The following is a 62,030-nucleotide window of genomic DNA, read 5'->3' on the forward strand; positions in this document are numbered from 1 at the left end:
TGCGCACCCAGGGTCCGAACCGGCGAACCCTGGGCTGCCGCAGCGGAGAGCACGCACTTAACCGCTTGCACCACCAGGCCGGCCCCGAAGGGTGGTTCTTTTGCTGAAGTTCATGTGCACATGACGGGTAAGCCACAGTGCCCAACACTGAACAATGCAGAGTGGCAGCTCTTCCTCTGCCTTGTTTTTGGGTCCCAGCCACCTTTCTCTGCAACATTCTGTTTTATCCTCTATTTCTTCCTCATCGCTATTTTCATTCAGAAAGGAAACCGACAGATCACTTGGGGGCTGTGGAGAGAAGGTAACACTCCCCCCCTGCACTCAGCACCGAAAGGCGACCACGGTAAAGGCAGGCAGTTCTTGCTGCTTTAGGCCATAATCTCCCGTCTACCATGACAGCCTCAAGCCTCTCACACTTCAATTCCGCCTGTAGCCAGGTGCTGTTCCAGTTACAGTGACCGTAGGCAGCTCTCAAGTTTCCGGTCCTCTGAATCCCGCTGTGGATAGTGAGGGGTTGGACTAGATGGTCCTTTGGCAGGGTTCTGTGATAAAATGGCAGCTCCAGAATTCGAGAATTGGTACCTGTGCAGCAGCCATGTGCCAGAGATCACCGCACTGAACACAGGCTGGCAGTTGGTAAGGGGGCCTCGTGCAGGTGATGACTGGTGTGTCTTTCTTCAGAAAAATATCATGGCAGGGGGCTGGCCCAGTGGCATAGTCCTTAATTTCACACACTCCGATTCGGCGGCCCGGGGTTCACAAGTTCAGATCCCGGGTGCAGACCTAAGCACCTCTCATCAAGCCATGCTGTGGTGGCGTCCCATAAACAAATTAGAGGAAGATTGGCACAGATGTTAGCTCAGGGCCAGTCTTCCTCACACATACACACATAAAATCATGGCAGCCTACCAGGTCAGCAACAAGCCTCCCCAGTCTATGATGAAGGTGATTGGGATTTCAGCCCCTGCCAAAAATGCTGTCTATAACTACAGTATTCAGACCGAGTTCCAAGGAGGCGCTGTATCGAGAGATGGCCAAGGTGAGTGAGAGGCCCCGAGAGAGGGAAGCAGTCAAATGCTTATACTCCAGATAGGATGATAGCAGTTGGCTAAACCGGTGACCTCTTTCCTCTCTGAACATACTGCCTGGGTGTCAGCAGGTGATCTGTTGTGGACGAAAGCCAAGCAGCTAGGGGAAGTAGACAGGGGATCAGGTGCTGGGAGAGAGGGGTGTTCTGTTCCCACACTAAGTGTGAATCCTGCACATGCAAGGGGGAGCCAAGAGATCCTCAGCGTGTGCTCAGATGTACATGGCTGAAAACAACCACAGGTTCCTCACCTCTAGGGGGCATTCTGTTGCTGCTTATGAACGTCAGCTGTCACCCTTGGAAAAGGTAGACAAGCCTTGGCTTAGGCTTCTGGCACACAGTAACTTGAGAAAAGGGTTTCTTCTGTCAAAGGGAACAATAATGTGACCCTCACAGGGCTGCTGCATGGTTCAGTTAGTTCTTGACAACGTAAACAGTGCATCTGATAATTCAGATTATCATTATGCCCCCAGCTGTTTCTGACACCTGCCTGGAAACCTGAGGGTCAGTCACCCGATCCAAGTCTGCTACCAGCCCTGCCATCCACGTTTGCCCCTCATTTCCAGGAACCGAGGAGGAGAGTCACATACACAATTATCTCAGCCGTTGTGGAACCTCAGGACTCGAAGCAGAGAAGAAATCCCAGCGGGCCTGGTTCATGGCTAACGAGTCCAAGAGACAGGTCTTCATAGCAGCATTAAAAGTGACCGTCACCACAAGCTGCCACCCACTGGCCCCATCACAGAGCTGAATGATGTCCCTAGGGAGGAGCAGGGGCTGAGGTGGGGTGTCCACAGGGACCTCTCTCTCAACTTACTGTTCCCCTGATTTAGGAGCGGAGGGAAGACGCACCAGCTGCCAACGCGCTGAAGCCTGGGCTGGATCGAGAGAGGTGGAGCTGGGACCGGCGCCACCAGGACTTCGATCTCTGTAGGAAGCCACCGCCTCTCCCCAAGCTGCCCCCTTCTCTGTCACCGAAGCCTGTAACAGGTAACAGATGAGACCTTTACAAAGCTGTGCCTCCTGAGGCTGTCAGCAGGCAGGAAGTTGGCCACTTGGTATCTTCAGCAGTAGCTGTTTTGTTCTAGATGTCCAAACTTTCCGTGACAGGAAGTCAAGATTCAGAATGGGCCTGGTATAACAGATGGCAGGCTGGGCTGGAACTTAAGAGACGCGATTCTAGTTCCAGCTGCAATACGAACTTGCTGTGTGACTTTGGCCAGGTCCCTTCACTGCTCGGGGCCTGGTTTCTTAGGTATAAAATGGGGAAGTCGGAAGAGAAGTCTAAGGGCTTGCTGAGCTTCAACCCAGACTGACCTCTCGACGGTCAGCCAACAGATGGGGGTGGAGGCTCTGGGCTTTACTGGGACCTTCCAACTCCAAGACACTGCCAGTTGTCCCTCCGTGGGGGAGGGAGTCTGGAAGCCTGAGTCTTGCCACCAATCCCTCGGAGTCCTCTTCATCCCTCTGTTTATGAAGAGGGACCACAAAATCATTTATAGGTCAATAGAGAACCCAAATCTGTTGGTTAACAGAGCCAGAACATTCGTTCAGGGATAGAGAGAGAGAAGTTTATCTGGCAACAAGGTTTGCCAGAGAAACCTTCCCAGAAAGCAGGATCAGATAAACAAGATGGACTTTCTTTCTCCCCCGACTCCCGAGGGCAGCTGGTAACAGCTCCATGCAACAGAAGAAGTGCTGACAAGCTGCTGAAATTTCTCTCCCCTCGCCTGGACCTTGCTGCTTCCCTTCAGGACAGGCCCCAGGCTCAGAGTCACTGCTGGAGTCCAGCCCAGGCCTGCCTCACTGGCCAGAGTGCTCCTGGTGGGCTCCACCACAGGCCTTCCCAGCACGAGTTCCCTGGGCATCTCAAGCAGCCTGTCCATACTGCTGAACAAGTATCACAAACCCATGCTGGGGCCTCCTCTCCAAGCGCTGTGTAAGAAAAACTCAGAAATGGCAGGTGAGAAGGGGAGACTTGAACTGGTGGCCTCGGCCTTGTAAACTCAGCTAGATGAAGAGAGAACCTGCTGCTGACAGGGGACTTACATGCCACCAGGCCTACAGCTGAAGCCCCCTTTCCTGAGGGCTGTCCAGAGGGGGCAGGGTCTGAACGGCCACTTCCTAATGACCCTAATACCTCCTTGCCAACAAAATACTTTGAGAACTTTGGGTTTCATTGGAAAGTTATTTCCAAAGTCACTATATCTGTAAACTTTTGCTTTTTGAAGATAAGTTACCAGAACCCTGGAAGAATGCTCAGGCCAACCCTCTAAGCCAGCTCAGCTGTCAGCTTCCCCAACCTCCTCTCTGACTATTTCTGTCATCACACCAGGTTGTGACTTATACTCGGAGGGAAAGAAGAGAGCCTGGCCTCCCCCTCTCACCTCAAGGCAACGCCTACAAGGGGCTTTTTGGAGCCCGAGACCACCCAGGAACCAGACCATAGCTTGAAGCCTGCCAGCATGAACACGCTGGGACCCAGTGTATCTAGCAACTAACAACAGACAAGAGAAGTGCAAAGGCCTGTTAGTGCCACCCAAAGACACCTTCGTGTCCTCACTTTAAGAGTGGAGGCCAATCCTTGTAAAGAAAGCAAAGAGCAAAGCCCAGGCAGGAGTGAGCATGTGCTGCCATAGACCAGGCCATGCGGTTTTCCACCCATCACCTGAGAGGGATTCAGGACAGGGCTCACGACCCCCCACGGCACCGTGGCCCTGGACTGGGCACCTGCCCCTCGGCTGGCTCTCTCGGCCCTTTTCTCATGGAGCGAGGACAAAGGGCACTGGAAGTCACCACCAAAGGCTGGACCTCAGGCTCACACTGCTGTCCATTAAAGGCTGGCCGAGGAAAACGTGACAATACAGCAGAGGCTAGAAGGGTATAGACAAACTGCCGTTTTATGTTCTTTTTTGTTAAATCGTTCCTGGCATGTGTTTTAAGTGCATTTTGCTCTTAGTTTGAAAGAGTGACATGGACGCAGCACTCAGGCTGTTTCTCGGAGAATACATGGTCTAGGAGAAATGGCTATCTATGCCTGAAACAGGTCCCCACCAGCCTCAGGCCGCGGAGGCAGCAGCACAAGCCCCAGTTTCTACGGTGACGTCTCCTCAACTGGCAGAAGAACCTCCAATCCCAGGTCTCAGCAATTCCACGCGCTCTCCGTCTCTGTGGAGAACCTGGGGTCCTGTCAGGCAGCAGTGCCTGCGGGTCACAGGCTAGAAGAGGCTCCCTCAGGTCAGAAGAAAGCCCTCCTGGCGAAGACTGGGAAGAGACGATTCAACTTGTAATAATCCCAAGTTCTCCGCCTTCTGGAAAAAGAGTGAGTTGGCCTGGGGGCAGGAGGGAACACCGTCCTTCTGCTTCAGGATGTCCTGTCCAGAGGGTGGGCACAGACATAGGCTCGCTTCTCTAACACCTGTTGGGACACTTTCCTAATCTGTTCATCTAGGTTTTCTGGAGCATCTGGGGGGGAAAAAGAGAGAGAAAGTGATGCGTCTGCAGTGTGGTAATAGAAATACGGCTGTGGCTGGAGCACTTCTTTCCAGTTAGGTCTGCCCACCCGCTGTGAAGGAGCGGGAGATGATCCCCTCCTCAAGCCCCCGGAAGTGATCCTGGGCTGCAGGGAGAGGAAGGGACGGAGGCTTCGTTCCAAATAACAAAGGGCTCGTCCCTAAAAACGCCAGATATCATGGGAGTAGGGGTGGGGAGAGGGCACTTGCTCAAGGAAAGACTCCTCTGCGATTTAAGTCTGCTGGAGGAGAAACCGCTTCTTCACCCTCCCCAGCATGTGGCAGTCATGGCAGCAGCCAGGGCCGGAGCTACACGGGATCGTGCAGCCCTCTGCTCAGCGAGTGCGGTAGCGCTGGCAGTCTCTCCGCCATCTCCTGGCGAAGGGCTGGGCTCTGCAGCAGACACGGTACAGAGCCTTGGGGCCACCGGGGCTGTGAGGGTCAGGAGGAGAATTTGAGCTGGATGTTCTCAGCCGTGGCCAGGTGGCCGTGGAGGAGGAGGAGCAACTCCAGACAAGCTGAGCAGTAGGAGCAGAGCCCCTGCGCGGCCCAGGCCGGAGCCTGAGGCCCTGCGAGAAGGGCAGGTTCACTTCAGCTGCAGCGCAGGCAGCGAGGCGGCAGGGCAAGTGCCTCCTTCCTTTGCGAACCTCACTGGGCAGACGCCAGCAGGGCCCGCCCGGGGGCTCTGACCGCCCTCATCTGCCGCTGTGCTCCTGCCCGGCAGGCCCTGCTGCAGGGAAGCGCAGGCCTTACCAGCCTTCTCTCCAGGCAGAAGTTTGTGAGCAGCCAGCAGGCCCTGGGAGCCTGACGGTCCAGAAACGGCTCACTGTCAACAGTCACCTGGAATCGGGCCCTCTCCTCCCTCCCCCAAACCACCCCACTTACACTTGTCCAGCTGAGACAGGGCGGAGAGATTCTGATAATAAGCTTCCGTGCAGAACATGGTGGCCAATAGAACCTGCCAGAAGCAACGTCAGAGAGGACGACCACTGAGAACCCTGGGATCTCTGCACCATAGGGCACACTCCCCCTCAGTGTCTGACCTCTGAGTTCAAAGAACTTAGTCTGGCAGCCAGACTGTGAGCTTGGCCAGGGTCAGGAGGCCTGGCTCAGAAGTCACACAGTCTTAGGCTCTAATTCCAGCCCTGAGCCAAACTAGCTCTGTCCCAACGTAGCCTCAGTTGCCTCCTCTGTGAGAGGGACATCATAATCCCCGTGGCCACAGGCTACTGGGGGACAGTGCATGTAAAGATCCGGTACACAGTAGGCACTCAATGTCTGCATCCACCCCTCCAGCAGGGTGAGGAAGGCACACAGGGTGAGGGCGCTGGGTTTGGGACCCATCACTCACCCACCTTCTTCTCTCAGGTTGGAAGACGAAAGCACGTGGCCCCCTGTCCTGAGCAGCACGGACCCTCCCATGACCTCACCACGGGCCACAACCCGGCAAACTCGCCAGTATCCGGGTCAGCTGCTGCACCGACCTTGCGCTCCACTCCCTCTGGGACCGCCGCTAGGCGCCAAGGCCCTTGATTCGCCCCCCAGACTCCCTGGCTGTGCCGTGCCGCCCAATGACCACCCCCACCCCAGCAGCCTCGTTAAAGTGCAACAGGACAGAGCTGGCAGGGAGGCTGCCTGTGGGGCCGGGTGGGATGGGCTCACCTCGTGGTCGTGGTTCCGGAGCCCCACTCGGATTGAGCGGCTGGCACGCGACAGCACGGCCGTCATGCCATACAGGTTGATGAGGATGTTAGCCACCCGCTTCAAGACCATCTGCTCCTCCACGATGGTCTGGGAACAGAGGCCCAGGGTGAAGACTTGCTGCCTTGGACCCCGCACACACACGGTTCCTCCCCTGGGTACATCCTCACCCATCTCTGCGCCTCGCTCTATGCCTCGGGGAGGGGCTAATGCTGCCCTGCCCTTCGCGTTGGGCGAGGCTGGCTCACGGCTGCCTTCTCTTTTCCCTTTGCTCTGTCTAGATTTGGGCAGCGGTTAAGGCAGGACCAGGTCCCAGAACCCTGGCTGAGACCAGAGGCTGGTGCTTCATATGCCCTTCAGCAGCAAGATCCTCAGACATCAGGTCCCAAGATTCAGGCCCAGGTGGGGCTGCTCCTCCCAACTCCAGGGAGCCCCCCCTTCACCTAGAAGGTGCCCACCCAGCTAGCTGAGTGGCCCCCAGGACAGGCAGCCACAGCCAGCCTCGCCTCCCAGGTCCCCCTCCACGGTGGCCAAGAGTTCTTTCTAGGCCTGGTCCCGAAGGTGGACACTTAGCAAAACATCTTGGAGGGCCTGCCGCGGCCCCAGGTCTGGCAGGGGCCCGAGCACCTTGCCAAAGCGGAGCAGCAACGTCTCCACGGTTCGGCCAAAGTAATACACGTTCTCCTCGAGCTTGCTGGCACTGTCCTAGGAGACCAGAAGGGAGGACTCGGCTCAGTACCTCCCCACAGTGCCCGTCCCGTCCCACCCAGACCGGGCATGGCAGGGGCTCCGGGGCCCAGGCCCTGCTAACAGGCCAGGCTGTTCCCCATCATGACAGCGCAGAGAGGGGGGATCAGGTGTCACTTGGACTGACCCTCATCACATCCATTCCGGGAAAGGATTATCCAACAGAAGGGCACCCAGGTGGGGCACACCTGCTGAGCCTACTCACCGCAACACTGGGGTGCACAGCTCCAAGCTTCCCCGTCAGCCCCAGGTCCACAGTTCGGCCCAGGGAGTCTCGAAGCCTCCGGCCAATGGTCTCCATGATGGTGGTCACATTGCCCCGTTTAAGCTCACTGCAGACAGGCCCCAGCCCCATGACCTGAGGCCCTGCTGCCAGCTCCCACTGGCCCGCAACACGGTCCCCCTCGGTACCCCCCAAAGCTCCAGGGCACCTGCTGCCTCTCCCCAACTACAGAGCCACAAACGGCCAACTCAGGACCTACGTGCCCCTCGCCCTGGCCTGGGCCTGCCGGATGCCTGGCTGCAGGCAGAGCCCTCCCAGCCGGTCAGAAAGCAGCCAGTCTCCTCTGAGGCGGAGCCACACAAAAGTGCTTCCTCCACAAGGAGCCAAGTCACAGACAGCTTCCAGGTCATCCTCTCCTGTTAAGGGGTCTGCAGAATGCTCTGAGCAACCCATACTTGGGCTCCAGCAGTGATTTCTAACTGCTCTAGCCCCAGGATGGGGGTCGAGGGGAGCAGGAGAGAACAAACTGGTCTTACGTTGGCCTCTGAGCCTGGCACCTGTGTGAGGGGCACCTCTCACTCCCGGGTTCTAAAAGCAGAGCTTCCTGCAGTGTGGGAGGCGGGGGCTGCCCAGGGAGAAGGCAGGAAGGCTGCCCTAGGCAGCTGGCCCTGTCCTTACCCACAGGTGAAGCCGAGCTCTAGAGCCTGGCTTTCAGGGCCCCACACTCACTGCCAAGTCTCCCGCCTCCTTCCCTCCCTGCAGCCTCGTGAGCAAGGCTGCCCTGCCCCGTCCTGGGACAAGGCGGCCCCTCCTCTTGCCGCCCCAGCACGGCCTCTTCTGGGCAGGTGGGACCCGAGGAGCAGACAGTGGGAATGGCACCTACTTGACCCTCGCAGTCAGGACGCGGCCGGCGTGCTGCAGGCCTGTCAGGGCGATGTACATCCGCAGGATCTCGTTGGTTCCCTGTGGCCAGCAGTATAGAGGTCAAAGGCCGCCCCCCTCGGGGCAGCCCCAGCAGCGCCGTGTGTGTGACTGGGTAGGCCACGCCACTGCCTGCTCACCCGCACCGTGGAAGCCACTGCTTTGAAAACAGCCAGGAGTGGGGCTGCGACTAGGGGGTCAGGGCAACACGTAGGCTACCACCTCCACAGGGACGAGTGGGGAGCTGGCAGATGGCCGTGGCCTCCCTCTGGGGCCTACCATCTCTCCCTGACCAATCACATGTGGGTCATTCCTTCCTCAACCCTCGGACTCTGCTTCTTTGTAATGGCAGAAACGGCTCTCCCCAGCTACAGAGAGATGCTGATGCCCAGGACACAGCAAGTGCTAGGCCACGCTGCTGGCTCTCATCCAGGCCAAATTCCCCAGGGAAGCCACAGACCGCTGAGGAGGGGCAGCTGGCAGCTCTGCTCCCCAGTGCCGGGTGTCAATACCCAGAGGGCCACCTCTTCCCTGCTGCCATCCCTGGCCACCGCCCCTCACCACCCAGGATTTCATCTGATCTCGGGGAGGCAGGCTGTGGGGCCTGTGCCCATGGTGCACGATGGTGCTGTGGGTCAGAGGGGAGGGGGCTGGCCCCAGGCCGCACAGCCAGCGCTGGGCACTGAGCCCTCCAGCCAGGCTGTGCCACTGACGGCGAGACTCCTGCAGGAGAGGCAGGGGGAGGGTGGAGGCCTCCAGGCTAACCCTTGCCCCGTCCTGGACAGTCTCGACGGAACCATCTGCTTCATGCCAAGGGCCCCGCACCCCTCAGAGCTTCCCGAACCCCTGCTGACCATGCCACCCAGGCCGAGGGGAAGGGGCCCTGGAAGAAGCTGTCCTGGGGCAGCAGGGCTGTGACTGTCCCAATGCCCTTGGGAAAGTGCCCCTTGTACCCTCAGGCTGGCTGCACCTTCTGTCCACTGAGGGGCAAGACACAGGGCTGGGACATGTGGGGAACACAGGGAACAAAAGCAGCCAGTGAGGCCTTCCCCTTGGTGGGGGAGCCCAGGAGTAGAGCCCCAACTGCGGCCAGTCTGAGGGTGCCCCTCGGAAACCACACCACTTGCTCAAGTGCCAAGCCTCGCACTTACCTAAGGGTCTGCCTCCTGCGCACCCTACATCCGTCCCAAGATCCTGGCCATCCTCTCTCCACAGTCTCTAAGTCCACCCCTTCCCTTCCCCTCTGGGCGCCCTGGCCTCTGGTCTCACCTCTGCAAGCCACCCCCACATGAGCCTTGGGGAGTTTCCTAAAACGCAAATGCCACCAAGTCAGTCCCCGCTCATAACCCTCTTATGGCTTCCACCGCTCTCACAATGAGATCCAGATTTCTCTGCTTACCAGCCAGCGTCCTCCACAACCCGGCCACTTGTCTTCCCTTCCCGTCCACCCCTCCCCCAGCCCCGCTGAGCAGGACTGGCTGCCGCTCCCACACAGACTTGCTTATTCTCCCTCCTTTTGCCTAGTGCTGGCAGGTAGGGTCCTACCTGGGCCTGGCACGTACTGTTTCCCTGCCCTCAGCCCAAATTGCCCTCCTCTGGGCCTGGTCAAAGTCCTCTCTGCCCTCAAGGGCCAAGGGCACTTGCTTCATGAGACTCGGACCCCCTCTGGGAGGAGGTGCACCTCGGTCCCTCACTGCACCAGTATTCCAGTGTCCTCCTCGGTCAGTCAGGCCGTCCAGTCAGACGAGTGCCCCAAAGGCGTCTGTGGCTCCAACCCCCTCTTTCTTCCTTGCCCTCAGATCCCCACCTGGCACACGCTCACTGAATGGACTCTAGGCTTGTGAACTCACAGGGGCTGGGCTGGGCAAGCCCTCAGAGATGACCCTGCTGAGCTGCCCCAATAGCCTGAGAAGGAAACCCAGACCCAGAGAGTGAGCATCCGAGGCAGAAGCCAGGCCTCCTCCAGGAAGGTCTCTGCTCGTCCCACCACAGCCAGCCAGAGGCAACTGGCAGAGACCTGCAGGGTCACCAGGAGGGGGTGGGCTCAGCAGAAAAGGCCCTCGGGAGTGGGACCCCGAGTGAGCTGCTTGGCCTCTCAGCCTCAGCCGCCTCCTCTGCAGAACGGGGTCTACGCAGGGTTGTGAGGAGGGTCAAATGAGAGGACACACAAGCCAGCCTATGTGCCGTGGCGGCAGCCCCGAGGACCAGGAGGCTCGAGAGCGGGCACTCACCTCAAAGATGAGCAGGATGCGGGTGTCACGCAGAATGCGCTCAAACGGGTAGTCCCTCATGTAGCCCGAGCCCCCGAAGATCTGCAGCGCCTCACTCACGCACTGCCAGGCGCCCTCTGAGCTGAACACCTGCCACGGACCCAGGGGCAAGGTGAGCACGGGGTGAAGGGTGCCGAGCCCCTTCCTACAGGAGGACCTCAGCCATGGGGGCAGGTGGCCGGGGATGGAGTGGGAGGCCCGGTGTGGAGAACCGGGCCTTGGGATGAGACCACCCCCCGTAGGAGCCCTGACTATCACGGTCTCACTGGGTGGCCTCAGGCAAGTCCTTTTCCTTCCTCGACCATAGTGACCAGCTGTGGCTCCCCCGCCACCGTGACTTTTCATACCTGGGAGGTTTCCTTGGGGTGGACGGGCCTCCTCCGCACCCTCCCCACCTGGGGAAGCCCGTCCTTTTAGAAGCCACCTCAGGTGTCACCTTCTCTGGGAAGCCTGGCCCACTCCCGCCCAGCCCTGCTCGCCTGCGACTGGCTCCTCGGCACTGGAACTACGTGGCTGGACACCTGGCCCCGTGTGGACAGGCTATGTGTCTGTCCCCACGTGAACACCCCGAGAGCAGCGAGACTGTCAAACTCGGCCCTGGGCTGAGCTCCAGAAGAGGAGCTGCTGACGGGGGCCGGTGACCGTCTGTCATTGTTGACGGGTGACGAGGGGCTACAGGGAAGGCAGAAGCACCAGCACAGAGGCTCAACACAGCAACTCAGTAAAGCCTTACACGTGGTTCCAACCCGGTTAGGCACATTCTCCTCCCGACACTAGACTGGCACTTCTCTAAGCTGGCATACTGCTCACCATTTCTCTCAGGAGTTTAATTCAGAGCCCAGTTTGAAAATAACTATGGGCACCTCAACCAAATATATCATAAAGGGAGGTTTTGATACAAAAAAGTAGGAAGGCAATACGCTCAGAATAAAAGACAGTCCTTCCCAAGAAAGCCAGGCTGCTATCTTACATTAATATGAAGTATAACACATGACCAGTATTTTCCCTTTCTGCTACAGACTGGTAATCAGCTGGTGACAACTTAGCACAAACCCACTGGGAGATGCTGACCTGTCCTGTAAACTGGCACTCAACTGGGCACTGTTCTTTGCTGCTTCTCCTGGGCTATTCTGGTCCCCCAGCTGCGTCCTAGAGGCGAGCCTGCTCATGGCAGGTACGTCATAAATACTGGGTCAACGATAAGCTGACCTATAAACTAATGAGAAGAGGAAGATGGCAAGCAACACTGGGTCTGCAATGCGGCAGCTCAAGAGCTTTTCTGTCTGTCTCTGGCTGTGCTGGGGTTACCTTCACCATGGCAGCCTCGATGGAGCAGTCGGGAAACCCTGGTTGGTCCAGCATCCCTGCAGTGAGGTAGGCCATACTTTCCATTACGTAAGCCTTCTGAGCCATCAGGGCAAACTTCTCCTGGAGTGTTCAGGAAAACACAAGAAACAATCTGCACGTACTGAGACCCAGATCTGCCCACCAGCAGAGAAGGGGACTAAGCCTAGAGTCTCAGTGCCCGAGAGAACCAGCCCGGCACTCACGGAAGGGCGGGAGCCCCACGGAACAGGGCCACATCGCGTCTCCTTCCCGAGCCACCGCAGAGGGGCACCCGGAAAGACACAGCACGCACACTTTTAATGCCCACGTGAAATCGTCAGGCGTAGCCCTCCTAGCCTTAGTACCTGAATTAATCCAAATTCACTGAGGTTCCTGTTGAACTGTTTCCTCGTGCAGGCATATTCAGCGGTCATTTCTGAAGAAGAGCGGAGTTAGTAAAAAGAAGAGTTTTCTGGCTGTCCTAAGGCGCTTTCCTAAGGCTGTCATCATTCCCCTTCAAACACTCGGGCAGGAACCATGAGAAACGGGTCCACTGGGCCCAACACCCTGAAATACAGAGCCCTTTTCTAGCACAGCCGGGTTGGAGGAGGGACTGTCCACTCCTGGTGGTGCCCGCGGCAGTGGACGTGAGCAGTAGCAGACCCTGGAGTCAGACCCAGGTCTGAATCGGGCACTTTTCCCACCAGCTAGCAGCCTGGGCCAAGCAGCTCCCCCTCCCTGGAAGCACTACCGACCTCACAGAGTGGCTGGGAAGACCACGTGAGACGCGGGGGAAAGGCGCCCAGCACAGAGCGGGCCCACAGAAGCGCCCTCGACGCAAGTGGGAGCAGGCTCACACCTGGCACAGCTGTTCAGCACCAAAGCAGGAGGGCAGCCTGTTTTGAAAACTCAGGCCTGTGGCTTCAAGATGTATAGCTGTGAACAGGTGCACCTCTAAAGGCACCTGAGTGAACACAGCGGCCTCCCCGGGTCAGCAGCGCCCCCACCTTCCTCCACCTGCAGTCAATGCTCTCCAGTCAGCACTTTCACAGGCATGATCCAAGTGCAAACGGGTCCCCGTGATGGCTCAGAAGGAAGACAGAAACCCACATTCACACATTTCTGGGCCTCGGGATCTCATCAGAGGTTCTACGTCATTTGGGGATAGGCTGGCTATAAGGGCCCTCGTGAAGCTCCTGTAGAGTTTTCCAGATGGGGAAGCAGAGGCCCAGAGGGCTTCAGGGCCTTGGGAGCAGCACAGCAAAGTGAGACGAGCCCTGAGCTTGGAGTCTGAAAGGGCCAGCTTTTAGCCCAGGGGCATCGCCTTGGGCGAATCACTCACCCTCTCTGAGCCTCAGTCCCCTCATCTATAAAATGAAGGTGACAGCCTAAAACAAAGCACCCCCATCCCACCTTGCCCTGACCTCTGAGGAACTTCTAAGCACTCAGGGGTATGCCAGCCCTGGGCAACCCCCACCACCGGCAGCCAGGGCCCCCTGCATTTCCCTGCAGTCACCTCCACAAAGCTAAGAAGGTAATGACATTTCGTGCCCAACAAAAACTCTATAGGGCTGTTTTAGGTTCACTGCCAAGGACAGTCCAGGGTTCTCTCAGGTATCCTAACAGAGAAAACGTGGGGAAGATCCAGAGGCCAAGGGAGCTGGGTTCCAAACCTGATCCCACTCCTGACCCACCCACTGTGCAGAGTCACCTGCAGAATGGGGACCCTGTGAGAGTTCTCGCTAATGTTTATCGGTGTCTGGCTCTCACCTGGATGTTCCCTAAGAAGCCGAGTGGTCAGAGCAGCAACCTGCCTCGACCTCTGACAATGTCCACTCCCTCTCTCCCCTGACCCTCTGAGTAGGTAAAACAAAAGAACGTTGAAACGTGAAGACTAACCTTTGGGGGCAGACTGAGTACATTCTTTGGTCTAAACGGAAGCCCAGATCCTGCACTTCAGCTGGACCCTTTGTCCAGGTGGCCTGGCTCGGCACCAGCCCTGCCCTGGAGACATGGCAGAGCCTCTGGGCTGGAGAGGGGGCAGCAGGGCAAGGCTGTGCCACGAAGGGCTCCTGTCCCCGACTTACCTACCGATCAATTTCTTGAGCATTCCGGCCACGGCACTGCCCATGCTGAACCGCCCGCTGTTGAGGATGTTCATGGCCACCTGCAGGGAGTGGAGGTGGCTCACTGAAACCCACCCCCAAGCGTCCTGCTTCCCCCTACTGTGCTGGGAAAGGTCCCAGGGCCCCGGAAGACCAGAGGTGACAGTCCACAACAGTGCTTATTTATTTTTACCAGGTTTCTTGAAAATAAACAGCAAGTTTCTAGAGAATTCTGTGCCAGCATCTGGGCGGAGAGAATCATCCTGCTAATCCTCATTGGGCCGGGAGAGAGCACAGTCCCAGTGCTTCTAAACAAGGTGACTCAGTCACCACAACGACTCTCATGAACATCCTTGGAGTCATACCCCCAAAAAGCCATGACAATCTTATTCCAAAAGAACAGGTCAATTCTCTTAGTCTTTAAGGGAAGGGAGTAGAAACTCAAGACTTACTGGGTACAAGCTGCAGCTACTTAGACTTTCCCAACAATGCCTCAGCAGCAGGATCCTCATTTTACGGATGAAGAACCTGGGGTTCGGAGGGGTGAGGTGACTCTCCCAAGGTCACACAGCAAGCATCTGCCTGACATCTAGGCCTGTGCTCTCTCCACTGACCCAGCCCCTTACACTGACATGACATGCTCCTCCCCCACCAAATTTCTACAATAATGATATCTGTTAGGGAGCTGTGTCGGCTTCTCTCCTCTTTTCCAGTCCTACCTTCCTACGGAATGCAGACAGAGAGCAGCTGGTGACGAGGGACAGGCACACACTTGTGTACACACTGCTTCCTCACTAGACTATCCAGATCCATGGAGGCCTCTCCTTACACACCCGAAGGGGCACAGAGACAGACAGCTGACGAGGCAGCAGGCGGTCGGCAGTGTGCTGGTGGACTGAAGAGGGGCACACAAGTTCAGCAGGAAGGGTTGCGTGTGTGTGTCCTCTGGTGTGGGCAGAGCGGATGTTGGGCAGCCAAGGCTCCCAAGGAGCCCCTGAGGGGGTCTACCAGGCCATCGAGAGAGGAAAGGCCGCCACCATGAGCCTCCTAAAGGCCAATGTGACCTGCCAAGCCTCTGCTCAAGCCCGTGCTACCAGCTAGGAGGCCTCAAAGGAGGGCTGGGGTCTGAGGGCAGAAGGGAGCCTGTGAACCCCACAGTTTTCCTGAAAAGCTCAACTTCAAATATATTACTGCTTTTTACTGAGTGCTTGCTTATGTGAGGCTTGGACTCATAAAACATGCAACTGGATTTGAACTCACGATTACCTGTTAACCTGAATAGGAGAATCTCTCAAAACAGATCCTGTGGGATTGGAGAGATTGGAAACTGAGCCCACTACTGGGAAAGGCAAGTGTTGATTCTAACCGCTCAGCCACGGCAGCTGGGAAATGTGGTGGACGAGGCCACAGGCACCCTGGGTGTCGGGCCAGCCCCCAGCACTTGATGGGGGAGGGGGCCTGGCTAAGTCACACCACAGAGTGACATTCAGACCCCGCCCTGCCTCCTCCCGGGGCCTCTGACCTCTAGCTTCAGACTTCCTGTGTCTCAGGACATGGGAGGACACTGGCCTCTCGACCTGCCAGGCTATGAAGAGGAACTGCGTCCTCCCACCTTTACTCCCTCTTCCCAAACAAGCTTTCAAACGCCAGCTCACGGTTCTGTGAACAAAATCCCCTTCACAGCCCCTTCACGGTTTATTCTTAACTCCATTAAAAAAAATAGAAGGCAAAAAGGATTTGACACTAGGTCTCATTCCCCAGAGGATCAAAGATCTACTAGGTTTAGCCTGGTCTCAAGAGGGGCTCGTGAGCTCAAATATTCATCTTGCTGTTTACCTCAGAATCCTCTCCTCCCGCCTCCTCAGCTCCACGCTTTATCACTGCCTCTACCGCAGAAAAGTTTCCTTCTACGATTTCCACAACCACACTCTAGATCGCAGTTTTCCCAGATCAAGATACAATCCATTCCTTCAACAGCCCGTCAGTGAACTGCCTCCCCGCCTTCAGAGGTCTGTTGATAAAACCTTCTGCCTTCCCAGGGGAAGAAGCTCTTACTTTTGTCTCACATCAGCCACTCAATTTTCACCCGGCCTGGGACCACTCTATGATCTCCGGAATCACCCAAGTGTATCACACTTCTTAGTATCTGGGTTAACTGGCAAGTAATCCCACTATTAACAAATAAAGGGCTTTAGAAATCAATTCTCTTTTGCATATTAAAAGTCATTTTGGGGGCTAGCCTGGTGGCGTGGCGGTTAAGTTTGCGTGCTGCGCTTCAGCAGCCCGGGGTTCATGGGTTCAGATCCTGGGCGCGGACATACGTACCGTTTATTGAGCCACGCTGTGGCGGCGTCCCATATAAACTAGAGGAAGATGGGCACGGATATTAGCCCGGGGCCAGTCTTCCTCAGCAAAAAGAGGAGGATTGGCAACAGATGTTGGCTCAGGGCTAATCTTCCTCACCAAAAAAAAAGAAAAGTCATTTTTCACCTAACACAATGGAAACAAATGTTTTAACACAGTGTTGGGATGGACTGGGAGAGGGGCATTCTCACACACTGCTGGAGGAGAAGACACTGGTCTGACTCCCCAGCAGGCATCTAGGCAACACGGGTCAAGAATCCTCTGACCCAGTAATTTTATTAGCGGTGTTGAAACTCAGGAAATAACTAGAGAAGTGTGCAAAGATATGTACAAAGATATATGCCACACAGTGTGGTTCTGAGCAGGGAAGAAGTGAGAACAGTGTTAAGTGCACGGTCCTGGGCCTGGTAACATTCATTGTGGCATTGCCACACAAAGAAATGCGATACAACATTAAACATTAGTAACATACGCTCACTAGCATGACGAGACTGTTAGGATTTATTGATAAGTGAAGACATGCAGGCTATATCACACGTACACACCAAACATTTAAGCGATACATACACTTTAAGAAGATCTAGAAAGATAAGCACCCAAAATGTGAACATGAATGGCTGCTCTCTCGGGGACAGGCTTCAGGTGATTTCATTTTTCTCTCTGTCTGTCTGTATTCTCTAATTTGTATGTAACATCTGGGTTACACGAATCATAAACAAGCCTATCACCACACAGACTGTTCCCTCGTTTGTACTTCCACCTCGACAAGCCTTTGTTCCACAGTCACTGAGCAGCCTCGTGACAGGAGCTCTGGCTGATGCTGTTTATCTGATTCTCATGATACCCAGGAGCAGGGAGGCATTGCTTTGATCCCTACTTCACAGCAAGGGAGGGGGCTCCCCAGGGTGAAGATACTTACCCAGGTCACCCAGTAAATTAGGGCAGGCCAACAATAAAAAGACAAATAGTTTAAAAATGGGCACAGGATTTAAAAAGGCATTTCTCCAAAGAGAAATGGCCAACAAGCACAGGAATAGATGCTCAACATGATTAGTCATTAGGGAAATGCAAGTATTGGAAACCACAATGAGATACCACTTCACACCCACTAGGATGGCTATAATTTTAAAAACAGACAATAACAAGTGTTGGTGAGATGTGGAGAAATTGGAACCTTCATATATTGCTGGTCGGAATGTAAAATGGTACAGGTGCTGTTGAAAACAGTCTGGCAGTTCCTCATAAAATTAAACATATGGTCACCAAGATGACCCAGCAATTCCACTTCTAGGTCTATACCCAAAAAACTGAAAACATATTTTTCACACAAAAACTTGTACACGAATGTTTATAGGAGCATTACTGATAATGGCCAAAAAGTGGAAACAACCCAAATGTCCATCAGCTGATGAAAAGATAAACAAAATGCAGTCTACCATACAATGGAATATTACTCAGCCACAAAAAAGGAGTGACACCTGCTACAACCTGGATGAACCTTAAAAACATTACGCTACACTGAAAGAAGCCAACCACAAAAGACCACACCTGGATTCCATTCATGGGAAATGTTCAAAATAGGCAAATCCACAGAAACAGAAGTAAAATAGCGACTGCCAAGGGATGGGGGGAAGAGGAAACGAGAAGGTACGGCATTTCTTTCTGGGGTGATGGAAATGTTCCGGAATTAGACCACGATGATGGATGCAAAACATAGTGAATATAGTAAAAACCACTGAGGTGTACATTTGGAAGCGGTGAATTTTATACTATGTGAATTATCTGTCAACAAGAAAAATAATATTAAATCTCACTCCAAGAAAAAAAAAAATTAGGGCAGGGACTCAGGACCCAGGGCCGTGCATTCAGAGGACCTGAGCTTCTCTCGTGCCCGCTGGCCTGCACTCGCTGAAGAGAGGAATCCTAGTGCTACTCAAGGCAGATGAAGCCTCGCAGATGAAGGAAGAGACCTAGTTCTAACGCACACCCCTCCTCGGGGAGCCAGCGTTGCCACTCTCCACCATGCTGATCTCCCAGTGGAGAACCACGCACGGTTACCTGCGAGCAGAGCCTGGTCTGCTGCAAGGGGGGATGGGACAGAAAGCTGGGGGCCAGCAAACTGCACCGCAAAACTGCACGGCACTCACACGGCTGCTGCTGCCAACTCACCTTAAACCCGCCTCCAACTTCTCCAAGGACGTTTCCCACAGGCACCCTGGTGTTGTCAAAACGGACTTCACAAGCTGAAACACACAAGTGAAGGCGTCACCTGACAAACGTAAACCACTCTGCGCTTGACCAGCAGGCTCGAGATGCAATCCACTCATTCACTCCTCCATCCTACATCTACTGACAGGACAGCGTGGAAAGACAAGGTTCTGTCCACGTGGAGCCCGTGCTCTGGTCAGGAAGATAAACTATAAACAAGATGACAGGAGATTGTGGTGAGTGCTATGGAAGAAATGAATATGGCCTGCTGACAGGAATGGAGGTTGGAGGAGGGCAGATAATATTTTTACTAAGGGTTTACATCAGATTTCTCTAAGGTGAAGTCTGAAGGATGAGAAGGAGCCAGGGACGGAACCACAAAGCCAGACGGCACGGCATTTTCTAAGGCCCCTGTGCCAGATGGAAATATCGGTCCCACTGAACTCGACCTTAATGCAGCCACAGAGCTGCCCTGGCTCTGCGGGAGAAGCAGACTGCCGCCCTGCCCACTGGGTTTGACAGTGGGACTTGCTGTGGCCAGGGCCGCGTAGCCAGCCCAACATGAGCCGAGAGGCCTCGCCTGTGCTGATACGGCCTGGCCCAGCCCCTCAGGCTCTGGCCATCTGCTGTGAGGAGAACATGGCCCGGCGCAGTAACAAGCACACCCGGGCAGACCTGAACCCAAGCCCCAGCCTGAAGCAGGCTGCCCCAGCACCCGTGGCCTGTGAGAGAATGAATGCCGAGTCCTGGGGAGGTTTCTCAGACAGGGTCACGGCAGGGAGGGGTGACAAGCAGACCTGAAAGTGAGGAAGCGCTCGGCGGGCTGGAGGAAGCCGAGGTCAGCGTGAAGGAGCAGCAGTCAGAATAAGCGTGGCGGGGGTGAGGGCAGAGGCGGGGAGGAACAGGGGCTTCTGCACAGTGTTTTCTGTAACAGTGAGTTTTTGCATGTTATGTTCTATAAACGTGGCGGCTCCCAGCAACGTACACCGGAGCAAAGGGAGGCCCGGGACAGAGAGGTCACGGCTCGAGCAGCCAAGCAGTAGCCAAGCCCAGTGTGGGCACCCAGGGTCTGCTGACCTTTCACTTGGCGATCACCACCGCGTTCAAACAGCCTGCTTGTGACATGCAGTGAACTCTCTGGGTCCTATGTATGGCTGTGAGACCAGGCCCTTCTGCTAACAGCTCTTGTTCCTTCACAGGCTGCTGGTATGGGCAGGACCCCGCCTCCCTCTCTGACCTCATCTTGTGCTACTCGACCCCCTCTCACAGGGCCACTGCACAGTCCCAGTGGGCACCACAGCCCAGACCTCAGTGTGGACAGTGCCCCCGCAATGGTGCGTGGCGACAGCCATGCTCCCTCCCCCGACCTCCGTCACCCTGGCCACCTTTCTCCACCAGCACGCCAAGCTCTATATCATATCACGGCCTTAGAGCACACTCCTTCCTCTGCTGGAACATTCTGAGTAGGTGCTCAATAGGCAGCACTAGTTGTGATGTAAACAGCAGTAACAGCAGCAGCGAGCATTGCTGTGCCTTCACGTTCACTACACGTCGTAACACTCCCTTCTCGTGTCACCTGCGCAGGTGCGTTCTGTTATCACCCCTTCCCCGCAGGTGAGGGAACTGAAGCACAGAGAGTGCACTAGCTTGTTCAAGGTGACACAGCTTCTAAGTGGCAGAGGCAGGTTAGAGCTCGGGACCCTCTGACCCCCGAGGCGGAGCAGATGTCGAGCAGATGAACACAGGGTCCCCGAAGCCGAGGTGGTAAACAGAAGTGGGTCCCCTGGAGCCAAGGGCGGCAGGCAGTCCCCTGCAGCACGGACACTCTATGATCTGAACTAGGAGACCCGAGGGGGAGTCTGGTGAGGACTCCATGGCAGCACTGGGTGGGTGGAGAGCCACTGACAGGACGCCAGCCTCAGTGAACCGAGGGCTGACCTGGGGGCCACAGGCGGGCAGGGCGGGTAGGGGGAGAGCAGGGGAAGGAGGAGGCCCTAGACAGGAAGGACGGGCTTTCCTGTAACGGAGCATTCACCTAGGACGGCCCACCGTCCTTCCTGCTGCCCACTACCGCCCTCCTCACAAGGCCGAGAGCTCCGTGACGCTGCAGGTATCTTACCTTGAATCACCAAAGCCCGACACATCATTGTGGCATTCTTAATCTGATTCTGCTAAAACGCTTCAGTGGAACCAAAACTACTTAAATCTCATTTGATCTTGATATTTGTATGGGGCTGAAGGGTCTCCCTCCCTCCCTCTTTCTCTCTTACACACACGTGTGCTACTTACTGTTGGAGCCACGGATGCCTAACTTGTCTTCAGGTTTCCCGTTAGTGACTCCACCGAAGTCTCTCTCTACTATGAATGCTGTAATTTTGTCTTTTACTGAGTTGTCGGAATCAACAACGCTGGTCTTTGCAAACACAGTAAAAATACTGGCCAGCCCTCCATTGGTGATCCAGACCTGAGGAAAGGAAGCAAAGGGGCTTTGAAGAAGACCAGACTATCACGGGCCACCTCTCAGCAACATCTTTGCACAAGACCCACCAGCTCCCTGTCAAACTTCAGGACAAAATGTAAAGCCCTTGGCTCTGGGGAAGCCAAGCCTGCATGAACAGAAGACAGGGGCTCAACCCAGTCACCCCAGAGCAAGGACTGTCCAAGAGACACAGGTGTGTGTGTCTGTGTGTGCGCGCGCGTGTAGAAGAGCAGCCAATGGAACTAAGACAGCTCAGGTCTAGCGCCAAACAACTGGGTTTCCTCAAGAAAGGGGGCGAGGGGTAGGAAGGAGGCAGAAAGGAGCAAGAAGGGGGGAGAATGAGGAGAGGGAGGGAAAGGGAGAAATAAACAGACATCTCAACAAACTGCAACCTACAGAACTTATTTGGATCTTGATTCACGGAAACTGTTTGAAAAATAAAAAGGTATGAGACAATCGGAAATTTGAACGAGAACTAGATAGTAAGAAATTACTATCCATTGCTTAAATGTAATGATGGTATTGCGACCTTGTTTTCCAATAGTCCCATCCTGTAGAGACACATGCTGAGATCGTGAGGATGCAATCCAGCAGTGGCGATGCTGACGAAGGAACAGGACTGGCTGTGAGCTAACACCTGCTGCACCTGGGCGACGGGTACGTGGAAGCTCATTACACTAAACTTTTATATGTGTTTCAAAACTTGCATAATAAAAAAATTTAAAAACAAACACACAGAGCAGCTCAGGAGGTAGCTGGTACTATGGAAGCATGTTGACACTGGAGCCAGAAGGCCTGGGCTCCAATCCTGGCTCTGCCACCGAGAAGACACAGGACGTTGGCAAGTCACTTAACCTCTCTGAGCCAGTTTCTTCCTCCAAAAAAGGAGAGCAGCATCCCCCCAACGGGTGGTCAGAGATGCCGTGTACACCCTTTGGGTCCCTGGTGCGTGGACAGTGGTCAGTGTGTGACGGGTGGGTCATGATGGAGACCCGACGAGGCCCTGGAGGCTGTGGCGCCGTACCTTGGAGCCATTGAGCACGTAGTGCCTTTTATCTTCACTTAACGTGGCCCGGGTCCGGATGGAGGCAGCATCACTCCCGCTGCGGGGACACAGAGATGTGGTTGAGGAGAGGAATGCTGGGAATAAAGAAGAATGGTTTAGAGGGCCCCACAATGGCCGCTTGTGGTAATTTAACTGTCGGCAAATTTTAAAAGAAAGGGCCAGATGATATAAATACATTCAGCTCTGCAGCCTTGAGATATCTGTCCCAGCTCCTCAACTCTGCCGCTGGGGCAGGAAGGCAGCCACAGACGGTCTGTGAACAAACAGGCATGCTCCAGAACAGCTTTATTTACAAAAACAGGTGGCGGGCTGGGTTCCACCGACACCCGCTTTATCACAGCCGGTAAAAAAGCAGCAGTGAAAACAACTTGGGCTTAGGTTTAAACATGGAAATGTATGCTCAAAACAGGCCCATCTGAGCTCCTGCGAGGAGGAGTTCAGGAGATCCCAGGTTCCCAAGTGTGGGGAAGCTGGATGGAGTTTGGTCCAAGAAACAGACTTGCCATCACAAGTCCTGAGTACTGCACCAGCCTTGTTATTATGTCCCAGCTGTGTGACTTCAGGGTGATCACACAATGTCACTGAACCTCAGTTCCTAATCTGTAAAATGAGCACAATACCAGCCACCCTACATACTCTGAAAGCTGCTTTGAAGCCTGAATGCATTATCATATGTAAGGTATCCTGCAGACTATGAAAAAATTATTTAATGGTGCCGTCAGGTGTGTTATCTCATTTGTGAGTCTCACTGGGGCAGAGAAATAAAGATAAGAGACCTGGCAAGAAAAACTGCTGAGTTGACTCGGGAAGATTTCAGGGAGGGAAGAAGTAAGTCACCACCTATTCAACAAAACCACAGCCCTTGTCCCAGTGCACCCTGGAAGGCCGCCCGCTGCTGTTACGTGACACCTCTCGCTGAGGGGCAGACCTGGCTGGCTCCGTCAGGCAGAAGGCGGCAATGTGCTCCCCAGATGCCAGTTTGGGCAGGTATTTGGCCTTCTGCTCCTCACTGCCGGCCAAGATGATGCCCTACACAAAACACACACAGGCTGATTTCAGCTGCGGGGAGAAGAGACCGTGTGAAATGTGCTGAACACAGCTCCTTCTGAAGAAACACCTACTTCATGCAAGAGGAAACGCCCTGAGCTCAGAGCCAACAGCCTCAGGTAACACATGGGAGCTGCTGGGGAGAATGGGGAGCCAGGCTGCCAGGGAGCGACCTCAAGTGCACCCTCCAGGGTGGCCCGAGCCCAGAGGATGAGCAGAGCTTTGGGGTCAGACTCAGAAATTTTCATCACAGCTCCATTTCCCGGATGGGTGGCCAGGGGCAAGGGACGTCCCTTCTCTGTGTCTCCATCTCGTCACCTCCACACGGGATAATCCTACCCACTGGAGGGGTGGTTTGGACGATAAAATGTGCAGATGCAGGAGTGCCGGAGCACATGTGACGTAGAGAAGGTGCGCAGTCAACGCCAGGCTGTCCCACCCTCCCCGTCAGTGCCGGTGGGGAGGGCCCCTCTGCGCTCAATGCCTGCCCTGAGCACGCGTGCGCCCAGGGCAGGGGGGCCAAGCATGCTGCCCAATCAGCTCCTTGACTTCTATGCTGAGCAAAAACAACCAAGTAACAGAATGGTCACCAAGAGCTGTGTGACCCTGGACCTGTCCCAAAGTGCTCCGGGCCCAGTGAGGTGAGGAAGGCATGGGCACAAACAGCAGGCAGGACATGCTCGGGCCCTGAGTGAGCAGCGCAAGAGCTCAAGTGCCGGCAGGCTCTGTGGGGGCGGGGCATCTGACCTGGTCTCGCAGGATGGGTCAAAGGTGACGTGGAGAGGAGGAGGATTCCCAGGGAAGCGACAATGTGATCAAAGGGTGGTGTGTGGGGACTGAGTGCGTATGCACGGCTGGAGAGAGGACGTGCGGGAGTGAGGCACTGCAGGGCAAGGCTGCGCGAGCAGGCCGGGCCCCTCCAAGACCCTGAGATAGCAAGCCCGTTCACTTCTTGGTAAAGTGAGCAAGCCTCCCGCCTCCATGCCACTGCGTGACTCCAGAAGACCTTCAGACAGCATCACACAGAAAACCCAGACATTTGACCTTGAGGCCGATAGCCTGGTGTCCTGCCAGGGTCACGGCGATCGACGCATCCAGGCTGATGATTTCCCCTAGCCGCGCATACATGGTGTTGGAGAGGCCCAGGCCACCTAAAGAAGAAACAGACCAGCTTGACTTACCGTCCAGCCCCAAATTCCTCCCAGGAAAGGCAAGTGTCTTTATGGATTTTTTCTGATGATAAAGTAACACCACATCACCATTAAAAAAAAAAATCACAATACTGAAAGGCACAAAGAAAACAAAAATTACCCATAAACTGATCACTCAGAAAGAGCATTTTTGTGTACATCCTTTCAGACTTTTTATAGGCATATAAACATATAATAGATATACACTTGTGATATAAAAATATAATCTTTAATAAAAAACATAAACCTATACATACATTAAGTCATTTAATATGTCCTGAAGATGTCCTGACACAGATATAGATCTATATAAACGTAACAGCTGTCCTGTGTCCCGTTCCCAGTATCTAGTGGACTCTAGGACAAGGTTTCTCCGCCTTGGCACTATTCACGTTTTGGGATGGATCATACTTTGTGATGGGGCACCATCCTGGGCACTGTAGGATGTTTAGCAGCATCCTTGGCCGCTACCCACTAAATGCCAGTAGTTCCCCCTCCCCCACAGTTCTGACAAGCAAAAATGTCTCTAAATATTGCCAAATGTCCCTTGGAGGGCAAAATCTCCCCAGTTGGGAATCACTATTCTAGGAACAAAAAGACAAAAAGATTAAAAAAAGCAAAACCTCCACTGAACTTGAGTATTTTGCATTTCATCTTCAACTTCCAGGGGTGGTTGGGTGGCCTTATGTGCATCTTACAAATGACAAACTGAGGCCTAAGGGCATGTGGCCGACAAGTGGCAGAGCTGCGCCCTCAACTCAGGGGTCTGGGCGCTGGCCCTGGAGCCACGACACAGCCCACCAGCAGAGGGCGCCATTCACACCAATGGAAGGGCGTCCCTGCAGGGGTGTGCAGTGGCCCTGCCTGGCCTGCATGGTGCCCTGCGCTCAGTGATGGTGCCAAGGGAAGGCCAGGGCTCTGCAGTCACCACCACCCACCTCTGTTTCAATCAAAACACTTTTACTCTTACTCGTTTCATACACGCAGCAAGTCAGTTTTGTTTGTTAAAAAAATTCTGCTGCTCTCCCCCCAAGAAAATATCACTAAAATCATGGCAGGACGGCAATCACATGGGGACAGATGAGAGGTGGCTGGAGACTGCTGGGGGGTTGAGGGGCAGGTTGGGCAGCCTGCAGGGCGCTAGGGGGGAATCCAGGCTCAGCTGGTGAAAAGGCCGCTGCTTTCCAGGATAGCAGTTTCCAGTCTGTAGACTGCTTCAGACTGGGAAAATTTCCCTACAACTTTTTGGGCATGAACATAAGGCTGCTGTTGCCTTAATTTCTCAAGGAAGGGTAAGAAGAAAAGCCAGAAAATGAAACGGCCCAAACCATTATCATCTGATTTTCATAACAGAGAGCAGGACATGAAACAGGAATAAGGGTGGAGAGCTGTGTAATGTCACAGCCCCCACACACACCCCATGCGTGCTGGCATAAAACACACGGAGATGCAAACAGACATACCCAAATTTTACACAGAAATTGTTTGGGGGGAAAATTAGGTACTTTTCATCAATCCAGAAGTAATTTCAAAATGATCCTGAAGGGGGAATACATGTTACTACTGACCTGGCTATTCCGAGCCCGTTTCCTCTGCTATTTCTGTTTTCTCCAAGCACTTATGTTTCTCAGCTGACGACAGACCGATCAGCACTCTCCGGCTCCAGCCCCACCTTCCTTCTACTCTAATATTCGAGGTGGCCCTCATGTTGTGGCAGACAACTCTCCTGTCGCTTGCCAACACCAACAAGTCTCGGATGTGTGGGAGGAGCTGGGTCTCCCCTACCTCACTGGGAGGCTGCAGTCTGTTATGAAGAAGAGCACAGGAGGCATAGCTCCCCTGCAGAGGTTTGTGCCGCCACGCTCCAGCACGAGGGGCGGCAGCACTGATTATTGCATGGATTCTGCAGAGAGAGGCTAATCCTCTTAAAAACTCGGAAATGTGGTGGGAGGTATTTCATAGGTCGACAAATAAGATACATCCTCTAATAGCTTAAAACACTGCAATAAACATATATGTAAACTAAGATTTAACCTGATTAAAATATGCCTCAGAATCAAGGAAATCAGGCGTCACACTAGTTTGTCCTAAATTTTCACATTTTGTCTCAGACTGGACCAGCTCTGGACTACATACGAGAGGGAACTTTTTCTACAGACATCGAGGGGTCCCCACCCTTGGCTGCGGGGAGGTGGCCTAACTTTAGTTTCTGGAGATAAACCAGGCAGGGAGACAGAACATCAGGAAAAGCTCCTGGCTTCTGGGACTGTCTCTGTAAAACCTAACTCATGACCTGGTCGGGAAAATGCCCAAAATATTAAACCTCCAAATGACCAGCTCACAGCCACGAAATACGCCTAGCCCTTAAATCACCACCTACAGCTCTCCCCCGAACCCCTGACTCGGAGCTGATCAAAGCTGGAAGTAGCCTCAGCAAAGGCTGAAGGGAGAGGGCTCAGAGAGCGGTGGTGCAGGGCGAAGGCTGCAGAGCCTAGAGCCACACTTTTACGTCAAAAGGACCTGAGAGTATAAATAACTGGTGTATGTGCACGTGCACACACACACGTGACTATGTCCTGTCCTCATGAACCAGTTTCTGTTCCTCACCCCCCCACACACTTCCTGCTTGTCCCCTTAATCCCACAGAATTGAGATGACCACCTCCAGATTAGGCAAAAGACAGACAAGCTGCAGTGATCAGCTAAGTCTAATAAGGCAGAGTTACACTGGGATTCTGGGGAGAGAGGCAAGGTCTTTCACTTGGGGCTAAAAATATACTAACAACGCTCCAAGCAATATACTAACAATGCTCCAAGAATTATGCGGACAAAGGGCCTGGCTCCAAGGTTCCCACTGGTGGAGTCTCCCGTCTCGATGTGCCTCGTGCCCTAGAGCCACGTGCCTTATTCCTCTGCGCCGGGATGAGCAGCCAGGCCTGGTGGTCTCCACCGCCTGAGCTCTCCCCACACGGTTATCCCTCCAGCACACAGCTCTTGGCTCTGGGGGAAATTCCTCTGCCAGAAGACCAAAGCGCGTCCCGGTGAAGATGACGCTGCAATCAGCCAATTCAGCTTTGAGGTTATACACTCCCTCCTCCACTGCCCACAGGGACCCAGAGAGCACAGCCGTCTCGCAGGGTCCTTATCCACTTCAGACAAAGAGCGCAGAACTCAATAGCTCTTCCTGCCTAAAAGCCCCTTAGCCAGTTCACACACGCTCACCAGCCAGCCACCCTGCCTTTAGCACACAATGGGTGTTTTCATTAATTCCAGTAGTTTTACAGGTCGATCTTAAACACCTTCAAAGACAACCCTTCCCGAACAGAACCCGTTTTTGGACAAACATGGAAGACTTTCTTAAGAGACAATCAGTGGGGTGGTGATTTCCCTTACTTACCATATTCTTCTGGGACTTGCATTCCAAAAAGCCCCAGGTTCTTCAACTTCTCTAAAGTGTCATGTGGAATTTTTCCCTCCTGGTCGATTTTTCGAGAGTCCACTGTCAAGAGGAACAAACTTGATTAAACAAAACATAAGCTACATTTATACAAATAAAAGTAAACAGTTGTTGTATAGGATACAATTCAAGTGTCAGAAACCTCAAAACTGGAAATTGTCTAGTCATGGTCATTCAGCATGTGCTCAATTTTACCTAATTAGCCTGGCAAGAGTTGTATTTTAAACAATTACCACTATCGGGCCGGCCCCATGGCTTAGCGGTTAAGTGCGCGCGCTCCACTACTGGCGGCCCGGGTTCGGATCCCGGGCGCGCACCGACGCACCACTTCTCCAGCCATGCTGAGGCCACATCCCACATGCAGCAACTAGAAGGATGTGCAACTATGACATACAACTATCTACTGGGGCTTTGGGGGCGGGGCAGGGAGTAAAGGAGGAGGATTGACAATAGATGTTAGCTTAGAGCCGGTCTTCCTCAGCAGAAAGAGGAGGCTTGGCATGGATGTTAGCTCAGGGCTGATCTTCCTCACAAAAAAAAAAAAAAAAAATTACCACTATCAGGTGATGTTCTGTTTCTTGCTCTGGGTACTATTCACACGGGTGTATTCATTGCCTAAAACTGCAGCAAATTATACATTTGTAAGATGTAAACTTTTCTGTAGGCATTTACTAAACTTGATTTTTTTGTGTGTGCGTGAGGAAGATAGGCCCTGAGCTAACATCTGCCAATCCTCCTCTTTTTCTGCTGAGGGAGATTGGCCCTGGGCTAACATCTGTGCCCATCTTCCCCCATTTTATATGGGATGCAGCCACAGCATGGCCTGACAAGCGGTGCTTTGGAGCACGCCCGAGATCTGAACCTGGGCTGCCAGTAGCGGAGGGCGTGCACTTAACCACTAGGCCATGGGGCTGGCCCCTTGATTTTTTTTTTTATTACCAGTACCTTCTAGAAAATTAGACAGTTAAGTATGCAACTCCCAGAGCTGTCCTAAAAATGTTAGGCTAGCTAGCCAACCTCCAGGCAACATCCATGCCGAGACCAACCTAGTGTCCAGAAACCACAGGTCTTTCCCCTTCGCCCACTATCGTGGCTCTGAGAACACTTTGGTCTGTTTAACACCAGTGCTCATATGCATTAGAGTAAAACTGAACAATCACTAGCATTAGGTCTTTAATTGCACACTTTTGCATGACTCAAGTTAGAGTGTTTTTTAAAATTCAAACAAATGGAACTTCATCACTACTATAAATTTTAAAAATCACCATAACCTAAACTTATACATTTTGACACACACAGGTCACTAATGAGAAATATGAATTCCTTAAATGGCGTCCAAACTCTTCATTTTTTACTTACTTTTACAACTTTACTTACATATATAATTAACATACAATAAACTGCACATATTTAAAGTATATAATTTGTTGAGTTCTGACATCTATTTGCCCATGAAACCCTCACCACAATCAACCAAAAACATTTCCTTTTCCACCAAAAGTTTCCCTGTATTCCTTTGTGATCAGTCCTCCCCGCCACCTCCATCCCTAGGCAACTACCAATTTCCCTTTTATCTATAGATCAGTTTCCATTTTTGCATTTTATATAAATGGAATCACATAGCACGTATTTTTTTGGTCTGGCTTCTTTCACTCAATATAATGATTTTGAGATTCACCCACGTTGCTGCATGTATAAATACTTCATTACTTTTTATTGTTCAATATTCTACTGTATGGGTGTAAAATCGTTTATCCATTCACCTCTCAATGGATAACTGGGTGGTTCCCGGTTATAGACCCTTAGAAATAAAGCTTCTATAAACATTCATATTCAAGTTTTTGTGTAGCTATGTTTTCATTTCTCTTGGGTCAATACTTTGGAATGGAATGATTGGGTTACGTGGTAGGGTATACTTAACTTTTAAGAAAATGTAAGGATCTGGGGTGACTTCTGCTTCTAGCCAAGATGGGGCAATCCAGCAAGACAGATTTATCTCCCTGCCTTAAAATACTACAAATACAGGGCACTGGGCACAGTAGTCAGAAGAATAACGTGTCACTAATAGAAAAGAATTAGCCCTAGACCCTGCATTCTCAACAGGAGCAATACCATGCCCGAGGGGGTAAAAACTGGTTCTGGGGGCAGGGAGAGGGGCAAAAAAATTTTTTTAGACAGAAAGACATACAATACACAAACAGATATATAGTATAAATGTGGCATTAAAATTTCATGGGGGGTGGGGAATAGGGAAAAAAGATGTCTAAGTCTAAAAAGGGTTTGAGGGGGGGCGAGGGCAATAATGAAAAAAAGGTTGAGAAACACTGCCCTATAGGCTACTCTGCTCCTGCCTAACCAAACTTAAAAGCAAGCCTTGAAAGGATCAAACTGTTCCCAAGTAACTTAACTGCTCTAGACCAAAGCTGGAGAACGACATATATTAAACACACACACAAATATCCAGCACCAATAATGTAACATCCACATTGTCTGGTATCCAATAGAAAACTACCCAGCACGTGAAGAAGCAGAAAAATATGATCGATGATGAGAAGAAAATCAATCAACTGAACATGACCCCAAAATAATACAGATGATAGCAGACAGAGACGTTAAAAGAGTTGTTATAACTATACTCCAAATGCTCAAGAAGGAGGAGGAAAATTTGAGCATGTTAAGGAGAGAAATGGAAGACACAGAGAGACATGAATCGAACTTCCAGACATGAAAGACAGAATGCCTGAGATGAAAAACACTAGGTGGGATTAACAGTAGACTGAATACTGTAGAAGAGAGGATTCGTGAGCATAAACACATAACAATAAAAACTACACACAATAAAAAAGAATAGACAAACAACAAAAAACAGAGCCTCGAGGAGCTGTAGGACAACTTCAAGCAGCCTAATATATATGATTGGAGTCCCCAGAGGAGGGAGGGGGAGGAGGGGTGGGGAATGCCATATGGCTGGTGATAACAAATAATTAAAGAAATAATGGCCAAAAATTTACACAGATCCAAGAAGTTCAAAGAACCCCAAGCAAAAGAAAAGTGAAGAAAACTACACCAATACACATTATAATCAATTTCCCAAAAACCACTTAACAGCAGCCAGAGACAAAAAAAACTCTGCAAAAAGGAACAAAGATAAAATGGCAGCAAGCATCTCCTCAGAAACAATGTTAATGTACACCTGAAATTTATACAATGTTATAAACCAATGTTACTGCAATAAACAAAAAATTTAAAAAAAAAAAGAAAAGAAACAATGTTAAGTCCTAAGAGGGTGGACCATAAAGGGCTGAACAAAAAATGTTGTCAACACAGAAATCTTGTCTGACAAAACAGACTTTTCCAGGTGTATAAAAGCTGAAAATATTCATCCCCTGCAAAGCTGCACTGCAAGAAACGTGAAAAGCAGCCCTTCCCACAGAAGAATGACAGTACCAAAAGGAAATCTAATCCTACTCGAATGAAGATCACCAGAAACAGTAACTAGATGGGTAAACATAAAATCATTTTTTCTCATTTTAAAAACGACATTAAGAGGGCCGGCCCCGTGGTGTAGCGGTTAAGTGCACGCGCTCTGCTGCTGGCGGCCCGGGGTTCAGATCCCGGGCCTGCCCCGACGCACCGCTTGTCAGACCATGCTGTGGTGGCATCCCACATAAAGTGGAGGAAGATCGGCACGGATGTTAGCTCAGGGCCAGTCTTCTTCACCAAAAAGAGGAAGATTGGCACGGATGTTAGCTCAGGGCTGATCTTCCTCACAAGAAAAAAAAAAAAGTTGCAAAGACAGTATGCTCTTCCCCCAGCTCCTCTTAACAGAACCTTATAGAACCATGGTAAAATTACCAAAATGAGGAAACTGACATCCATACAATATTACTAACTAAATTACAGAATTAGTTTGAATTTCACCAGTTTGTCTATAATGTCCTTTTCCTGTTCCAGGATCCAATCCAGGATCCCACTGTATTTAGTTGTCAGGTCTCCTTAGTGCTCTCCAGTCTGTGATAGTTCTTCACTCTTTCCTTGTCTGGGGCCAGCCCAGTGGTGTAGCGGTTAAGTGTATGCGCTCTGCTTTGGCGGCCCAGGGTTCGCGGGTTCGCATCCTCGGTGCGCGCTGACGCATCGCTTGTCAAGCCATGCTGTGGCAGCATCCGGTAAAAAGTAGAGGAAGACAGGCACAGATGTTAGCTCAGGGCCAACCTCCCTCAGCAGAAAGAGGAGGATTGGCATCGGATGTTAGCTCAGGGATAATCTTCCGCACAAAAAAAAAAAAAGTTTTTCCTTGTCTCTCCTGACCCTGACACTTCTAAAGCACTGGGTACTCTGTAGAATGTCTCTCAGTTTGGATTTGCCTGATGTTTTCTCATGAAGAGACTGAGGTTATGTGTGTTGGGCAAGAACCCTACAGGGGTGATGTGCCCTTCTCAGTGTACCATATCAGTGGGTACATCATGTCACTAAGGCTTATTACTGGACTGCTAACCTTGATCACTTCTTTAAGGTGGTGTCTGCCAAGACTCTCCACGTAAAGTGACTGTTTTTCCCTTTGTAATTAACAAACACCATGGAGGAACTACTTTGAGATTATATAAAGAAACTGTTTCTCTTCAAACTTGCGCACATTAACTTTAGCACATTAACTTTAGCACTCGTTAGCGGAACTGGCCTACAACGATTCTTACTGTAGTATGTGCTTCATGGTAACTGCATATTTTCACAATTCCTGTTAAGTGGAAGAGAAACCCCATTTGAGTATAAAAGCACAAACCGGTCAAGAGGATGAAAAGATCTATCATGCTGACACTAATCCAGAGACAGCGGGACGAGCAACTGAGTATCTGGCAAAGCAGATTTCTGAGCAAAGACTATTACCGGGGATAAAGAAGGTCATTCACAGTGATAAAGGGGTCAACTCAACACCAGGACTTAACCATCCTGCACATTTATGCACCTAGTAACAGCTTCAAAACACACGAAGAAAAAACTGATGGAAATGGAAAGGAAAAATAGATATACAATTATTGTTGGAAATTTCAACATCCCTCTCTCAATAACGGATAGAAAAAGTAGACAAAAAATTTGCAAGAATACAGAAGATTTGAACAACACTATCAACCAATTTGTCCTAATTGACATTTATGGAACACTCAACGAAACAGGAGAATATTCATTGTTTTCAAGCGCACATGGGTGAACATTTCCAAAGACAGACCATATTCTGAGCCATAAAACAAATCTCAATAAATTTAAGAGAATCTAAACTGCACAAGTATGTTCTCTGACCATGGAATACTTTCCAGAAATCAGCAATGGGGACGTCCCTACAGACACTACAGACTTTAAATTCTGCTCCTTTAACAGCTCCATCCCCTCCCTTTCTTTTCCTGATGTCACAAAATTACATCTTTGTAGACTGTGTCCAAAAACTAATGATTGTTTAAAATGCACTAGTCCCTTAAATTACAGGCATACCTCATTTCCTCGTGCTTCACTTTGTTGCACTTTGCAGATATTGTGTTTTTATGAGATCCTCCACCAGCAAAAAGATTACAACTCACTCAGATGATGGTTAGCATTTTTTAGCAATAAAGCATTTTTTAATTAAAGTATGTACATTTTTAAACATAATGCTATTGCACACTAAATAGACTACAGTATAGTGTAAACATAACTTTTATATGCCCTAGGAAACCAAAAAATTTATGTAACTTGTTTTATTGCAATATTCACTTTATTGTAGTGGACTGGGACGCAACTCATAAATATCTCCAAATTATGCTTATATATGGAAAACAAACTGTAGAGTTACAAAGTTACACAGATACTAGCTTTTAGACTAATAATGGTTTTTTAACATATTAGTCTCTTAAATCATGTACAACACAAAAAGTGGAGTTACAAACCATTGTTACAATAATACTAGCTTTTATAATGCCCTTGTATTTTTTTACTGAAATCTTTATTTCTTCATACACATTCAAGTTACTGTCTAGTGTCTTTGCATTTCACTCTGCAGGACTCTTTTTAGCATTTCTTGCAGAGCAGGTCTAGTGGTAACAAATTCCCTCAGCTTTTAACTGGGAATATCTTAATTTCTCCCTTACTTTTAAAGGACAGTTTTGCCAGATATAGGATTCTTGATGACAAATTTTTTCTTTGAGCACTTTGAATACATTGGCCCACTGCCTTCTGGCCTCCAAAGCTTCTGATGAGAAATGCACTGATAATCTTATTGAGGATCCCTTATATGTGATGAGTTGCTTCTCTCTTGATGCTTTCAAAATTGTCTTTTGACAGTTTGATTATAATATGTCTTGGTGTAGGTCTCTATGATTCATCCTATTTGGAGTTGACTGAGCTTCTTGGATGTTTATATTTATGTCTTTCATGAAATTTGGGAAGTTTTCAGACATTATTTCTTCAAATATTCTCTACTCCTTTCTCTCTTCTCCTTCTGAGACTTCCACAATGCATATGTTGGTCTGCTTAATGGTGTTCCACAGGTCCCTTAGGTTCACTTTTCTTCAATCTTTTTTCTTTCTGATCCTCAGACTTGACAATTTCCATTTTCCTATCTTCAAGTTTGCTGATTCTTTCTTCTGCCTTTTCAAATCTGCTTTTGAATTCCTCTAGTAAATTTCATTTCAATTATTGTACTTTTCAGACCCAGAATTTCTTTTTGGTTTCTTTTTAGGCTTTCTCTCTCTTTATTGATATTTCCATTTTGTTCATACTTTCTTCACGTCTTCTGTTGGTTCTCTGAGCATCTTTAAGACAGCTGTTTTAAAGTCTTTGTCTAGCAGATCCTCCATCAGGTTTTTGACAGGAACAGTTTTTGATGAATTTTTTTCCCCGCTAGAACAGGTCATACTTTCCTGCTTCTTTGTATACCTTGAGATTGTTTTGTTGAAAACTGGACATTTGAATCTAATCATATGGTAACTATGGAAATCAGATTTTCCCTCGTGCCAGGGTTTGCTATTTCTTGGGTTTTGTTTAATTGAAACATATTTGACACGTAACATAATGTAAGTTTAAGGTGTACATGTCGATTTGATATTTATATATTGCGATATGACTGCCACTGTAGCCTTAGCTAACACCTGTATCACATCACATAATTATCATTTCTTGCTTGTGGTAAGAACAATTAAGATGTATTCTCTTAGCACATTTGATGTTTATAATACAGTATTGTTGTTTATAATCACTATACTGTGCATCAGATCTCCAGGACTTATTTATCTACTAGTTCCAAGTTTGTATCCTTAAATGCCACCTCTTCAATTCTCTATCCCCAAGCCCTTGGTAATTACCATTCTACTGTTTTTATGAGTTAAGCTTTTTTAGATTCTACATATAAGTGATATCATAGTATTTGTCTTTCTCTGTCTAACTTATCACACTCAGCATAATGTCCTCAAGGTCCATCCACGTTGTTGAAAACGGCAGGATTTCTTTCTTTCTCATGGCTGAATAATATTCCATTGTATGTGTGTGTGTGTGTGTGTGTGTAAATAATCACATTTTCTTTATCTGTTCATCCACTAACAGACACTTAGGTTGTTTCCATATCTCGGCTATTGTGAATAATGCTGAAATAAATATGGGAGTCCATATAGCTCTTCGAATTAGTGTTTTCATTTCCTTTGGGTATATGCCCAGAAGTAGAACTGCTAGATCATATGGTAGTTCTATTTTTAATCTTCTGAGGAACCTCCATACTGTTTCCCATAGTGGCTGAACCAATCGACATTCCCATAAACAATGCACAAGTGTTCCCTTTTCTCCACATCTTTGCCAACACATTTTATATGTTGTCTTCTTGATGACAGCCATTCTAACAGGTATGAGGGGATATCTCACTGTGGTTTTGATTTGCATTTTCATGATGATCAGTGATGTTGAGCTCCTTTTCATGCACCTGTTGGCCATCTGTATGTCTTCTTTGGAAAAATTTCTATTTTGTTCCTCTGCCCATTTTTTAATTAGATTGTTTTCTTGCTATTGAGTTGTATGAGTTCTTTATATACTTTGGCTATTAGACCCTTCTCCGACTTATGGTTTGCAAATATTTTCTCCCATTCCTTAGGGTACCATTTCATTTTGTTGATTATTTCCTTTGCTGTGCAGAAGCTTTTACGTTTGACATAGTCCTACATGTTGATTTTTGCTTTTGTTATTTGTGCTTTTGGGTTTTTGTTGTTGTTGTAGGCTGTTTCTGTGCCAAAGATCAGCCTGAGGTGTAAACTGAAGATCGTCTCAGGTCTTTCCTGAGCCTGCGCCTTTCCCCATTACATGGTGGGAACTTTCTCATTTTCCCCCTGTATGTGGCTGCTTTTGAATATCTTACTCTTCAATCTGGCTCCCAAAAGAGGAAAAAGAAAAATGAAGGGGCGAGGGGAAGGCACCAGACTTTTAAATCACCTGCAAGTCACTTCGGCCAGGGTGGGAAACGCTTACAACAAGGGGGGGACATGCAATGAAAATGGCCTCTGCCTCACTGTCTGCATCTCTGTGTTCAGACACAGCAATCAATAATCAAAGCATAGTCCCTAATATTTGATGGACAGGGTCCTTTTTGCCCACTCTGGCTCCTGCAAGCTGCTCCAGGAACAAGTGAACAGCTGTCTGCTTTGGGGTTGGGTGTGCAGGATAGATAGCTGCTACTGTGCACAGAGCTGAAATTGATCAAAATTAGCCACCATTTACTGTCCAAGCCCACCTGGAAGTTGCAAGCCTTCTACAGACTCCAGAGTTCCAAAACAGTTACATCAGACAGAGTTAGCTGGTGCAACTGTTATCTAGCTGAGAAGACAGATTCTTGGTGCTTCCTTCTCTGCTATCTTCTTCTGGTCAATTGATGTTTGAGAAAGGTATCAAGTCAATTAATTGGGGAGAGGATAATCTTTTCAACAAATGTTGTTGGAACAACTGGACAGTCATATGCCAAAAAAAAAAATCAACCTCAAACTTTACCTCACATCATATACAAAATTAATGGGGAATGGATCATAAATCTAAATGTTAACAGCTAAAAATATAAATCTTCTAAAAGAAAATATAGAGGAAAATCATCATGACCTTGGGTTTGGCAGATTTCTTATATAGAATACAAAAAGCATGACCTGTGGAAGAAAAACTTGCACCTAATCAACATTAAAAACTTTTGCTCTTTAAAAGACACCGTTAAGAAAATGAAAAGTCAAGCCACAGATTAGAGGAAAATTTTTTGCAAAACCATATACTCAACACAAAACTTGTATCTAGAATATAAAAAGACTTCTTACAACTCAATAATAATAAGACGACCCAATTTTTTAAAAATGTGTAAAATATTTGAAAGACACTTCACCAAAAAAGATATAGAGATGGCAAAAAAGCACATGAAAAGATGACCAACATCGTTAATCATTAGGGAAATGCAAATTATAACCACAATGAGATACCATAACAGACCCACTAGAATGGCTAAAATTAAAGACTGACCATACTAAGTGTTGGTGAAAATGCGGAGCAACTAGAACTCTAATATACTACTAGTGGGAATGTAAAGCGGTAACCACTTTGGAAAACAGTTTGGCAGTTTCTTAAAGAGTTAAACATATACTTATCAGATGATCCAGACACTCTACTCCTAGGTATTTCCCCAAGAGAAATGCGAGCATATGTCTACACCAGACTCACAGAAAAAGGTTCACAACACCTTTTTTTGTGATAGCTAAAATCTGGATACATACCAAATGTCAATTAATGGACGGATAAACAAATCCATCCAGGTGAATGGATAAACAAATTTTGGTGTATCCATACAAAGAAATACTACTCAGGTTTAAAAAGAAATTGATACATGCAACACATGAAACTCAACGTTATGCTGCAAGAAGCTGGACAAAAATACACTGTAGGAATCTATTTAAATAAAATTCCAGAAAATGCAAATTAATCCACAGTGACAGAAAGCAGATCAGTGGTTGCCTAGGGACAGGGAGGGAATGAAAGGGGCGCGAGAAAACTCTCAGGGGTAATGGATACGCTTATTACCTTAATTGTGTTCATGGTTCCTTGGGGGTACACATAGGCCAAAATTTATCAAATTGTACACTTTAAATATGTGCAATTTATTGTAAATCAATTATACTTCAATAAAAACTGGAAAAAAAAAAAGTCTGACAAACCAGATAGTAAAAGTTTAAATAAAAGAACAAGGGGCTGAGGCACTAAAAAAAGATACAAGTAGTGAGATAACCACTAGAACAAAAATAGAAACAAATATTTCTAAATAACAAAAGATATTTATTCACAATTGAGCAACTTTTAAAACTAGCAACATAACAGTTATTGATCTAGATCAGCAGTTCTCAAAGCATGTGGGAAGAGGTGGTGAGGGGGGACCTGAGACCCTTCCTGGGAGTCCAGAGAGTCAACACTATTTTAATAATAACCGAAAGATTATTCTTTGCCTTTTTAATTCTAATTCTGAGTGTACAGTGGCATTTTCCAGGGGCTACATGATTTAATCACAGATTAAATGCAGAAACATATATGAGAATCCAGCTGTCTTCTAATAAGCCAAATATTTAAAAAATTTGCAAAACTGTAAAACAATGCCACTCCACTACTTTCTTTGGTTTTGGAAATATTTTTCATTAAAACTATTGTTTACGTTAATATGTAACAGGCTTATCATTTTTAAATGAAGTAATAAATGAACACAGCACCTCTTTAATTTCTCAGTTTTAATTTCTGATAGGACACATTGACAAACCCACATAAACAAGAACTCTTTGGGGTCCTCAGTGTTGGAGAAGCACTGCTCTCAATCTGTCATGGCTGAACTCCCCAGCGGGCTCCCTCAGGCAGTGGCAGCTGCCTTTGCAAAGGGCAGGCTGACCATTCTAAGGGGGAACCCTGCAGTCTGCAGGCGGCTACTGGTCCACAACTATTCCTAGTTCATAATAAGCAAAGTACAAAAAACAACAGTAAACCTTTAGAAACATTTACAGCAATTTTACACTGCCACACGACCAAGCACATGATCAATGGGCTCATATTTTATATGTCCTTGATTTTTTTCCATTTCATTTTTCTAGTTCATTTTTACTGTATTTTATAAAAGCGTCAGTCTGCAACAGTTTAGAAATGGTCCTTCACCATGGATACACTGAGAAGCACTGAACTACATGTCTTATAATTACATTACAATTGGGATGACCCTTAGAGCAAAATATTATCAATAGATACTACTTCTCCATGATTAATGACACTCAAGAGAGCTTCCTCTATGTATATACTTCTAGTATAAATACCAAAGTAATTGCCCTTAAAATGGAAACTGGTAATGATAAACAAAATCATACATACCCTCTTCAGTGAAGAACTTTTCTACAGGTCCCACAAACTGATTGATTTCATTAAGTTCATCTTGGCTAACTTCCGGAAATGGGAAAACTTCTTTCTAAAAATGATAAACATTTACTAAAAATTTAATTTTTAGCAACCTTCCATAGTGGTAATATCAGTCAAAAGTGAAGGAAAAAGAACTGCTAAATTCCAAATGTGGCGGGAGGACATTATTCACTGAAGGAACTAGAAGACAAACCTCAGAAGGTGCTCAGGACACTGGAATCCCATGCTAGACTCCACCATGCAGGTACATCTTCCTTCCAGACTAACGCAGGTTTATCCTGATTTTGATCAGCTTTCCTTATCAATAATAAGTTATGGATCTGGCCTGGTGGCACAGGCGGTTGAGTGCACGAGCTCTGCTGCGGCGTCCCGGGGTCTGCAGGTTCAGATCCCGGCGCGCACCAACGCACCGCCTGTCAAGCCATGCTGCGGCAGCGTCCCATATAAAGTAGAGGAAGATGGATACGGATGTGAGCCCAGGGCCAGTCTTCCTCAGCAAAACAAGAGGAGGACTGGCATGGATGTTAGCTCAGGGCTAATCTTCCTCACAAAAATAAAAGTATAAAAAACAAATAAATAACAAGTTATGATGACCGTCCCACAAAACAATTTCTAAAGCCCTGGGTTCTGTTCCTTGATTTGCAGTTCACTAATTGTGTGGCCTCAACCAAATCCCTTCGCCTCTCCACGCTTCCATTTTCTCACCCATAATATGCAGCTGATATTTACTCAATAATTCAAGGTGGTTGTGAGGATCTTGGGAGATAATGGATGTGAAAGCTCTTTACTAAAATGTAAAATTTTACATTCGTTATTTTGTGAGTTCAAAGATGCTGCGGCTGACAAGAGCATACTGTGGCTTCGAGGTCCGACATCTCTCCAGGTTCCCATTCAGCTGCACATTCCAGCCTCTGTCCCTCCTGCTCCATGACATCTGCTACTTGTGCCGGACGCACAAGGCAGCAGGGTCACTGGAGGAGGCCCGGCTGCTGAGCCAGATCCACCTGAACTCAACCCAGGCCCTGCCACTTCTCACAGTGTGACCGAGGCAAGTGAGCCTTTCTCAGTGTCAGTTTCTCTTCCATCATAGCTGACACCTCAGAAGGCGGCCGTGAGGTTCAAAAGAGATAATGTGTCCGGGAACATGAAGTAACTGTAATTATCTGCATCACACACTGGCTCTGCTCTTGTCTCCAACTCACAGCCTGGAGACAACTCAGCTTTAAGTCTCTAAGTCTCTGTCTCGAACCAGTCAGTGGGCGGCCAATGTTTCTGACTGGCCCAGGATTCCCCACTGGGCCATCACTATTTATTGCTTGAAATCATCCCGCTGTGTTCTGACCCCTTCTGGCTTTTTGGGCTCCAGCTACACTTTAGCTGCCAATATGACATGACGATTTGCATTTGGACACACAGCTGCTGAGAAGTGATGTCCCAGGTCACACTCTGACAGCCGCCAAGAGCCCTGCCTCTCCTCACAGCATCTCTCACCAAGTGTCTCAAGAAAGGTCTTCAAAACAGAGTCCTCAATCTTCCCTCTCTAGCCCCTGTGGATCTTATCAGCCACCAAAGCCTGTCCACTCTAGTAATATGCTCTCAAATCTGTTTTCTCCTCTCAGGCCCCAGGACTACAGGCTTATAGGTGCATCCCTATCCAAAAGTGACAGCTGACTTAAAGTAATTCCTGCCTCCAGGCCATCTCTGACCCTGCCCAAGGTGGTCTAGAAGAAAAATATAGTGAGACTCTCATCACTCTGCAGCCTCTCAGAACAAAGATGGATCCTTAGCTGAATATATTAAGGCTCAATCCACCCCCTTCACAGCCTCACTGTTTCATCTGGGCCTTGAGCAATGGGCTGTGTTGGAGGAAGATTATTCTGGTACCAGTGAGCATGCCAGATGAGAAAACAGAACAGCCTGGTAACTAGGTGGCCTTCAACTACCACCAAAAGATAACTGCTATAGGGAGAGAGGTCTCAAGTGCATGTAAGAATGCATCTCTGATAGCAATGTACAAAAACCAAACGTGGTGCCTCACGGGTGCTGGGTTCAATTTCTACCAGCAGTTTTTAAATTTTTTAAAGCAGTGGAACCTGTTTTTTTAAATAAATCTAGTGCAGAAACCAAGTATGTAAAACAGATAAAAGCGAAGCTGATCTGGTTGAGGCTGCGGATGGGGAGGTCACCCAAATGCCTCCCACTCAACTCCCCCGTGGTCCCTGCAGTAACTCCAGGGGAACTTCCATGAACAGCAAGGGTCCAACTGAGGGCAGAGTGACAGCTTCTAGCCCAGATGATCTTGAAGGGGTCTTTCTATTCTAAAATTCTAAGCATCTCAGACACGACATTCCTGCTCAAACCTCAGTAATGCTGTGAGAGATGATGTTGGCCTAAATCAGAGCTCTAGGGTAGAGGTGCTTAAAAGTAGTCAGATTCTAAATATAACCTGAAGGTAGAGAAAACAGGATTTACGGTCGGATTAGAAGTGGATTATGAGCAACTATGACATACAACTAGCTACTGGGGCTTTGGGGAAAAAAAAGGAGGAGGATTGGCAATAGATGTTAGCTCAGAGTTGGTCTTTCTCAGCAAAAAGAGGAGGATTAGCACGGATGTTAGCTCAGGGCTGATCTTCCTCACAAAAAAAAAAGTGAATTATGAGAATAAGAGGCAACAAAGGTGACTGCAAGTGTTTGGCCTGAACAAGTAGAACAACAGAGTCACCACCATCTACCATAAAGAAGACTAGTGGGAAGAAGATTGGGTGGGGAGACCAGGAACTCAGTTTTAGATATGCTAAATTTGAGATGCCTATTAGACATCTAAGTGGAGCTTTTGAGTAGAAAGGTAGATATCAAGAGTCTGGAGTTCAGGGGAGAAATCTGAGCTGGAGAAATAAATTTGAGCCATCAGGATATTGATGGTATTTAAAGCCACAGTACTAAATTAGATCAAAGGAAGGGGTGTAGATGAAAAGAGAAGTCTACAGATTGAGCCTTATAAAACTCCAAATCGGACTACGCTAGTAGGAGACACTGGCCAATGTCTACAGGTTAAGGAGCCAAGAAGGAACCAGCGAAGGAGATCGAGAAGGCTCAGCCAACGAAGTAAAGAAAAAAACCAGGAGAGAAGGGTTTTTTAGAAGCCAGGAGTGATGAACTGTGTCAAACACCAGTGATGGGTCAAGTAGGATATGGAATGAGAACAGACCACTAGACTTGACAACATGGAGATCACAACTGACTTTCATGAAAGCAGTTTTAGCAGACCGTTAAGGACAAAAGCCTGAATGGTATGGTTTCAAGATGCAGCAGAGAGGGAACCACTGATGATGTAGATGAGAAAGGAGGGAATTACTGGAGGCATGCCCGTGAGGAGGTGACAACGCATATGGTCTAGGGACAAGGTGGGCCTTTGCTGGGAGTAGAGTTCATCCATAGTAATAGAATGTAGACCCTATGCACATATGTGCAGAAAGGAGGGGGTAAATGTGGTGGAAGTTCTCAGCTGACTGCATATATTTTTTCAGTGAAGTAGGAGGCAAAGTTGACAGGTGAGAATGAGGATGGGGAAAGAAGCGTGGAGAAACAAAAGCATGAAAGATCTGTGTTCTTTCTTCACCAATGTGCTGGGAGGCACGAAGTGCCAAGATAGAGCACCACACAGCCCCAGGTTCTGGGAAAACTGGTTTCCCAAACGTTAAAACTTGGCTTTGCACTTCCTAGCAGGGCAAATCACTTAGTCAGTTTCAGCTTCTGCGCCTGTAACGCCTGACAGATTAGAGAAACACTCTAAAGAGAAACCACCGAATAACTCCTTAAGTAATAAGAGTATCAGCCAACATCTCAGCCAAGTTCAAAGCACTTTACACAAATTTCTCCTTGGTTTGCACCACACCTTTAGGAAGGGGCAAGTATTGCTCTTATTATTTTGTAGATTAGCACACTGAGGCACAGGAAGGTGAAGTGACTAGCCCAAGGGTACGAGACTAGTAAGTGTGTTGAAGCCACATTAACTACCTACTCTGCCGCCTCTTGCATCTGCACAGTACCTTACAGGTTAAAATGCATTTCCACGGACTATATATCTCATTGGGGCTTTCCAACACATCTGTGAGGCAAACCATGTCATTTTAAAGCTGAAAGATCTGAGGCTCAGTCACAGAGTCCAGCTCAAATCCAAGTCTTCCACAAACAAGAGGATAATGAGTGCTTAATAACTAAACTGTCCCTGTTGGATAACAGCTGGGTTACTACCGGGCTGTACCAACCATGGAAGGGATGAGGTGAGGAAGGCACCTCAGAGCCAGACTTCTAAAGAAACTTAATGGCAAGGTGAGGCACAGGGACCAAGCTGTGGACGCCCAAGGGCTACGGGAGGCTGACAGAGGAGACGCACGGGCTGAACTGTGTTTAGGAATCAGAGAGGACGCCCGTACATTCCGGCGCCAGGACACTGAGTTCAGGGCTGCATTGCCACGCCTAGGGTTTCCTAAATTGGCCTGACAAGAATTAGCCGGAACACTTGTCAAAACCATGGTTTCTTCAGGACCCCCTGCCCGGGGAAGGTTCTAGTGGGGCTCAAGAGTCTGGAGTTTTAGGGGCCAGCCCAGTGCCACAGCAGTTAAGTGTGCACTCTCTGCTGCGGCAGCCTGGGGTTCGCGGTTCGAATCCTAGGCGCGCACCCACGCACCGCTTGTCAAGCCATGCTGTGGTGGGGTCCCATAAAAAGCAGAGGAAGATGGACATGGATGTTAGCTCAGGGCCAGCCTTCCTCAGCAAAAAGAGGAGGATTGGCAACAGACGTTAGCTCAGGGCCCGTCTTGCTCCAGGAAAAAAAAAAGTCTGGAGTTTTAGCATACCCCGCCCCTCAGGTATAGTGGTCACGCAGGTGTGGGAACTCTGACAAAGACTGACTCCAGTCGTTCCTGCTAAGGGCCAAGAGGGGGCAGACAGCAAGGGTCGGCTCTCGCTCGGGGTTACCTTCTCAATTTTGCCCAGAAAGAGCTCCTTGGCGAAAGCTCGGCTCAGCGGACTGGTGCGCAACGGGCGACGGCTCGCGGTGAAGGCCACCACAGCCCGGCACGCACGTGTCGCCGCCACCCCCCTGCGCATGAAAAGCCCGCAGCCACTCATGCTGCCCGCAGCCGCCCACACCGCCGTCACTGCTGCCGCCATCTTCTTCTCCGCGCCTCAGTCACGTGCATCTAGCTCGGCCACCGGATGACGCCACTGGCCTGCGCCACCCCGCCGGCCGCCATTGCGCTTGCGCAGTCTCCCTCCCCGGGAGGTAGGCGGGGCGAGGCCGGCGCCATCTTGGCGGTTTCGTGCTCTGGCTGGTGGTGGCGGCGGGAGGGTCTTTTATTTTAAATACCAGCGATTGTTTTTATGCATGCCAGTCCGGGGAAGCTTCTCATGGGTGCGGGGACCTAAGCTGTGGCCCAGCGGCCTCCACTTGCTTCCCTCTCACCAGTTGGGGCGACGAAGACGTAGGAAAAACTAAAGCAAGGGAATGGGAGGAAAATTGACGCTGTTGGTTATTTCTCGAGGGGAGCTGAGTACGAGTACTGTTCCGTTTTTTAAGTGGATGGGGGATGCGTGCGGATTCATTTTGTTTTGCTTAGTAGCCTACACATGTATATGTTACGTATGGGGTTGGGGAGAGGACAAGGGGTGTTCTGCCAGAGACAGGCCTGGCTAAAACTCGGTGAGTCACCGCTACCCTGGGAGACCCCAACGGAAAAGGCCGGCGGGGCAGAGAAGCTGCGAAGGAACCGCGAAGAGGCGGGAGGGGACAGGCGCAGGGCCCGGGGAGGGGGCTGGGCACCCCCGCGGCGCCGAGCGACGCCCTGAGCCGGCGGGCGGGGGCTCTCCAGGGTCCGGCGGCCGCCCCTCTGGGAAGGGTTCCTCTCCCGGCCGCACTGTGCTGTACCGGACGACAGCTTTCACCACGGTGTTGGAAAAGGCTTCTCCGTCATGTGAACCGGGGAAGAGTACGAAATCGCAGTCCCCTCAGCGGGTAAGCCCGGCCCAATGAAAGATTACCTTGTCTGGGTGCAGACTTGATGACACAACATCAGGGGAAAAGAGCTCAACGACTTTTCTTGGTTGCGGAATATTTACAAGCATCTTCTGCAGTGTGCTGTTTTGTCTAAAAGGCTTGTCACCTGGTTTCTTCGTCAGTGGTCAATATTTGCCTAATTCGAGCATTCAGCTTCACAAGAAGGCATTTGGAAACAGCTGCCTTTGTGAATTAACCTCAATCGCGAAACAAAATCGATGTTGCAAAAACGGCTTGAGTTCGAACTGGTGTACGTTTTTGCAAAAACAAATGTAGTCAGGTCAATCAAGTAATCTGATAATACGTGAGATCCTGCTTAGTGTACAGAGGTCACTCTAAATTAAACAAATGAGAAAGTCAGTGGCACATATTTTCCAAAACAAAAATTTTAATCATAATTTTTAAGTATTCTAGTAGATTGTAGTGGAAAAAGATTTTGGAATTCCACTACGTTGCCAGTTTCTTAGTTGAGTTTCCTCATCTGTAAAAATGAGTATATACCATTTATCTCACAGGACCCTTGTGAAGATTAGGTAAGCATCTGGCACAGTGAATGATCAATGTTTTATAGTAATAAAAATGGAAAATGGTTACACTCTGATAATTTCCATCTTATACTTGAGTATTTGCCTCTGAGAAATAGGATGCTGTTTTTAAACAATTTGCTGTAAACATAGAATTTCCCGTATTCGGTGCTTAAAACACCCTCACTGAGTATCTCTGAATGTCCTTCCTGTATGAGCACATCAATACATCTTATTCCCATACATAACTTCCCAGCAAATAAGCTGACACTCTTATGTGGCCATAATATTAGTGTTAGTATGCCAGGATGCTTGGCTTTGGGTCTCAAGCAGGTTGTCTGACTCAAAAACTACTCTGAAATCCCTCAGTGTTAAAGCTGCAAAGTCAGAAGCTAATGGAGAAATTTACACAGAATTGGAGATAAGAAAGAATTAGATTTGTCTCCTGTTCAAAGGTTACAAGATCAATAATCAGTTGTGTGAGAAATGAGTTAGTCTAGTCAAGGTTCCTGTCTCAGCAGTCAAAATCCTAATAAAAGGGCTCACAAATGAGTTGTATAAATTTTATCACCAGTTTGTTTCCTGCTGAGAGAGAAGTTGGCTGACACCTTACTGTCTAGAGATCAAACATCTGTGTGTAGAGGGATGTCCTTCAGAGAATACTCTTGTTGCATACAATAAATTATGCTGTCTACTATTACTTCCTTTTGATGTATATTTGTTCCCATTTGGGGTACGTTAGTTCTTATGGAAACATGGAAGTCACTGGCTTGTTGAAAACCACAAATGTAATGGAGTGTTATGGGTTAAATTGTGTACCCACAAAATTCATTTGTTGGAGTCCTGACCCCCAGTACCTCAGCATGTGACCGTATTTGGAAATAGGATTTTCTATTGCATTCCGTTGCAGATGTAATTAGCTAAGTTAGGATGAGGTCATACTGGAGTAGGGTGGACCTCTAATCCAATACGACTGGTGCCCTTATAAGAAAGGGAAATTTGGACATAGATATGCACGTAGGGAGAACACCATGTGAGGATGAAGGCAGAGATTGAGATAATACTTCTACAAGCCAAGGAACACCAAAGATTGCCAGCAAACCACAAGAAGCTAGGAGAGAGGCCTGGAACAGATTCTCTCCCACGGCCCTCAGAAGGAAACAACCCTGCCAACACCTTGATCTTGGACCTCTAGCCTCCACAACTGTGAGACAATAAATTGTTTAAGCCACCCAGCCTGTGGTTCTTTGTTACAGCACCCGTAACAGACTAATACATGAGGTATTGTGATTCTTGGCACATAGTATTAGAAATAAATAGGTCCTAATAGTGACTACAGGACTGGGGCTATATCTTAGAACCCATGCTTACACCCAGTAATCCTGCTATGGTCTGGAATCAATAGTCTCCTAAGTGATAGGACACTGGCACAGTTAAATACTTTGGGAAAGCCCCTTAGACTACACAGCCTGTACCAAAGTTAGGAAAAATAGCAAGATGTAGGGAAGAGACTATGAACTAGGAGTCATGATAAGAGATCTAGTCCTAATTCTGCCATTTAGCTGTCTGATTCTGGACAAGTATCTCTACTGCATTGTCTATGACTTGGAAGCGCTGCTGTGGCAGAGACAACTAGTAATCAAAAAATTGTGCCCACTTCCTTAGCGTGCAGTTGTCAGCACAACGCAGCCGCCAGCCAGGGACTACATCGCCCAGTCCCCCTACATCCAGATGACATTCTCACTAACGTCATGTGAGTGGCGATAATGTGACTTTTGTCCAGTTTTTAAGAAAAGAGTGGCCATTCTTGGCCACCCCATCTTCCACCAGCTGGCAGCAGAGGACTGTAGGCCGCAGGGGATGGCAGTACAAGATGGAAGGAGCCTAGGTCTTTGAACCAACCATGTGGGGGATAGCCATCAGCAGAATAGGAACACCTACATCAAACTGTTACATGAGCAAGAAATATGTATTGTATTAAGCCACTGACGTTTTGGGGTTCATTTGTTATAGCAGCCAGTGTTAACTAATAAAAATACTTTCCGAGTTTCAAAGAAAACACTATAAAGTACAGGATAAAGAGTCATCATTACTAGGGGCCAGTCACATTCATCAGGCAGACTGAGCCCCAAGCAACAACATTGTTATTATTGAGCCCTATCCTGGTCATTGGAGACAGTGTCCTCAAACAGAGTGATAATAGCAGCTAATATTTAATGAGTGCTTTCTATGCCAGGTACTGTTGCATGTACTTTACCTGTGATACATCATTTAATCCTCTAAACAGACCTGTGAATTCGGTGTTGTTACTTTATGCCCATTTTACAAAGGAGAAAACAGGCACTGAAAGGTCACACAGCCCTAAATAACAAAGCCAGGCCCTGGACCCTGCCAGCTGGCTCCTAGAGTCTTGTGTTCTTATCCCCCTATACTGCCTTCCTGAGGGTAGAAGGCGAGAGTTAGGTGAATAGAGACTCAGACACCCAGTCCCCTTTCTTTTCTCCATTATTGGTGTTACCAGGCAAGTGGGCCTGTGGCCTGATGCGCATGAAAAGCCAACACTATGGCACTGGTTTTTGAGAGAAGAAAAGGCTTTATTGCGAGGTCAACCAGCAAGGAGACAGGAGGCAAGGCTCTCAAATTTGTCTCCCCAATCCAGGGTTTGGGGCAAAATTTAAGAGGTTAAGAGGAACAGGCTGGTATGTGGAAGCACTGGTGGGGCAGGTTTCGATTGGAGGGCTTTAAACATTTACAGTAAGGTGTGGAAAGGGACTAACACTGGATCTTCCTGGACAATGGACTCCTCACCTCTGAAGAGAGTCCAGCGTTTGAGTTCCCGTGGTCCTTTGGTTCCATGCGGGGAGACTCTGCTTCCAGGTGTTATTTCAGGTCAAAATGTTCTCTCCTGCGCGTGCTGCAGCTACGTGACTTGCAGTTTTGGCTTGCTGCCCCTGAAAAACAACTTTAACATTCTGGTGTTGATAAGATGGGGTCAGTTTAAACTGGTCCTGTGGTTACATTGGCTACCTGAAATATGGTCAAATTACTCTGACAAATACAAGTCAGAAGCCCCTTGAGGCCTTGCTCTCACTCTCCACTTCTGCCAGCTCATTGGGGATGATATTACCCACAGGCAAAGATTGCAGGGAGTGCCAGGCACAGCACGTGGTACGTGGGCGCTCATTTCACATCTTTTCTGTCCCTTCTTTCTTACATGTAATTGTCAGTCTGAATATTTTGGACTCGTCTAACAAGTCTTTCTGCCTAGCAATGTATTTTCAAAGAAGACGCATTAATCCTGTTCCTCCCACCCCACCACCCCTATGTCTTGGGCAAGTCACGTCCTATCCCTGAGTCTCAGTTTCCTCACCTATAAAATGATGAAATCAATACAAAACATGGATTCTTAATGAAGATTAAGTGGACTGACATTGAATTCTCCTCCCACTCCACCCACCCTAGATTTCAGAGTCTAGCAATCCAGCTATATGGAAAAAAAGTCTAAAAATAGGTTTAGACTTGGTCCTAATGATGACAGTCAAAATCCTAGGCGAGCTGAAATATTAACAGCACTAACAATGACAAAAACAAAATACCTTTGATTTTCCCTTATGTTTCAAAAGCCAAAATAGCTTAAGATCTGACTTCTAGAGCATGTAGCCCCCACCATTACAGTATGAAAGCATGTAAAATAACACGTGCTGCATTGAAACCGCCAGAATTCCCAAAGCAATTGCTGTAATGTAAGAGCCAAATAATCACATTAACTCACTGAGGTATTCTTTATCTGTTTGCACAAAAGCCAGTAGAGCCTGAAATCTTATTTCAAGATGGCCAGGCAGCAGAGCCACCATGGAAAAGCCTTAACTCGTGGGAAACTGCACATAAAGAAGATGCAATGCCAGTCCTTGCTAAAGGAACTTACTGTGGAATATTCCTCTTCTACTCGAACAAATAACTACCAAGAAACATATTTGGGAAAGCACAATTCATCCCCCTGATGCCTGCAGTAGGGGCCTCCTGACAGACAGTGAAGTCTGCCTGGACCATTGTCAGGAAGCGCTACAGTCAGCCTCTTCCCAGAAAACCCTTGGGGCTCCAGCAATGGCATCTGGCACTCAGCACTGACATTTCTTTGAAACTACTAACAATGTTTTTCATAATGCTCCCGCCAGTGACAGTGGAACTGCACACCAGATAATGAAGTGCTGTGTGGGGGCATTCATTTTAATGGTTCACCCACTGAGCAGGGATGGTAGAGACAGTTCAGGCTCCCCAGTCAGTCCCTGCATTTCAAAAAGCTTTCAGTGCTCGCTTAGCGTGAGCTGATAAATGACAAAGTTTGCTCGACATTAAAGCTTAATAAAAATATCTAGCAGATGACAATATGATTTCCTCTGCAGAGACCAATAATCAGCTCTGTTCACATTCGTTCATTTATCATTTCTACCCTGCCTGCCTCCAAGAAAGACCTGGAGTGTATATTCACACGTGACCAAAGGAATGCCATTCATGAAAAACTCTCTCAATTGTTCCTGTATGTTGTAAATGCAGATACAGGACCATGGCGATTCGGCATTAAATCAAAAATTATTGATACTTGCTGTGTCTGTTACCTTTTAAAGAAAATTATTCTTCTTAATCACTTAATAGAACTTGGTGTTTACTTGAATTCATTTTTTTCCAGCTGTAATTTATAGGAGAGATAACTAGGTAAAACTTGAAACTCATCTGAGGAACTAATTTTATACTTTTTCCTGCAATACATTGTAATTAATAGGTTTTTCCCTGAAGATCCAACATTCTCTTGCTGGCCAGATTGTGGTCTGTAAGCTGTAAGTGCTTAGCACTGTCCTACAAAAAGCTCCCATCTTAGCTTCTGCCTACAAAAGGCACACAACAATGGGTTTTCAGGATGTCCAGCCAAAGGTGTTAGACATCTGGGTTTGGACTCCAGGTCAAAATGAAAGGGCCATTTGCGGTGCCATTTACTAAGAAATATTTCCTAGAAGGAAGGCTGGTTTCTTCTCAGTGCCTACCAAATATGAATGATTAAGTTCTTCCCTGACTTGAACACAAGTCCAGTTAAGTGTATGAATCCAGCTTGTGAGTATTTCATCACCAACACTTTTTCTGTGGATACTAAAATGTTTTTTAAGGGAATAAAAACTAGTTGTAAACATACATTATTGCTCATTATAAAATATGTTATCCGTTTACGGGCGTTAAGGATAATGAGTTTAGCTTAATTCCAGATATGCAAAATGGATTTTAACTAGTAAAGTAAGAAGGAGGACTATGGGGAAAGCATGGACTTTAGATCCAAAGTTAATGCAGCGGTATTTCTCCTTTAAAACCTTTCCCTTGTTATGTTTGATACCGGACAAGGCTACAGGGTCTAGGAGGATACTATGAACAACCAAGTAAGAGGATGATCAGTTGGTTTATGAACAGCAAGAAATGCAAATACCTTGGAAAACCTATTTTATCCTGATCAGCACTGTGTTTCTCTGTACACAAAAGTGACTAGGTACTTGTCATCATGCTCTCAAGTTCAACTTTTGGAGAAAAAGAACTATACAAACGTCTCTGACGCATCTTAAGTTTACTAACAATATATAATAATGGGGCCAGAAAACATTTTTGAGGAACTAAAACACTGTCTAAAATAACATTATCATAAATATTTCCACTATAAATCCTTTGTGGAAAAAGACAAGGTATAAATATAACAAATACATCCTAATCATCGTTTCCAATATACAAAACCAAAACTCAAAGACAGGCTGGAGGGCTGAGTGAGATGATGGGCTGAACACATACATCTATTTTTGCTCCCTTCCCACTAAAACTGGAATAAAGGGATTAATAATAACAACAACAAAAGACAAAGCCTTAGTTTTGGGGAGAATAGGAAAGGAGACAATGTTACCGTGCAAAGGGCTCAATCTGTTTGCCACAAGAGAAAGCCAATTAGTTGAGAGGCAAGATGGTGGTAGAGAAAAGACTTTATTAGACCATGAGCCAGCTGATCAGAAGATGGCAGACTAGCATCCAAAAAAAAAACCATCTTAAGAGGGTACAGAATCTTGAAGCAGTTATATAGGGCCAGTGGGCTATAGAGGAGGGGGTCAGGAATGATGACCAACTGGTGTTGCAGACTAGGAGTCACCACACCAGGCCTTTCAGCTATCATTGATGATGGATGCCAGTATAGAATTTCTGTCCATTCCTAAGGAACTTGAAGGAACAAAGTTATCTCCTTTCTGCAGCTGGGAGGTATATATGTAAGCAGGGATCAGAAAACCTACAGAGCATGCCTATTTCCCGGAGGATGGTTATCAGTTCATCTAGACTGCTTTCAGTTTCAAGCTTTCCCTACAGGGGGAAAGAAGCAAAGATTATGGAGAGTTATAAGATGGCTTTCCTTAGGCCAAGGGTTTGGCCTATAACAACAACACAAGAAAACTGTGGAAGTTGGAAAGCAGATGGACAAGCAGTATGTGACTTAGCAGATAGCCAGACCCTACACTGGCTGTGGAGAAGCTGAGAAACAACCTCTACACCACAGAATCCTCAAAAGGCTCAGGAACTGGAAACCCCAGTACCTCCTGCAATAGGAGTAAAGGAATGGCTGAAATAAGTAGGATTGGGTAAAAGGTGTTTGAGAAGTGTTAAACAGGTCCCTTTTCCAAGTCTGCTGCTGGGCAACTACCCTCCTCTACCCCAACATTAACCTGAAAATGTATTCTTTAGAAAGGATAAAAAAAGAATCTTTAGACAATGATTGAGTTGAAGGCTTAGTATTATGCTGAAAATGGGCAAATTAAGCGATTGCATGTGAACTAAAAATTGAGGCTTCCCAGCCCCCTTTCCTCACTTCTCTCCTACTGTGAGGGCAGGAGACTGGAAAACCTCCCTCTGGGGAATCTGACCCACCTCAGAGGAAAGATCTAAAGGTATCATTATTGGGGATTCCCCAACAGGGTCCAGCCAGACCCCATACAGTGAGGCTCATCACTGACAGCACCTCCCAACACTCTCAGAGCTCTGAACCAGATTTTAGTCCCTGACTCTTAATCATAAGCACTTGACCAAGGATTAAAACATCTGAGGAAAATCTCCAGTGTGCAAGACAAAGATCAAAACAAACTCTACAAAGACAACTGGGAGGAAACAAAGACATGCAGGGAAGAGAAAACACGAAGAGCCCTATCCGTACCCTCAGAGAGTGAGAGAAGATTCTGTGCCCATGAAACAGGAACTGGGCACTGTGAAAAAAATGAGCACTTCAAGGAAAAAAACTATTTAACATGAAAAACAAGATAACAAATGAAAACCTCCACTGAAGAGTTGGAAATAAAACTGAGAAAACCTCCCAGTAAGTACAGCAGAAAATTTGAGGACTAGTCCAATAAATGAATAAAAGTGTTTCCAAAAAGAATGGGGTGAGGGAGGGGAAATCACTCACTCATTATGAAATAATTCAGGAAAATTTCCCAGGACTGAGAGAGATGTTTCCAGATTAAAAGGACCATCAAGTACTCAGTGCAATGAATCAACACTGAGGAATATAATTTTTAATTTTAGAACAGTGGAGCCAAAGAGAAGATACCACAAGCTTCCAGAGAGAAAAAAATAAGTTACATGAATGAATTAGGAATCATAGTGGCTTCACATTTCTTATCAGCAACACTGGGAGCTAGAACAGAAATGACCAAGGCCATCAAAATTCTGAAATTTTTTTCTCTGAAAAATAATTTTCAATCTAGAATCTATACTCAGCCAAATTGTCAATCAAATGTGAGAGTAGAAAAAAGGCATTTTCAGACATAAAAAGGCTCAAATCACTTATCTCCCATGTGTGCATCCTTTCTCAGGAAGCCACTGGAGGATATGCTCTATCAAAGCAAAGAAAGGAATCAAGAGAATAGAACACTCAGGAAACAGGGGATCCAGTACAGGATAGGGGTAAAGGGAACCCCAGGTTGGTTACCCTTCAACAGTCATAGAGGGCAAACACCTGAAACTTAAGAAGATTCAAACATTTGTAACTAAGGAAAGTGTAGGGCTCTGTATCTGTAGCCATACATGAAAGTAAATGGAAGCTAAGTTTTCTTAGTGAGATCTACACGACGGTGAAGCCTGGCTGAGAGTGAATAATGAAACAATAAATCATGATGAGACAATGCATATAATGTGAATGTTTGCACTGAAGTCTGGTGCCTCTCCTTTTTTTTTTTTTCCTGAGGAAGATTCGCCCTGAGCTAACATCTGTGCCAATCTTCCTTTATTTTGTATGTGGGTCGCGGCCACAGCATGGCTACCAACGAGCGGTGTAGGTCCGCACCTGGGAACCGAACCCCGGCAGCTGAAGTGGAGTGCATTGAGCTTTAACCACTAGGCCACAGGGCCGGCCCCCATTGGTGCCTCTATTTTAACCAATATTTTGGCAAGAACCTTCCGATCCTCATAGACTTTACATTGGAATAAAATATAGATCTGCCTGAACAAGAGGAACTCTTAAACATACACGCATTATATGCAAGAGTATCTCTTGAATTAGTCACAGTAAGCTGGTAACAAGAGTTGCCTGCAGGAGAGAATTGGGAGGCTGGGGAGAAAGAGGAATGAACAAGACTTTTTTACTGTTTGATTTCTGTTGTTGTAGCTCCTTTTGAATTTTGTACCATGTGCATGAATTACTTATTCAAAATAATAAGATAAAATAGATCTAAAAAAAAAATCATGCTTTCACTATTAATCACTTTATTGGAATTTCTGCCAACAAGAATTCTTGAGGCCATGATTACAAAATGACCTGCTAGATTATTTTAGCACGTCCGTCTGACTCGAACGCAAACATTTCACGTTAGCTATCTCACCAAGGTGGATGGAACATTAAATTCCATGACTTTGGTGAACACACGACAATGAACAGAAAGCATTCCCTGCTGCTTATACAGCCCCTGGAGGAATCTGTGATTCACAGGCTCTGGAGGAACAGAAAGAGCACACGACTAGGACTCACCAGAAGTGGGTTCCTGTCCCAGCTCCCCCGCTTACTAACCGTTTGAACTTGCACAAGTGACAAGCTGTCTGAGCCAGTTTCCTCCTCTGGGATAAGGGTGACATGCGAATATAATGAGATGACATCGATGAAAGCTGCCACCACAGTGCCTGGCACAGGGCAGGCCCTTTTAAAACATCAGTGGGGGGCCGGCCTGGTGGCGCAGCGGTTAAGTGCACATGTTCCACTTTGGCAGCCCAGGGGTTCGAAGACCTGGATCCTGGGCGCGCATCAACACACTGCTTGTCAAGCGGTGCTGCGGTGGCGTCCCATATAAAGTAGACGAAGGTGGGCACGGATGTTAGCCCAGGGCCAATCTTCCTCAGCAAAAAGAGGAGGATTGGCAACGGATGTTAGCTCAGGGCTGATCTTCCTCACAAAAAACAAAAGCATGACTTTGGGGCCAGCCCGGTGGTGTAGTGGTTAAGTTCATGTGCTCTGCTTCGGTGGCCCAGGGTTTGCAGGTTCAGATCCTGGGTGCAGACCTACACACTGCTCATCAAGCCGTGCTGTGGCGGCATCCCACGTACAAAATAGAGGAAGATGGCCACAGATGCTAGCTCAGGGACAATCTTCCTCAGCAAAAAGAAGATCGGCAACAGATGTTAGCTCAGGGGCCAATCTTCCTCACAAAAAATGATAAAATAAAATAAAACATCAGTAGGATCTGAAGGAGTGATTTGAACGGTGTGATGCTCTTCCTCTCTGCCATTCTTCCCTTTAACTTGGAAACTTTGGAAAATGGGATCCTTCCCTGTGCCAAAAAAATTTCCCTACTGGTCTAATAGGCTTTACTACTAAAAGGAAAATAATAACAATAACAACTTCACCTCATTTAAAGTCAGTTTTTAACTGGTTAATATGTTTGCCCCTGAAAGAACAGAGTGAATGGGGGTGTGGTAGGCAGCCTCCAAGACGGTCCCCAAGGAGCCCCAACTTCACACCTGTGCACAGTCCCCCTCCTGCACTGTACCACTGTTGGTCTGTGTGACCAGTAGTGCTGCTGTGTTATTTCTCAGATTGGGCTAGACACTCCAGCTTCTCACTTGGTCTCTCTCTCTCCCCCTCTGTTATCACACACTCTGGGGGAAGCCATGTACTGATGCCCAGCCCTATGGAAATCCCCACCTGCTGAGGGAGGAATGGAAGCCTCCTGCCAGCAGCCATGTGAGTGAGCTTGAAGACATCCTCCAGCCCTACTCAAGTCTTCAGAGACTGTGGCTCCTGCTGACATCCTGACTGCAGACTCATGAGACTCTGAGCCACAATAAAACCAGCAAAACAAGGATGTTAACTTTGAGGTGTTACCACTTTCTAATCCTCAGACCTCCTTCAAGTTTTCCCAGTCATCCCGGCAATGTCCTTTGTAGCAAAAAGAATTAAGTCTAAAATCACATGTTGCATTTAGTTCCTTCAATCTAGAATAGGGCCTCAGTCATTCATTTACTTTCATAACCTGGATTCTTTTTCTTTCATATTTTTGAAGCATACAGGCCAGTTATTTTGTAGAATGTCCTTCCATGTGGGTTCATCTGGTGCTTCTCCATCATTAGATTCAAGACATGCATCTTTGGCAGGAATATCACAGAAATAATGCTGTGTTCTTCTCATTGCATTCTATGCAATGAGGTGGCATATTCTATGAGGTGGCACATGATTTAGGTGGTATCTGGCAGGCTCATTCACTGAAAAGTTAGTATTTTTCCCATTGTAATTAACAGGTCTACTTTGAACTATGTAAATATCCCAATCCTTATCAGACTTTTAATTAATCGATTTTTAACTTGATAATATGGATTCCTATTTTTTTCAATGATTAGTATAATCATTACTATATTACTTATTTTAAAGCTCAAATTGTCCCATATTTGTGCAGTAGGAGCCCTTTCAAGCTGGCTTCTGTGTCATTTTGAAACATCCCCAACATTTCTGACCATGTCCTTATTTTCTAGCACAACAAAATGCTCCAGACTAATCTTGCACTTCCCCTGCCCCAGTCCTGGAATCAGCCATTACTCCTCAGAGCCCTGGTTCCTTTTCATGGAGAAAAGTATTTAGAAGCCAAGATCTAGGCGCTAGGTGTGCTCATGGCTATTGAGGTCTCACTGCTCCCAACTCCTCTCAGTAAACAGAATTAGGGAATATATGTATTCCTTACATATTTACATCTCTATTTATTTCTACATTTATCTCTATATATTGAAAACTTTGAGTTTACAACATGTGGTAGCCAGCCTCCAAAATGGTCCTCAATGATCCCTGCCTCCTGGGATTCATGCCCTTGTCTGAAAGGCTCAAAGACTGTAAGAAATGAGAAGAGGCTATTAGACATCCAAAGTTCCACTGGCAGAAAGCAGACTGAGAAAATCACCCAGCTGTAAACACACACTACCTTTCATGGAAAAGAAAGGATGACCCAGAGGGAGCAGCCAAGAGCAATGGAGAATCACTCCAGGGCAGGAATAGGACTGAGTCCCAATCAATGAGTTTCTGACATTTTCTTGGCTGCTTTTCAAAACTGCTGTGGACCAGTGACTGCTATGTGCCTCCCATTTTTCCCCCTTTATGAATAGGTCTATGGAGATTATCCTATGCCTGTCTCACCACTGTGTGTGGGGTGTGTGTGTCTCTTTAATTCACAAGTCAAAGGAACTGTGCTTGAAAAGCCTTATCTGCACTTGGATGATGAGATCCTGGACATTGATCTGATGCTATAATAGGATGAGGTTTTGGGAGGGCTGAGAATATTTTGTGTATGGAAGGGAATGAGTCATCGGGGGCGAGAGGGTGGACTGTGATAGCCAGCCTCCAGGACGGTCCCCATTCTTACCCTAGTGTAATTGCCAGCCATTGCACATGGGCTGGACTTAGTGACTTGCTTCTAATGAATAGAATAAGTCAGAAGTGACCCTGTGTCTGAGACACTAGGTCATAGAAGGCAACGGGGCATTGCTTTGGTTCTCTTAGAGCACTTGCTCTGGGGGAAGCCAGTTGCCATGCTGGGAGCAGTGCTATGGAGAGGGCCGCATGGAAAGGAGCTGAATCCCCTGGCCGACAGCCACATAAGTGAGCTTGGAGCCCCTGTCAAACCTTGAGATGACTGTGGCTCTAGCTGACACTGTGACTGCAACCTTGTGATAAACCCTGGGCCAGAACCACCGGCTAAGCCACTCCTGTATTTCTGACCCACAGAAACTATGGGATAATAAATATTTATTGTTTGAAGTCGCTAAGTTTTGGGGAAATTTGTTATGCAACAATAGATAACTAATACCCTCGAATATCAATTTCAGTCCATCATTATGGAGTTCATTCTAGATTTCTCTCTTTCCATATTTGTAACTGCCTGCTCTGACAATGGGAAACATGGCTCCCATTTTCCCTAAGACAGTCACTTATTTGTTAATCTCCCTCTACATAACCAATCTCCATTGCTATTGCCACCCACTGTCCTCCCTCACATTTTCATCCTCCTCACACTTCAATACACCTCATAAGCTTGCTACATGCCCTCTCCCCCAACCGTGTGGATGCCTCCTCACCCCTCAGTTGCCAACACTCTGATCTGCCTCCATGACTCCCTGCCGACCCCTGGCTGAACACCTATCCTGGTTTGCCTCTCCTAATGACCTTTGGACTGAATTGTCCAGGAAAGGGGAAGAAGGAAGCACAAGGACAACAGTGACTTTTTGAAGAGTCTAGGCCAGTAGTCCCACATTCAAGATTTGTCTAATTCTTTTCCCCTCATGGTTATATTTAACTCTTACTTCTATCCCCTGTAATTGCTGTATTGAAAGTTAGGTCTAAAGGTTTGGTAAGATTCAGGTTAAACCATTTGGCAAAAGGTGTTGCTGTGTACTTCATATCAAATCACAACAAGAGGTGTTTAAATATTGTGTTCCATTCTTGATCACTTTATAAATGTGGTGATCACCAGATCTCTCCACTATAATAGTGTGGGTTATTTTCCCCCTTAGTAATTAGCAAGTAATCTGTGTGATGATATTTTGGCACTGCGCAAATATCTGTTCCCCAGCCACCTTTCAGCTGATGGTCTTAGCATCCACTGATGTTCCTTGCCTGAATCAATAATTTGATTATTGATTATCATATATAATCATATATATATGATAAATAAATAAATAAATGTAAATGAATTTATTAGCTGGAATTCTTCTGTTAAAAAAACCAAAAACCAAAAACCCAGCCTTTCCTCATCAACTAGGGTGAATTACAATTCCTCCAAAACAGATAGGGAAAGTAATTAATTCTTTCCTCTTAATTATCAAATTTCAGAATAAAAAATTGGTGTAATCATCATGTTTAGTTGGGGAAAATGAATTTCTCCATCTTTGGAAGTATCCTTATGGACTCATGGATTTTTAATTTATTTGATGAGTTACACTCAATTACATTAATTATTACTTTATGCTCAAATCGTCCCAAATTTGGCTACTTGGAACTCCTTCAAGCTGACTCCTGTGTTCTGTTGATATGCCCTTGTTAGTCTTCTGAGTGCTTCCTTGTTTTTTTGGCAAAACAAGATATCTCAAGTTCCTCCCTTCTGCCCCAGCCCTAGAATAAGCCATTTATCTAAGGAGACTTTATTCTTTATAGTGGGGAACAGTATAACCAAAATCGGGGTGCTAAGGATGTTTCTTGCTATGGGGGGCGGGGTGGTTCCTATTTCTAGGTTCCTACAATGGTCAAATCTAGAAATATCTATTTTTTTAAATCTGGAGTTAATTATTGATACTTCCAAATCAAATTAACATTATAGGATTTTTCTTCACTTTGATATATCTGTATCTTTCTACTTACATTAAATAAGTTCTATTAACATATTTACTCACTTGCTTTATCCAACAATATATATAAAGTAGTTTCAACTTACAGTAACAACATTACTAATAAAACTGAGTGAAGTTTAAGGTTTATTTGCAGTTCTTTTTGTCCTTAGATTATATCCCACTTAGTATATACAGTAAAAATAAAGGGTTCACAAGTCACTTGAAATTACCATATGACCCAGCAATTCCACTCCTAGGTGTAGATCCAAAAGAAATGAAAACAGGAACTCAAACACTTGTACATGAATGTTCATAGCAGCATTATTCACAATAGCCAAAAGCTGGAAACAACACAAGTGTCCATCAACAGACGAATGGATGAACAAAATGTATATCTTGTAATTCTTTTGATGTGTAAGCTACTTCCTCCTGCGTCATAATGTGTATTTGTCTCCCAGAAGCATGCTGAGATGACCCTAGTTATGGGTCTTGTGGTAACAGGTGGTGGTTGTCATAGGTCTGGAGGAAAATGAGCATCTTTTTCATCTGTCCCAGGTGAAGTAGCCAAGGGTTCTCAAGCAAAGGAAGGGTAGTCTCCTCAGACATGGGGGAGGGGGCAGGGAGCTACTGCCATTGGCATGGGAGGCTCAGAGTGACCTAGGGATTCTAGAGTCTCAGTTTCATCTGGGTCCAACCAGATGTCCCCATTCTAAGCTTCAGCATCTTGTCTTTTCCTGATTAATGCCCTTTCACATGAGAAACTTGGTGAATGCAACTGTTGCTGTGAACCCAGCAACCTGCACAATTAAACGTTGTGCTTGGGGGTCAGCCCCGTGGCTCAGCGGTTAAGTGCGCGCGCTCCGCTACTGGCGGCCCGGGTTCGGATCCCGGGCACGCACCGACTCACCACTTCTCCGGCCATGCTGAGGCCACGTCCCACATACAGCAACTAGAAGGATGTGCAGCTATGACATGCAACTATCTGCTGGGGCTTTGGGGAAAAAGAGGAGGAGGATTGGCAATAGATATTAGCTCAGAGCCGGTCCTCCTCAGCAAAAAGAGGAGGATTAGCACGGATGTTAGCTCAGGGCTGATCTTCCTCACAAAAAGATAAATAAATAAATAAAAAATAAACATTGTGCTTGCTTTCCAGCAATATCAGCCCTGTGGCTATAAGAAATGAGGTGTTTTTTTCCTAGGGCTGCCATAAAAGCTGTTGAGTTCTCAGACTCTGAGAGGGAGTTAAAGCGTTCAAGCTTGTCATTTTCTCCCTGTAAATGTTCCAGTGCTGCACTCAGGAAAACTCACGACACACCACCGGCCTTGCAGTCATCATTACTGTCATGACCCTCAAGTGCAGCAGCTTCTTGGGTTCCAAAGGCGTGAGCGTCAGTTGGCACTTCATCACAATCCATCACATATGACAGCTTCGTCAATTGTGACGCCACTGCGCGCCATGGATTGCCAGCACCTGTTTCCCCTTGTTCCACTGCTCAGCACTGCACTCAAGCTCACGGCTCCACACCACCAGTTCCCAAATCCTGTCATTGTGGGTCTACCTCCTGGTACTGCTCACAGCGCTAGTTCTCTATCTTTTGGGGTCCAGGAGACAGAAACCACAGAGTAAACTGAACAGGAAAGGTTAACATAAAGAATTTTTATCTATTTAGAGGGGATTAAATACTAAAGGGATAGAAAAGGTACTCTCCAACAATACCCTCGGGCTGAAAGAGCTATCTGAGAAAGAAACAAACTCAGGGTGGGAGCAGGCCCTTCCCAAGGCTGTACTTCCTGCCTCATCGGAGAAGGCCTGCTCCACAGCCTGCTGGGTTGCCCCGGGGCCAGAGCTGCCCTCCGGTCACCAAGTTGAAGCTGGCAGGAGGGGAACCACAGGTGGGGAGTGGCAAGCAGGAGACCTCCCACTGGTGTGCAGGTGGGCCAAGTCTTGTGCACAGGGAACTGCAGGCAGGAGAAGCCTAGCGAGGCACACGCGGCTGAGATGCCCGCAGTGCAAAAAAGATGCTCACTGGAACCTGGAAGAAAAGTCCCTTGCTCTAGCAGTGTCCCTCCAGCACCCTCTACTGACAACGCTAAACACCATGCCAGGAGGCAAGTGATGTAGACTCCAGCTCCATAATCACAGAGCAAGGCAAGCAGGGGTGGATTTGGAGCTGTGTCAATAAATTGATAATAAGGAGTGATGGTAAGTGAAGAAGCAAAGTTCAGAACAGTGTACACTATCTTTTGTGGAGGAAAGGATGAGAAATAGTGTATGCATATCATCACTTAATTTTGTAAAATGAAACATGGGAATGATAAACCCGGAAACTAATAAAAATGGTTACCTATGGAGTGAAGAGTGAGCTAGGATGGACAGAATGGTGATGGAAATGAGGTTTCCTGAAAATACGCACTTTTGACTTTTGAACCATGTATTTCACATGTTCAAAAGATAGAATTAAA

At 47.8% G+C, this 62,030-nt stretch overlaps 1 protein-coding gene across 1 annotated transcript; it reads right to left on the reverse strand.

Moving 5' to 3' along the window:
• Positions 1-4,361: 4,361 nt before the first annotated feature.
• ACAD9 (acyl-CoA dehydrogenase family member 9) lies at positions 4,362-44,303 on the reverse strand. Its single transcript, XM_058566375.1, has 18 exons — positions 44,106-44,303; positions 39,079-39,172; positions 27,643-27,744; positions 24,101-24,207; positions 22,938-23,038; positions 21,968-22,046; positions 20,754-20,928; positions 18,426-18,499; positions 13,879-13,954; positions 12,153-12,223; positions 11,770-11,889; positions 10,423-10,551; positions 8,154-8,233; positions 7,253-7,379; positions 6,928-7,005; positions 6,262-6,390; positions 5,485-5,557; positions 4,362-4,552 (listed from the first exon to the last, which is right to left on the reverse strand). The coding sequence occupies exons 1-18, from the start codon at positions 44,298-44,300 to the stop codon at positions 4,452-4,454; spliced, it is 1,911 nt and encodes a 636-aa protein (XP_058422358.1). The 5' UTR covers positions 44,301-44,303; the 3' UTR covers positions 4,362-4,451.
• Between the last annotated feature and the right edge of the window lie 17,727 nt (positions 44,304-62,030).

The sequence above is a fragment of the Diceros bicornis genome, chromosome 2 (genome assembly GCF_020826845.1).
Source record: "Diceros bicornis minor isolate mBicDic1 chromosome 2, mDicBic1.mat.cur, whole genome shotgun sequence".
NCBI classification, from domain to species: Eukaryota; Metazoa; Chordata; class Mammalia; order Perissodactyla; family Rhinocerotidae; genus Diceros; species Diceros bicornis.

What these genes read in the sequence shown, in the direction of transcription:
- ACAD9 (XM_058566375.1), bottom strand. Translation starts at nt 44,300, where the DNA reads ATGGCGGCAGCAGTGACGGCGGTGTGGGCGGCTGCGGGCAGCATGAGT. An exon ending in AAGTTGGAGGCGGGTTTAAG is followed by an intron (nt 13,955 to 18,425) that starts GTGAGTTGGCAG and finishes CACTCCCTGCAG; the next exon opens with GTGGCCATGAACATCCTCAA. An exon ending in AATGCTCAAGAAATTGATCG is followed by an intron (nt 12,224 to 13,878) that starts GTAGGTAAGTCG and finishes GCTCTTCTTCAG; the next exon opens with AAATGACCGCTGAATATGCC.